Source organism: Magallana gigas, chromosome 7 (genome assembly GCF_963853765.1).
Source record: "Magallana gigas chromosome 7, xbMagGiga1.1, whole genome shotgun sequence".
Lineage (NCBI taxonomy): Eukaryota > Metazoa > Mollusca > Bivalvia > Ostreida > Ostreidae > Magallana > Magallana gigas.
Genome location: NC_088859.1, coordinates 38,458,325 through 38,528,853, shown reverse-complemented (window position 1 = coordinate 38,528,853; position 70,529 = coordinate 38,458,325). Strand labels below are relative to the sequence as shown.

The 70,529-nt window shown below is 34.4% G+C and overlaps 8 protein-coding genes across 12 annotated transcripts; 5 read left to right on the top strand and 3 right to left on the bottom strand.

The window, feature by feature from the left end:
- Window positions 1-2,645: 2,645 nt before the first annotated feature.
- Window positions 2,646-4,961, bottom strand: LOC105347477 (proton-coupled folate transporter-like). The gene has a single exon (XM_011456589.4). It carries the CDS (start codon window positions 4,453-4,455, stop codon window positions 2,932-2,934), a length of 1,524 nt encoding a protein of 507 aa, XP_011454891.3. The 5' UTR covers window positions 4,456-4,961; the 3' UTR covers window positions 2,646-2,931.
- A 6,801-nt stretch (window positions 4,962-11,762) lies between these two features.
- Window positions 11,763-24,816, bottom strand: LOC105347453 (uncharacterized). Of its 3 annotated transcripts, none has more exons than XR_010707993.1 (5): window positions 24,703-24,816; window positions 22,218-22,520; window positions 21,749-21,950; window positions 12,125-21,529; window positions 11,763-12,019 (listed from the first exon to the last, which is right to left on the bottom strand). XR_010707993.1 is itself a non-coding variant. In XM_011456558.4 (4 exons), the coding sequence occupies exons 1-4, from the start codon at window positions 24,764-24,766 to the stop codon at window positions 21,478-21,480; spliced, it is 621 nt and encodes a 206-aa protein (XP_011454860.3). In that variant the 5' UTR covers window positions 24,767-24,816; the 3' UTR covers window positions 17,664-21,477. The 3 variants fall into 3 exon arrangements, 1 of the variants encoding a protein (XP_011454860.3); XR_010707994.1 differs by having other exon boundaries at window positions 12,131-21,529; XM_011456558.4 differs by lacking the exon at window positions 11,763-12,019 and having other exon boundaries at window positions 17,664-21,529.
- On the top strand, window positions 24,790-29,236 carry LOC105347454 (plasminogen receptor (KT)). Of its 3 annotated transcripts, none has more exons than XM_011456559.4 (5): window positions 24,790-24,923; window positions 26,023-26,111; window positions 26,604-26,734; window positions 27,305-27,420; window positions 28,803-29,236. In XM_011456559.4, the coding sequence occupies exons 2-5, from the start codon at window positions 26,031-26,033 to the stop codon at window positions 28,943-28,945; spliced, it is 471 nt and encodes a 156-aa protein (XP_011454861.3). In that variant the 5' UTR covers window positions 24,790-24,923; window positions 26,023-26,030; the 3' UTR covers window positions 28,946-29,236. The 3 variants fall into 3 exon arrangements, with proteins under 3 accessions (XP_011454861.3, XP_065923363.1, XP_011454862.3); XM_066067291.1 differs by having other exon boundaries at window positions 26,023-26,115; window positions 26,608-26,734; XM_011456560.4 differs by having other exon boundaries at window positions 24,921-24,943.
- A 621-nt stretch (window positions 29,237-29,857) lies between these two features.
- Window positions 29,858-35,674, top strand: LOC105347455 (ribonuclease H1). The gene is made up of 7 exons (XM_011456562.4): window positions 29,858-30,211; window positions 32,095-32,405; window positions 32,662-32,779; window positions 34,363-34,417; window positions 34,581-34,665; window positions 34,760-34,884; window positions 35,272-35,674. The coding sequence occupies exons 1-7, from the start codon at window positions 30,102-30,104 to the stop codon at window positions 35,374-35,376; spliced, it is 909 nt and encodes a 302-aa protein (XP_011454864.3). The 5' UTR covers window positions 29,858-30,101; the 3' UTR covers window positions 35,377-35,674.
- A 5,191-nt stretch (window positions 35,675-40,865) lies between these two features.
- Window positions 40,866-46,319, bottom strand: LOC105347479 (uncharacterized). The gene is made up of 11 exons (XM_034455041.2): window positions 46,144-46,319; window positions 45,397-45,585; window positions 44,893-44,988; window positions 44,546-44,783; window positions 43,527-43,672; window positions 43,155-43,316; window positions 42,930-43,011; window positions 42,637-42,800; window positions 42,463-42,534; window positions 41,316-41,507; window positions 40,866-41,120 (listed from the first exon to the last, which is right to left on the bottom strand). The coding sequence occupies exons 1-11, from the start codon at window positions 46,285-46,287 to the stop codon at window positions 40,911-40,913; spliced, it is 1,695 nt and encodes a 564-aa protein (XP_034310932.2). The 5' UTR covers window positions 46,288-46,319; the 3' UTR covers window positions 40,866-40,910.
- Window positions 46,320-46,506: 187 nt separating this feature from the next.
- Window positions 46,507-49,736, top strand: LOC105347456 (methylthioribose-1-phosphate isomerase). The gene is made up of 5 exons (XM_011456563.4): window positions 46,507-46,683; window positions 47,289-47,524; window positions 47,769-47,938; window positions 48,857-49,258; window positions 49,392-49,736. Exons 1-5 carry the CDS (start codon window positions 46,552-46,554, stop codon window positions 49,562-49,564), a joined length of 1,113 nt encoding a protein of 370 aa, XP_011454865.3. The 5' UTR covers window positions 46,507-46,551; the 3' UTR covers window positions 49,565-49,736.
- Window positions 49,737-50,106: 370 nt separating this feature from the next.
- Window positions 50,107-52,453, top strand: LOC105347457 (C-type lectin 2). Its single transcript, XM_011456564.4, has 5 exons — window positions 50,107-50,367; window positions 50,851-51,038; window positions 51,267-51,378; window positions 51,776-51,880; window positions 52,071-52,453. The coding sequence occupies exons 1-5, from the start codon at window positions 50,313-50,315 to the stop codon at window positions 52,355-52,357; spliced, it is 747 nt and encodes a 248-aa protein (XP_011454866.3). The 5' UTR covers window positions 50,107-50,312; the 3' UTR covers window positions 52,358-52,453.
- Window positions 52,454-58,632: 6,179 nt separating this feature from the next.
- On the top strand, window positions 58,633-68,089 carry LOC105347458 (serine/threonine-protein kinase ICK). The gene is made up of 14 exons (XM_066065905.1): window positions 58,633-58,883; window positions 61,289-61,343; window positions 61,517-61,638; window positions 62,569-62,648; window positions 63,102-63,234; window positions 63,612-63,783; window positions 63,979-64,146; window positions 64,537-64,761; window positions 64,978-65,210; window positions 65,381-65,487; window positions 66,011-66,127; window positions 66,230-66,319; window positions 67,422-67,551; window positions 67,891-68,089. Exons 1-14 carry the CDS (start codon window positions 58,783-58,785, stop codon window positions 67,904-67,906), a joined length of 1,749 nt encoding a protein of 582 aa, XP_065921977.1. The 5' UTR covers window positions 58,633-58,782; the 3' UTR covers window positions 67,907-68,089.
- Window positions 68,090-70,529: the final 2,440 nt, after the last annotated feature.

Genomic DNA, 70,529 nt, shown 5'->3' with positions numbered 1-70,529 from the left:
TCTGAAATAAAAGGTCATCGCTATTAAAATACTGTGAATTAATTGCATATAGTATTTTTATATTTCAATTGGATTAGTTTTTTCTTGGACTATAATACTGGGTTAGATAAAATTAGATGAACATCAATACATGTGCCTCTATGTATAAACTACTTTCTGTTTGAGAGTCCTCCACCCACTTGGGAAAAGTTTTGCATACAAGCCCATTATTCTAAATTGCTTAAAGATATGGGTTTGATTCTCTAGCATGAGTTAGACTTGAAAATGACAGAAAAAAGTATTTGGGGGAAAAATATACTTTTCAAAGGACGGGCGTATAAGGTATTATACATCCCCCAATTGGAGCAATAAATAATAACTTGTTCGAATGTAAATAAAATATGTATATTTGGCTTGTACTTATACGTTGTTTATACTATAAAGGATCTATTGCGATTAATAATTCAATTGACCTACAGAGGAGGTGGATTTCCCAGAAAAAAAAATCACTTTTGAAAATCAAAGTTTTGTTTGCTATTTTCTACCGTAAATATTTCTAAATTTTTCGAATTTGCATTTTGAACCCATCATATAGCTCTTGCAATTTTATTATAATCTTCAAAGTTGGCTAAAACAGCATTCTCTCAGTAAAATGGTCCATTTCTGCATGATTTTTGGCCTAGATATCCTTCCGGACCGGCATGCCCCTAAAAAATCTTAGATATTTTGATGAGTTTTGTTCAAAGGAATAAATTAAGATATCATTTTTTAAGGGCACCCCGATTCTCGGGTTGATTTAGCAAAAAACCGACAAAAATTTCGGAGACCGATTTCTATCATAGTAATCTATATTTACATCGCTATTAGTAACTTCGGGATAGCTCAGTAGGTTAAACTGCTTGCTATGTAACAAGTGATGTTTTTTGTGCCCTGGTTCGATTCCATCTGTGGGCGTGCTTATTCTTTTTAAAAATTAAACATTTTTATTTTTTTTCATATACATGATTGTGCATTTTTTATTTTACTCCGATTTTCTGGTGTAACTTGGTGTGAATGTAAATAGATATTATAGAATTGATTTTTTTTTTTATGTCTGCTTGCCTTAATTTCTATTTCGTCTAATGAATACATGAGCATAACTCCTGAGACATCTTAAAGAATAAAACATTAATGAAATGAACAATAAATGACACTGAATAATAGACAAACATTAAATCATGAGCAAAGGTAATAAACTTATATTCATATGTACAGAGTTACATTACGATTCCTTCTACTTCTCACGAAAATCATAGCTCTATAAAAACAATCTACATGCCCTGATTATCGATTGGTCGAAACTCGAAACCAACCGTGACTGAAACTGACAGGACTGAAATCTACACGACCCTTAAATCGATTGGTCGAGATCTACAGCGACCCAAGAAAATCACGGTCTGCACGAAATGATCAAGATGATTGCAAACTCAATTTCTCATAGAGGACGATTTTGCTGTTTCTTTTAGCTAACGCACAAAGAAGGAAAAGAAATCAAAGTACTGAAGAACTGACGGGAGTTGATTTTCTCGATGTTTATTCATTTTAAAATCAATGATATGTTACTTTGCATGACAAGTACATGTAGTTTCTAATTTGAATTACGCACATTTTTATAATATGGATTTTTGGACTTTTTCGACAAGAATGTCGACAAACCCCCATATGAATCATGTTAAATAATATTTAAAGATAAAATTAATTCAATCAAACTATGTATCAGTGATAGAAATATTTCTCGAAAATTGTATGGATCCAAGCAATATTGAACTCTAGTCTCGTTTAACCAAACGCTCGGCTGACACCGGAAATCCCCGACAAGGATTTACGGAGACAGCCGAGCGTCGAGTTGAACGAGACTATATTGAACTCTGGCGTAGGAAAACATACGACTACAAAAAATATTTAAATTGTTCGTACCATTTAAAATCTGACTATTTTCAAGGTATTTATAAATAAGTTTCCTTAAAAAGCAATGCTTTAGCATACATTACATCGAATTTATCAATTATGTTCAAGAACTAAGTCATGTCAGCAGCAATGATTTGTGCTGAGGTCCAGACACTGTTTCACTTTCGGTTTGTCTGAGTAACTGCATAGGAGAGTTGATTAAAATCAACTCCCAAAAAGGATAACTTCTTGGCTGAGCTGTCTGTGATGCTGACATATTTCTGTAATCAGTCAAAATCTTGATAATCCTAATCCGTAAAAGTGAGGAAAGGGGGAGGGATAGCGAAGTGATCCTGTTACTTTTATTTCACTGTCAGTTTCCTTACTTTTCACCTCAATTTCTTGCGTGTGTGCTCCCCAAAAAAGGGGGGCAACTCCATCCTGATTAACTTTTTTATTAGTATTTAACAAAAATGTTTGCTGCGAGTTAAAGTGGGAGAAGGGGACGATTCCCCTTTCCCACTGCACCTCCCCCGCCCCCTGATGCTACGTGCTTGCAAAATACTATCCAAAATAAACAGACCATGCAGCTATAATATTTATATGAAATTCATGAAACTATTGCAGGGTTGTGCAATGTTCAGGCCTCTTGTTAAAAATTGATTATTTCATTGAAAATGAAAAGGTTCTTTTTAAAGTTGGAAATAAAATTTCAGTGTATGGTGACATGCTTTCTGGCAGTAAATAAAAAGAAAGGACTATACATGTATACATTTTGTAATAGATATAATAGATATGCAATTTTGAAGCCTCATTGAATACATAAATACTCAAGCATCAGTAGTGTAATAAAATGTCATCAGAATGAACCATTTGGTATAAGACCTGCATTGAAGTAAAACTCAAAAGTAGGATGATCAAATTGACTTTATGATCAACCAAAGACTTTCAAGGTTTTGAGACCAGTTCCATTTGTAAAAAAGAAAACAAACTATTGAACAATTTGTGTATGGATCACTAAAACCTTTATTTACACATTTTTGACAGTTCGGGAATGATGATGTACACAGAGTTATCTTGTGCGGAGAGTTGAGGTGAACTTGGGTATGTCTTTGACGGGACCTGTGCATGTATTTGATGGCCTTGATCTTCTGCCTTTATAGTGTCACTTCCGTTGACTGTTGCATGGTCTGTTGCCGACTGCTGTAGATTTTGACGTCGGTTAAACACGATCAACACAACAGCAACAAGAATAGGAAAAAATGAAAACGCTTCTATCAAAAAAGCCATTCCACGAAATATATGGGCAGTCTCGCTGTAGATATTTACAAATGCTATTGTACCCAAAAATTTGGCTATTGTTTCCCCACTTGACAAGATGGCAAACATCTTTCCGGCCTCGTCCTCGCTCACAGTCTTACTCAGCAAAGAACGCAGAGAAGCACCGATCATTCCGATAAAAGATCCGATTCCTACAGAGGCTAAAATCATCCATGATTTAGTGCTAAAGCTCAGGAAAATTAATTTACTCGCGTTGGAGAGAAGTCCTATTGTTAGGATGATTCTATCTGACAGCCCTAACTTATTGGTGAACAGTGGCATCAACAGGAGCAAACCTACTCCCATTAATGCATATTCTGACGACAAGAGATATCCAAACCATGACTCCGACCAGCTCAAGGGACTTCCAGTAACAAACATAATTTTGACGTCCGTCTCACCAACTTTACACATTTGATTCACAATGGACATGATTATCAGAGTGATTAAAACTGTTCTGTTGTTACCGGGACGTGGCTTTGATATAACCGCTATTGTTTCTTTTATGTGTTGAATCTGGAACAAACTGCATGACTTTTCATCCGCTTTATCTGTTTTCTTTTCGTTATCGTTTAAAAGAGTCAATGTAAGAGTAAGTGCAATGAGGTAGGATACCATAATCGAAGCAAAGACAGTATTTAAGTCAAATACGTCTTGGAATAATCCAGAAAATAACGCTCCAAGAGATCCTCCTAAAAAATTCATAGCCAATAGTAATCCAAAATGACGCGTGCGGTTTTTTTCGTCCGATAAATCGAACACGAGGCTGTTGATCGCCATGGTTATCATTGAGCTTTTTCCACATATTCCCTGCATCGCGGCCCCTCCTATGATCAGAGGAATTCTGTACGCCGACACCAAGTTACTTGTCCCATAAAGTATCACCGCTAACATGCTTCCAAAACATGGAAACAAAATAATGGGTTTCCTTCCATATTTATCACTGTAGGACCCACAAAACATTGATAATACAATGGCGGGAACATTTAAAAGAATCCTGTAGTACATCAAATAGTATCCGCTTTGTTTTTGTATATCATCTTCTAGTTCAGGGTATTCATCTATACTTGAGCAAATAGTTTCATTCTTATTATTGATGTCCTTGAGAAACTTGTGGCATACAGCGCGAATTAAATATGGACGTATTGTAGCGTCCATCATTGACTCTCCAGTTTTGTACAAGAATAGAACAGCATCTATGACGATAATACTGTTTTTTAAGGAGAACATGGTTGCAAGTTATTCTTTTTTCGCTCTGTAGCTACGGGATAAACAAAAAAATCGAACTTGGAATAAACAAAGAAATAAATCATTAGTAAAATTCAAAGATCGCCTGTACTTCTAAATCAATTTCATTTTTTCAAAGACCAATTATGAAATTAATACATAAATATTAATTGGTTGGATAAAACGTTAGTTTGCAAATATAAATATACACACAAGTGAACTCGAATAAAACAAATTATGAATTATGCCTCTTCATTACAAACTCAAACTAGTAACTAGGTACTAGTAGATTAAGGGGGGTGTGCGGTCATCTTGTACATTTGAGAATAAAACCTTATTTTGAGGCAAAGTTACTACATTAATGTGCAAGATTCAACCTTTTCCTCAACAAATGGTTGTAGAGATGACACCAATGAAACCCTCTCTTATTTTTTCAGATTTTTAAATCTTTAATATAAGTCTGCAGCTGCGCAGTTCTACAATTGTTTTAAGTGATTAAAAAGATAGTGTTCTGTTCTTGTATGCTTACTTTGCATTCAAAACAACATGTAGAGCCTCATATCTATTGTTTTATCATCTTTTGACAATAGTTTTGGACAAAAATTAGCCTGGGTTCAAGAAATGTTAACATTTTTATTCTCCAATGTAAACGATGGCCGGACCCCCCCCCCCCCCCCTTTAAAATATCTTTTGATCACCGAAAGACGACTTTTTACCTTACCTTTTGGAGTCTGTTTATATTCAATTAAAATTTTTAGAACTATTTGTACTGTGGACACCGTGACGTAAGTAGCAGGGATGGACATTTGCACTCATGGGTAGTTTTTTCCCAACCCCCATCCCCTTATAAAGAAACACAAAAGTTGTTTGCGGTATCTCAACACAGATTTTGCATAGTTAATTGTTATGCTACGATGATTCAGCTATCATTTTACTTTTTTATGTGATTGTACCTACAAGTCGTTGATATGAGAAACGTATAAAAACGAAATGACAAGGGTCGGTATCACATTTCACCTCAAAATTAGTTCAGGCAGGGGTGTCGTGCAGTTTATGTGTTGTGTAATTTATTTTGTGTTGTGTAATTTATTTTGTATCATTTTATCTAGTTGCATTGTCATTTTCTGTAGTCTTTGACGTAAAGTTAGAGACTGATTCTAGCTAGATTAGAACATTGCGTTTTAATGACGACCAGGGACATCTCGGGTTCATAATCTTGTTTATCCCTGCCAATAATACGATTTTTGTGTCCTACAAAAAAAAAATGCATATACAACAAATATTAAAGATCGTGAATGTTTACTTGTATTTTAAAGTTTTTATTTTATAAGGTCATACATAAAAAAAGGAAAACTGTATTTGGGACCATAAAACAATCTCAAAATTGCTAAATTATTCAAGGAAAACATTTCCAAATCATGGATTGAAGATTTAATTCATGCTTAAAATTTTCAAGATATAAAGCACATTCGTGAATTTCATTCATCTTTTCATAAAAACTTAGTTTGGTTTGTTTCAAATTTTTCATTTTTCTTAAAATAAGGAAGACCCTTTTAAGAAACATTGTTAAACTCCTAACATAAACAGATATTTGTTAAGGAGCTGTGGGACATCAAAATGTTATGCAATGAATGTTATTTATAGCACTTTTTATCTAAAAAATGTCTTAAATAAAATCTGAAACATTTTTTTTCCAGTTTTCTCTGAAAATAGAATTATTTGCAATATATGTCTTTCAATGATGGAATTCATATGATGGTCGTGATAAAATCAAATTTTAGTATCCAATACTTTTCTTTAAAAAATTAACACGACAATATTCTTTTTTTCAACATTATATGTTACAAGTAACTGCATTTATATACATTATTGTTTTGGAATAAAATACAACAGGGCTTTTGGACATCTCTGGTGATTTTTATTGTCTAAAAGCATCAGTTTTCGACAAAAGTAACTCGATCATCGGTTGAATTCATCCGAAAAGGCGAAAATAAATAGTAGAGAGTTGATTTTACCAAGCTGTGTGTTGTTGCTATGAAAAAATAATTTCTCAGATTTAGTCGTATTTACCAAAAGAATTGACCTATAGGGGAGATCAATCTCCCGGAAAAATCACTTTGAAAAATCAAAGTTCATTTGATATTTTCTGCTGTACTTATTTCTCAAATTTTCAAAGTTTCATTTAGAACCTAGCATATTGCGTTTGTAATTCTTAAATTAACCTTCCAAGTTGGCTAAAAACACCAAATTTTCAAAGTTTCGTTTAGAACCTAGCATATTGCGTTAGTAATTCTTAAATTAACCTTCCAAGTTGGCTCAAACATCATTTTTGCAGTAGAAACGGTCTATTTCTGCATGAATTTTTGGCCTACAAATCCATCAGGACAGACTTGCCCCCCCCCCCCCCCGGGAAAAAAAATAATAGAATATCTTAATAGATTTTGATCAAAGAAAAAATTAAGATAGGATTTTAGGGGCATCCCTGCCCTGAGGTCTAAATTTGAAAAAAAATAAACCTACAAAATTTTAAAACTTATTTGTATTACAGTGGTTTATATATACTTGTTGCGCCTCACAATTGCTCAGTTGCTTTCACTGCTGTCACTTACCGCATATCTTAATTTAAGGGCTTTTTTGTATCCTGATTCGATTCCACATGTTGGCACTTATATTAAAATCATCGGTATGTATAACTACCTTTTTATTTTTTAATACACGATTGTGCATTTCGTATTTCTTTTCGATTTTCTTCTTTTAATGCTCTTCAAATTGAAGAAATTTATGAACACGTATGTACTGAACTGAAGGCAATCAACTGAATTTATACCTTTTTGTAAGCACGCTTTGTTTAAATTCAAAAATCATTCACTCTGTGGTACTGGAGACAGGTGCCACGTAAAAAGAAATCATGCCGAGCAAAAACTGTTGCGTTTGCCTTTCCACAACAGCTAGAGATAATAGTACAATTGTGGCAGAAGTACAGCAAAGTAAAATGCGGTCGTTCTTTGCAAAGGAAGGTGCTTTTGTGACATTTTATGCCAAAAAATACAGGAGGAAGGTTTATTGATTAGAAAAAATGGCGATGGGTCAGTTAGAGTTTTCCGTCCCCTTGTCATCTCGGCATCAAGTACGTCCCCTTATACAAAGGATACAGCTGTTAATACGGAAAGGTACAGTGAATGATGATAGTGTTCGAACGCCTTGTAAAAATCATTCTGCATCTACAAACATCACTCTTCCTGTTATTTCTGTTGAAAAACTAAGGCGACGTACATTAGTTGTCCAAGAATCAAGGATTTGCAACCTTTGAAATCGCGTCACACGAGACTTTTGATAGTTGCTTATTGTCCCTTGTTGTAAATTAACGCATATAAAGTAAATGCATCGTACTATAGAATGTAAACTGAAAAACAAAATTTAAAGATATTAAAGTTTTAAAAAGTCCATAATTTGTTCTGCTTGGACAACGAGTCATTGTTTTCCAATCACTATACATTATGAGAACTAGAACCCAACAGTTTACTGTGTATGGCTCAAAATCAAAAAAAAGTGGAACTGAAATTGATATGCTTTTTGTAAAGACAGAAACCAATAACCATTACCGGCCCGGTAGGTCATTTCTTTTTAGCTCACCGAGACGAAGTCAAGGGGAGCTTATACTATACCCCCGGCGTCGGCGTCGGCGTCCGGACCTGGTTAAAGTTTTTGTTGCAGGTCCTGTATCTAAGCTATTACTTGTCCTATCTTCACCAAACTTGCATGGATGATGCATCTGGACCTACTTATTGACTTGAAAGACTTGGATGCTGAATCTGAGTCCTACATTTCAGATGCTGTAGGAGGTTAAAGTTGTTGGACCAGGTTAAAGTTTTTGTTGCTGGTGCCCTTTGATAGCAAAATCGAAGTTACTGCTGGTCCGTACTTCACCAAACTTGCATGGATGGTGTGTCTTATGATACTGATGCACCAGACAGGCTTGAGTGCTGAATCTGAGCTATAGGTTTCAGATGCTGGAGGAGGTTAAGGTTTTTAGAGCTGGTTAAAGTTTTTGTTGCAGGTGCCCTCTGATGATTATATCTTAGCTACTACTGGTCCTAACTTCACCAAACTTGTATGGATGGTTCGTCTTATGGTACTGATGCACCTGACAAGCTTGAATGCTGAATCTGAGCCATAGGTTTCAGATGCTGGAGGAGGTTAAGGTTTTTAGAGCTGGTTTAATTTTTTTGTTGCAGGTGCCCTATAATGATTATATCTAAGCTACTCCTGGTCCTAACTTCATCATACTTGCGTGGATGGTTCTTCTTATGGTACCGACGCACCTGACAGGCTTGAATGCTGAATCTGAGCCATAGGTTTCGGATGCTGGAGGAGGTTAAGGTTTTTAGAGCAGGTTAAAGTTTTTGAAATAGGTGCCCTCTGATGATTATATCTTAGTTTTTACTTGTCCTAACTTCACCAGGCTTCCATGGATGGTGCGTCTTATGATACTGATGCACCTGACAGGCTTGAATGCTGAGTCTGAGCCATAGGTTTTGAATGCTGGATAAGGTTAATTTTTTTGGAACAGGTCACATGTTTAATAGATAATAGTACTATTTCAAACTTGCATAGTTGATTAAACTGTAATATGAATGAATTGCAGAGGTAGCTTCAGATGCAGAGCTTGATCTCCATTATCAAGGATGCTAAAAATATATATCTAAGTTAATACAGGTCCTAACTTCACCAAACTTGAATGGATGGTGTGTCTTATGATACAGTTGCACCTGACAGGCATGGATGCTGAATCTGAGCCATAGGTTGCGGATGCTGGAGGAGGTGAAGGTTTTAATTGCTAGTGCCCTCTGATGATGATATCTTAGTTATTACTGGTCCGAACTTCACCAAACTTGCATGGATGGTGTGTCTTATGATACTGATGCACCAGACAGGCTTGAGTGCTGAATCTGAGCTATAGGTTTCAGATGCTGGAGGAGGTTAAGGTTTTTAGAACTGGTTAAAGTGTTTGTTTCAGGTGCCCTCTGATGATTATATCTTAGCTACTACTGGTCCTAACTTCACCAAACTTGTATGGATGGTGCGTCTTATGATACTGATGCACCTGACAAGCTTGAATGCTGAATCTGAGCCATAGGTTTCAGATGCTGGAGGAGGTTAAGGTTTTTAGAGCTGGTTTAATTTTTTTGTTGCAGGTGCCCTATAATGATTATATCTAAGCTACTCCTGGTCCTAACTTCATCATACTTGCGTGGATGGTTCTTCTTATGGTACCGACGCACCTGACAGGCTTGAATGCTGAATCTGAGCCATAGGTTTCGGATGCTGGAGGAGGTTAAGGTTTTTAGAGCAGGTTAAAGTTTTTGAAATAGGTGCCCTCTGATGATTATATCTTAGTTTTTACTTGTCCTAACTTCACCAGGCTTCCATGGATGGTGCGTCTTATGATACTGATGCACCTGACAGGCTTGAATGCTGAGTCTGAGCCATAGGTTTTGAATGCTGGATAAGGTTAATTTTTTTGGAACAGGTCACATGTTTAATAGATAATAGTACTATTTCAAACTTGCATAGTTGATTAAACTGTAATATGAATGAATTGCAGAGGTAGCTTCAGATGCAGAGCTTGATCTCCATTATCAAGGATGCTAAAAATATATATCTAAGTTAATACAGGTCCTAACTTCACCAAACTTGAATGGATGGTGTGTCTTATGATACAGTTGCACCTGACAGGCATGGATGCTGAATCTGAGCCATAGGTTGCGGATGCTGGAGGAGGTGAAGGTTTTAATTGCTAGTGCCCTCTGATGATGATATCTTAGTTATTACTGGTCCGAACTTCACCAAACTTGCATGGATGGTGTGTCTTATGATACTGATGCACCAGACAGGCTTGAGTGCTGAATCTGAGCTATAGGTTTCAGATGCTGGAGGAGGTTAAGGTTTTTAGAACTGGTTAAAGTGTTTGTTTCAGGTGCCCTCTGATGATTATATCTTAGCTACTACTGGTCCTAACTTCACCAAACTTGTATGGATGGTGCGTCTTATGATACTGATGCACCTGACAGGCTTGAATGCTGAATCTGAGCCATAGGTTGCGGATGCTGGATGAGGTTTAGTTTTTTTGAACAGGTCACACTTTTTATAGATGATAGCTTGCATAGTTGATTTAACTATATAATAAATGAAATGCAGAGTGTTTAGATGCAGAGGCTGATCTCAATTATTAAAGATGCTAAAGAAATCTCCTACCTCACTCAAACCTGCTCAATAGATAGATATGTTTGTTGATAAATGATATAACATGATTCCTATGATATAGTATTGTATGATATGAAACAATATTGTTTAATAATATGATACAATATGATATCGTATGTTATATTATAAAAAGTTATATGATACGATGTGATATTGTATCAATTTTTTTGATATTTTATTATATGATATTGTATAATATTATATTGGTTTCTGTAATATAGAATTATATCACATGAAATTGTATTGAATGATATTGTAATAATATATAATATCATACGATATTGTATAATATGATATCGGTTTATTTAGAGGATATATTATCATATCACATGAAATTGTATTATATGATATAGTAATATATATTATTGTATCATATGATACAACATGTATAATATAATATTGTATTATATAATATATATTATAAAATATTGTATCATTTGATATGATAGAATGTTGTATCAAATTATATTGTGTCATATGATACAATATCGTATTATATATCAAAAATGATACAGTATCATACAATATCATACTATATTATACAATATTATATCATATGTTTCAATGTTATAATGTATTATGTAATATGATATTGTAATGTAATACTATATTGTATTATATATTATGATATTGTATTATGTGATCAAATACAATAACGTATAACACAAAACAATGTCATATCATACGTTACAATATCATATCTCATCATTGTTTATTACGGTATTTTGTTGAATTATATGATATTTATTGTAAATATGATAGGATGCAATATTTATTTTTATATTATTGTATTGATTAACATATGAACATATGATTATCATACAATTTTTTAAAAGATGATATATAAATATGATATTGTGTCAAAACAGAATCCATGAATATCCAAGATCATAAAGGATGGTTTTCACATAATATGATAAAGGTGGTCTGATAAAGGTGATGTCTCATAATGGTGATGTCTCGTCTCGGTGAGCTTTGTAATCTGTGATTACCTATGTTTTTATATACAAGTGATCCTTTCTCAAGACGATATCCAAAGAAGGATGTTCTTTTAACATTAATTTTATTGAATCGACACTAATAACATTTTATACGGCCTTTGCATCAGAAAATAAAATGTTTTAAATGTATTTTCTATTCAAAGACCAGTTTAGATTTAATCAGCATTTCTAGTGATGTTAACATATTTTTTCGAGTCTCTCCATTTCTTTGTAGGCGACTTCTATCTGTTTCTGTACGCGGGCCTCCTCTCATCTCTTTTCCGCCATCATTTGTTTACTGAAGTGCGCCTTTCCTCGAGTCTCTGTTTAATTACAATGACGAATATTAAATCTGACAATTTATAACGAATATAAATGGATCTGGTGATCGTGATTCCTAGATTATCAGGTGGTTTCCTTTAAAATACCTCTACTTTTTTCTGATTCCTCTCTTTTGAGCTCCATCAGTTTGCGAGGCGGCATCTTTGGGGCTTCCTCCGACACAAAGGTCAGACCGAATGCTACCCCTCCTTTCTTTTCCGTCACCCCCTCTGTTACCATCGTACGACGTACCTTATCGTACACCTCTTTCTCCTCTTTCATGACACCGACTTTGTTATTACTAGCCAAACAACTCTGAAACAATCCCATTGCGACTTCGAAGACAAATTCATCGAACTGTTTCTATCAACTTTGACGATATCGATTATGATTACGTCACAAATAAGAGGTTATCGTGACGTAGAGCTTGTTATAACGCATGAATTAAGGTATTGTGACGTCACAATGTACTAACACACCCGCCATGAAGAATACTTGCCATGGGCTTGTTTGAATATCTGACCAGAAACAACAAAGTCGGTGTCATGATGGATGAGAAAGAAGCATACGATAAGGTACGTCGCACAACAGTATTAAAGAAGGTGGCGGAAAAGAAGGGTCCAACATCTACCTCAGAAGGTGTTCCAAAGATTCAGCCGCGCAGATTGTCTGATGAAAGTAAAGGCACAGAGAAACGGAAAAGTAAGCTTAAAAATGTTCTTTCCAAAAACCTTAATTGGATGGATACACCGTAGATTTGGAAATTTACCCAATGATATTGTTTTTACTATTTTCGCGATTTACGATTCTCTGCAAAGTGAAACACTGTAGAAATCCCTATGTCAGATTAGAGTACATTTTCCTACAGTCTATTTAGAGCAGATCAAGGTCTAATTTAAATTAGATCGATTTTCCTAACGCGTGAAATTTGAACTATCTTAAATGGTACTCTGTGACAAATTATGGAAGTTAATCAGGTAAAAAGACTTGCGGTATTCAACAGAATGAATATCATAACTTTTGTTTTGCACAGAGAATCAAGGAATGACAATGGCAAGAAAAAAGAAGCTGGCAAAACAAGGAAGAGAGGAGGGTCTTACATTCAGAAACAGACTAAAGAATTGCGATTATTAACGAGATAAAATATACGTTGTCGAAAATTGTAATCACGAGTGATCATAAACTTTAAAGTAACTTTTTAAACTTTCTCGATCCTGGATTTGGCTTATAATGGATCAAAATTAAATAAAAACATATCAGTCTTTCATTCTCTCTTTCTCTTCTATCACAAATCTCCCTCCTTTTCAACGCATATATTTATTAATATATACATGCACGCTAAAGTGGTTCGATAATAGCTCTACGTCACAATAAACATTTTACAATTTGGGTTTGATTTTACATTTGACAGAGCTTTGAGATGTTCGGTATTGATTTTGCTCATCGGGCCTCTTGTCATCAATGTTGAATTAGCAATTTAAAATTAGAATGGGAATGTATGTACAAAAAATACAAAATAATAAAAATGGTGATGTTGAGAAACTCGATGACGTAAATTATTAGAATGCGTTTTTATCATTTAATACTATTAAGCTTTTGGTGAATGAGTCCATCTATTTCCAAAATTAGGACTACCTAATTAAAATATATGTAAACCCATTAAATAAAGATAAAAAGAAGAGAATTTAATCAAATCACTACATACTACAACATCACGAAACTGGTTGGATTATATTTCTGCCCATCAGTTTGCTCTGTTCACAGAAATATTACACAAAACATAAATATCAAACCGTTTTAGATGTTACCAATTTTTCCTGAACACCTCAGGTAGTTCAGGCCCTTGAGACATTCACCTTACGTCCTTATTTTTAATGCCAGTGCTACATCTTATGGATACCCTTTGTTGTGATTTCAATTCTTCTTGTGTTAATTGGAGTATCATTCATCTTAGTTATTATTTTGTTCCCAAATACTGAGACAATTTTTGGAAAATTCATTTGGCACCAAAAAATTCCCGATCTAAGAGAATTATTGAAGGTTCGACTATGTCCTTTCTAAGGAAAGCAGTAGGATACCCCCACATTATAATTGTTTTCTATTGTGCGTTCTTCAATAAAAAGACTAACATTTTTATGTTGATCAAAATCATTTTATAAATCTATAATTATGAAATTCTTCGATAACTGATTTTCGCAGCATTAAGTTGATTAAAGTCCAACAGTAACTTTTGAAAATCCTCTGTGAATATTCAGTAAAATACAAATATTTTGACTGCATGTCTACCTTTCGTTAATGAGTTTGTTAAAAAATATTAAGCTTTTTTATTTTCAGCTTTTCCAAGTTTTTTTTTTATAATTGATCAAAAAAAGGCAATATACAATGATGCAATAAATGATGGCGGTTTAAAAACAAACGCCAATGCATGCCCGATTATATCCCAATTCATACAACAATAACGGCATGTTTAGCAATCGTTTTTGAGATTTTTCAAAACTTAACAAGAAGTTCTTTGGAATTATTTCAGTACATAACCATTGGCCGAATGCCAATATAGACTAAACTATCACAGACAGCATAATATCACAAATTATCACAGACAACACAATCAAATAAATAGATTATACAGTTGAATCCACAAATATCAAACGGATGGATACTGTGAACAAGTGTTGGCCCAAATCCGACACTTTCTGAACAAGTCCATTGGCCTTTTATTCAGCTCTGCCAAGGAATCACCGAGGGATGTTGTGTTTTTCTTTGCTTTAGAGTGAGACAGACTTTTGTGATACATGGGATACAGGGGTTTCTCGGACGATTCATTGCGAGGAAAAGACACTGTCTTTTGGGGCCCTCGGGCCTTTTTCGTTATTTGCTGGTAATCCGAAGGAATATCATCCGAAATTTCGGAAACACAAGGAGATTTCGATGATGGGAGATCTTCCTCGCTAGATCCCAAACCTGACGTTTCTTTCTTGTTCGGATTCAGGAAATGGTCCAGACGACGCATCAGAACAAACGTCCTCTCGTTGTTGACCTCTTTTGGCGGACAAACGGGATCTAAAGTATGTTTCCGGGCGGAATCAGGAAAAGTTTCCGGCGGATGGATAACGTTCACAAGGCCGTTCCTGGTTGATCGGAAGTTTGTGTTGTATCTCAGACACCGGTCCTTATCTTCGTTGTTCCCTATCCGACTCATGGGGACGTACTTTTTGGGTAAGGGTTTCACAACTCTTGGATTGGTTTCGCGAAATCGCACCGGTTCATATTTGGGTTCCATATCTTTTGGCTTTAATTCAGTTTTCTCATCCAGCGGACTATAACTGGATCCATATGTATTATACGGATCTTTCTGTATTGGATCTAAAAATCTTTTTCTCCCTCCCGGGGTAACCATATAATCGGGTGCGCTTAATTTGGATCTTGGGCTTGAGCGATAGAACTGACTGTCCTCAAAATTACTGTTCATAAAAGTACTATTCATAGAAACATTTTTCTTGAAATCTGACGGAGGTCGTTCTGATTGTGCGCGTGGCTTCGGCGTTGATGAATGAAATTCATCTTTGAGCTGTTCCTTCATCAACATTTCGTTCTGAGCCTTAGATTGGACGGTTTCTGTTACAGGCCTAATCGTCACATAGTTTGTCCGCCGAAACTGTCCGAGTTTGGGCGCGTTTGACTTCCATTGTGTTTCCGCTAATTTATCAATACGGCGCAAATACTGCTGCCCTCGGCGTATATCCGAAAGTCTCCTGTCGCGCACTTTCGAATCAAAATTAAATTTTTGTTCCGAAATTGGCATATGTTCCGATATCATTTTTGAACAGCAACAAAGTTCAATAAGACTTTTTCAAACAGGCGAAGAAGGAGTAATAAAATCAATCGGCGGTTCTTATGTATGACTTCCCGCTATCCCTTTCCTCCTTTTAAATATCAAAAATTCTCCATCAAATCCGAAAGGCTAATCCGTCAGTGTTAAAAATGTTAGCAACAGACAAATGTCGGTCATTCAAATCAATAAATAGCTTCACACATATATCGATATCCAATCTGAACTGACTCTTCTTATCAAGCTTTCGTTGTTTACATACTACCTTAGTAAGTTATTGTTTATTCCGCGCATTAAAGCCAGGGGCACTTGAATCCCAATCAGCACAACTTTGATCTCGTTTCATCGGTCGTTGCTATTCTCTGTTTAAATATTACTTAAAAACTGTGTCTATCAAGTCAATAACATTACCACGCTGATAGTCAATCAATCCCAAAATGAAAGTTAATAATTCATAGCGTTTGTGAAAACGTTGAAAGGATCCGGTATATCGCCGCCCGCTTTTATTCAAGATCTCGCGATCTTTTCAGTTTAAAAGTCATATTTGATTACCTAAAGAAATCCTATCTGAAAACAAGTTATTTAATAATGGTAAAGAAAGCAAAGAAAAGAACTTTATCTATGCTGTCGCGTTTGCTTGAGAAAATAAAGTTTTGCCACTTAAAGCAAACATTTAAAGATTATCCCTATTTAACCGTGAATGTGCACCTGGTTAAAACATCAACATCTGAAGAGGAATTTAAAACGTTCGAAGTATTTTTGGCGTTACAAACAATGGTACAATGAATTGATTACAGCAATAAGAAACAAGTGACTTTTTCTAAGACGCCTTTTTCTTCGGAATGTTTACCTCGTACACAATAACGTTATCGACATACGGACAATCTCTGCAGGGTCGTAAATCTCGGTACACACCCTCGGTACTATTTGACATGCAGAGTTTTTTAAGTTCTATAGGTGCCGTATAAATAAGGAGTGATTTGTGCGACTTTTATTTTATTTCAAATGCATTGTAAGCATTTTATACATTGTCGTATTTTCACCGCACTGCAGACGTTTGTTTGAAAGATCTTTTACCACTTTGAATTGAATCGCAAAGAAAGAACTTTTGAAAACGCACGCATTTTCATTGTACGTAACGAAATTGAAACGATTTTATTGAATTTCAATATAGCATATGGTGGTGAAATGATTCCGATAAAAATTACACATAGCTATCATCATGCGCGGATCTAGAATTTTTTTCCGGGGGGGGGGGGGTCCAAGGGATAATTGTGTCTTCCGAGGGGACGGAAGTGGGGTTGGGGGTCTGAGGCATATTTGCAATAATTAAACTATGTGAATTTAATATTTTTAATTTTTTAGGGGTTAGGACCCCTTAGCTCCTCTAGATCCGCGCACAGCTTCAATATCCGTAATTGGGACCAAAGTCTAGTGTTCTCCCTTAAGTTTTCTCTAAAGTCAGGACAGTGTCAACAAAGGTTTAAAAATTGACCACCAAATCAATATTGAAATATCGTATTACCCTGTGTGGCTCTCTTTATCTTGAAGTGGGTTTATGCTACCATATACAAATCATCTTGTCATGGTCGACATTACACAAACTCGCATGCTTTATCGACTTTCAGCAATTTTCAGATACTTTTTTTCAATTAAATCAATGTTCCCAAATACACTACAACAAATCTTGAGTCCTGTTTTAACTGTTTAGTTAAAGCAAACTCATTGATCTAGCTAAGTTAAATACAATTCTCTCTCTCTCTCTCTCTCTTAACTGGTATTATAAACTCAGTAGTACCATTTAAATGACTATAATATTATAATGAATCCAATATTTAATATACCATTGGCATATTAACAGTGTGAAATACAACTGTAAACTACACACTAAAATCATAAATCATAACTGTTGCAAAAATGTGAGGCAACAGGTGAAATAAATTAGATATACGGCACTATCATCAACATTTTTAGCATAATTTAATACATTTATTACCGGTATAATTATGTGTACCCAAAATGACAAATGCCAGTTAAAACAACCACCCATTGAATCACAGTTGTAATGCCAATCTCTTCATAAAAATGCAAGTACTTGTCTTGTCATTGTAAGGACTTTTGCTAACGGGGGAGAGGAGATTAATCAACAGGTGACTTTATAAATGTTGGGTACTTAAAATAAGGAAAGTGCCACTTGCAAACCATTGGAAGAACAAAAGAGGGTGTTCAATAATTGATTAGTGAAACGACCTGGAAAGAAAGACAGGTGAAAAGGGCTAGAACTAATACTAGTATTAGACTTGCAAAAACTGAGTGAGATGGTTGAGACTTTCAGTGAAAAGAATGCATCTATGAAGTTCAGTCACTAAATTTGTAATTTTCTATTCAACATTCTGTAAACCAAAATTGAAAAACTGTAATATAATCATATTATTTGAACAAAAATACAAGTAAATGACTTGGTTTATCTAATAAATGGAATGAAAAAATGTTTATTTTTTCATAATAATATGCTAACAATTGGTGATAAATACCGGTAGTTCTGCAGCCATTTGACATGAGTGAATACTTTGCGAGGGTAAATGTATGAGATATACAATTTTCAAGCCATACTAAGGAAAATATAAACTATTAATCTTGCACATAATTTATATATCTTAAATAATAAAAAAAAAATAGAATGGGAATGAAATAAAAAGCTTGCCTAATAATTTTATGACAAAAGCTGGAAGATACCAGTATACGTATATAATTATACCTATGAATTATTTTAATAAAATAAGACATGGGTCATACCAGCTGTAATAAGGCAAAAAAAATTAATTTCTTAGTTCTCAATCAAAGAAATGAAAAGAGAATAACTCGTTTAAAACATGTCAATAACATTTGACAATGCATGTACAGCAGCATTTACATAATGCAGCAATGCCCAAAGAAACTAAACATTTTAAAATCTTTTTTGCCTTAAGCTATATGTATGGAATGTATTTTTTCAAGTATAAAAACTATATTATGCAGTCATTCGTTGTAGTAAGAGGGTGGAAATAATTTCACACTGTCTCTGAAGACTTTGGACTTAAATGTCAATAAGGGAATAAATAGGTTATGGAATTATTATGCCTATGCTAAACAATACTTTATAGTGGTTTATACTGGGAGGTGTAAAATTTGGGGACTTTCAAAGATTTTAGCATGCAATTTGTTTAACAAGTTTAATGTTGGGGATTTCAAATTCTTCACTATAAATGTAAAAGTATAAATAAGCTCAATTTTGAAATCAGCAGCCAACTGAGCACCTCCCCTCCCAAATTAACCCACTATACAGTATCCAGAAGCATTTTCATTGCAACTATATGGACGGCTAAATCAACATTTCTATTGAATTAAAATTGTTCAGCTTCATATCAATACTTGAACACCTAATGCCCCTCCTACAGAGGAAATAAATTATAGTCATTCAATAAAGTAAAATCTAAGGTAAGGTTTTCTAACAAAATAGTAAAAACTAATAAGCTTAGTTTTAAACTTTCAAAAAATGAATTTTTTCAAAGGATTTCTTCACCTGGACCAATTGCTTTTGGGTACTGGACCACACCAATATAATTTCTTGTTCGTCAGACATCTAATGAAAGACAGTACCAGCAAACGAACGATAAATAATAGAATTTTTTTTTTGTAGACAAAATTTTTAGATGGTAAATGAATAAATATGAGCTGATTGTAATTTTTTTCTACTTGTTTCTGAATTATAGACTAAAATTATCTAAAATACGAAGAATAGAGCGGAAATAAAACAGAAAACAGCACAAATATCCTTGATGTGGGAAATAAGTAATAATATTATTTGTACAGATTTATTGAAATACGAGTGTTCGGGGCCCGACGAACAAGAAATTAAATTGGTGTGGCCTTGAGCATTTATTTAGAAAGAAAAGAGTGGGGGAACATGTCAAAATGATTTGAGTTTGTCTCCTATTTTTTTTTTTTTTTTATTAAAAACTACTCCATTAAATTCCCAATAATATTCAAAAGGAAATTCCCTTGCAACTTATTCTTCTAAGAAAGACACAGTATCTGTTGAACTTTGTCTTTTACACTGTAATCTTCGACATATAAGTCAAATAGTAAATAACCACATACATATGGAATACAAATTCAATAAATAATTAGGGCATCTGGTGGTCTAGTTAAAGATACTTGTAAAAATTCATTACATATACAACAATAAAATAAAATGGCAAAGTCCAGGCATGAGTTGAATCTAAAACAATACACGTTTAACTAAAACATTATATGAATATGTACATTCGACTAACTTTTGAAAATTGGATGTCAGACCTTTCTTGACCAACTGATAAAAAATTAACTGAATCTAAATCAGGCACCAGACATTCATAATTTTTTTCTAAAGCAGGCACCAGACATTCATAAAATTTTTCTCATGATAAAAACAAAATATTGAATTGCCAACCCCCCCCCCCCCCCTACATTATAATACACAAGTTACACATCACAATCCTCTTCGATTTTTTTCTGGCTGAATGATAACATCAGTCTGATTTTATGCCTAAAACACAGTAAATGACTTACCGTATTTTGCAACCCTTTCAGTTGGGGGTGGGGGTGGGGGGTATATTTTCATTATTGTTAGTAATTATATACCAGAAATGTCATGTGTCTGTGGATTCAATACTGGGGTATACTCTTTTTTTCAAATCCAGTTGTTTACAAAAAAAATTTCTCTCATTTTCTTCTTTAAGAAAATTTAAACAAAAATTTAATTTCCCTAGCGACTGACCTAAAGTTGTTTTAACACTGAAATAGGAGAACGGTACAAACATTTTTTTAAAAGGTAATCTAAGTATCAACTCATCAACAATGTCATATACAACGGGTAAAATCACATAATATCATTTAGCATGTACAAACAAAGACTGTAAATTCACTTTCTGGATTAGGAAAAAAATCTTCTAAAAGATGCTAGATACATACCATCATTATACATATTCAACTTCAAAACATAGATGTGTATGCTTGTTACAAATACAGAGACCATGTGATAAATATTTTGTCCTTGCAAATACATTATACATGCAAGTTAAGTCAAAGCTCATTGCTTGTATCTTGATTTAAAAACCATAACATTTTGAAAGATTTGTTATCAATTCAAATTCTACATGAAACAACATACATCTGTACCGCTACATGATGGAATCAAATACAAAATTATTATACAAGAACACATATATATCACACCTATTAATAACAGTGAAAGACTATATATACCATATGCTGTAAATAAGCATAAACACTCATTATGCTGGATCTCTTATGGAGGATTGAGAACCATTTTAACAAGACCTTGGACTTTCTGTAAGATGTAACTATCTTTCTGGCCTCAAAACAAGTGAAAAATGACGCTGGCCTCAAGTGAAATACATTAATGCACTGGTTGTGTATACATAACTCATTAGCACAACAAATCTTGTCAATTTCAAAGAGCAATGACCAAGTGGCCAACAATGGAATAGACAGGTCAACCTCACAATGCTGTTTGACACAACTACCCAAAGTCCAAGCTATTGTTAATGGTTCTAACTGGGACTCTCTCATTCTATAGTGTTGGGTGTTTCATTCCTCCATATGATCCTGTAGTCGCTCAAATGGATCTGTGTGGGGAGTACTGAAAACAATGGTTTATATTGGATTATGATGTATAAAACAGCAGATCACTGACTTACATTGGATATGGATTTTCATTTCTGTACAAATACTGCATTTTTCTCATTTTCAGGAGGGATAACTCTTATCAAATGAATCAATTTTATTTTTCAACACAAGCAAAGTTAAGTTTTCTTTTGAAGAGTACATACACAGACTTCGGAAAAAATTGAATACTGACCTGAGGTACTGCTGCATTCTCCGCCGTCGCCGGTACCTCCGGTACTGATAATACACAGTCACAAACACAATCGATAATGCAAAAACACTAAACACAATGCCCAAAACAATGTCCTGCACAGAGGAAGAGAAAATTGTGCGTGGTTTATAAATCACTTCTGACTCAGGTGTAGTGGCAACATTCTGATCCTTCAGGCATTCTCCTGGAATAAAAATAACATTTCATTTACAAATGCATATTGTGTGCTAGAAATAAGCCAAATTACCAATGTTTGAAAGCATATGTCTTTCCCTAAATTATTAATCAAAAATATCCGAATAAAAGAAATAATAAAGTTTAACACTTGTGTTCCTATGTTTAAAAATCTTAAAAGATAGTAGATAAACCAAGTCAGTGCACTAACGTATTATCTTAAAACATCATCTACTATATTTGAGTAGATGCTGAAGATACAATGGAATATACATACCTGTTAATTCAGTTGGGATGTAACGTATAGGTTTGTATAAAATACATGTCAAAACTACATTGTATAAAGTCTTTGTTGGAGGTGCAGTGTCTAAAGGAACTCTGAACACACTACTGTTTAGAAAAAATCTGTAAACCACAGGCAAAGGGTTTGACCTGTTTTGACTGAGATTAAAAGTTATAGTACATTTGTTGCCTATAAGGTTCTCGGAAACTCCAAAGAACGCTTCATCTTTGCATAAGCTGGTCAGGTTCAGAGTTGCTCGTTTATCACTATTTCCTTCTGTCATATTTATCAAAAAATCTGGAAAAAAATAACATGAATTATAAGGAAATAAGTTGACAAAAATTTTTTAATTAACAAAAGGCCTACAGGCCTTGACAGTCACCTGAGTATCATAGCCCTTAGACTGATCTGTCTAAGGGTCTGTCTATCTAGGATACTGAGTCTAAACCCTTTCACAATTTTGGAAGAGGGCTTCATGGACATTTTAATCATGTTATTAGTTTTTTGCCAACATTTGGGAGTAGAGAAGAGGGTATTGAAAATTTGGCCCTTTTTTTTGTGTTTATTTGGCCCCACCAATGAGACCCTTTGGGCGATACTGTCCTAAATTTCACAATTTATATTCCTCTTATCCTAGAGATGCTTTAAACCAAAAATGATTGGCCTTGTAGTTTTCAAGAAGAAGTTAAAAATATAAGTTGTTAACACACAATGTATAACGCACGACGACGGATGAAGACCAATTGCAATAGGTCACCTGAGTGACTCAGGTGTTCTAAAAATGGTATCAACTGGCCTTGTAGTTTTCAGGAAGAAGTTGAAAAATGTAAAATTGTTAGCACACTATAAACATCGATGGACAAATACCAATTGCAAATGGTCACCTGAGTGACTCAGGTGACTTTAAAGTAAAAAGAAACAAGAGGTGTCCCTAGTACTTCCCAATGGAGAAACGATGTCAACATTCCCCATCATAAATCTAAATCTCTGTAAGGAATTTTTCATTTATGTTCATTTCTGCAGGTGAAAAATGATAAAATATCAGTGAAGAAATCTTGGATTTTTTTCCTTGTATTAATTTGAATTGTACTTCTATGATGGTACTGTGGTAGAGTGTTATTTTTAATTTGTTTTTATTTAAATTTTTCCGTAATTAATAAAAGCATACAATACTTTTGGTTTTTATTTTACTTATTCATATAAGTCCCAAGGGTAGTTTATAGATCCGTGATTTTCATTGGTTGAGAGGGTTTCATGCGAAGTTCTTAGTGCTTATCAGTAATAGAGCAGTAGTTTTTCAGCCAGTTGAGATATTTTGACTACATGACTATTTGCATTAAATGATCACGAAAGACTTCAGGACATCGACTGGCTATCTGTCGTTCAGAGTATTCACCCATTAATCGGGTATTGTACCATTTGGAACCCTGATCCATAATCAGGGTTCATTATGAAATAATTATAATTAATATAAAGAACCTGAGACGTGGCATTTTCCTTGCTATCATACAAAGAAAATACTACTACAGAAATGGCGCCCACGTTGGGACCTGGGTATTCTCTGGCGGGTGAGAGAGATTGTCTCCAGAACTTTGCCCCACAGGCATTGGCACTCTGGAAGAGTTGAGGACGACTCTTTCCTATGAGGGGGACAATGTGGTAGAGTCAGGTATATGGCATTCCTACTAGCTCTGGCTAGTGGGTTAACCCTTTAGCTCGATCGGCAGAGTACTGGACTGGCGTGCCAGAGGACCCAGGTTCAAACCCCAGCAGAGGCAATAAGTGTCTCTGTTACAGTACTGGAATGTGTATTCTCATTAAACTTTGTCAAAAATGACGCAAGTCAAATATTCAAGTCTTATTATTACGTCATTTGTCATAAATAATTTTATGTGTTGATATGTGTTGGCCAATACTGTGTTAACTATGTATAACATTATTTTTACTCAAGTTGAAGTGATTTTGCAGAGAAAATAAATATATTCCAAAGTAATGTTTCGCCTTTTTGGTTTTGTCAATTTTTTCACCTCATATATTGTGATTTGTAGAATTTAATTCTTTATAAAACAGTTAACAATTAATTGACTTTATTAGATAATGTAGACAGCAATCTGAAAACCTTCAAAGATCTATTCATGATATATACTGGTAGAACCATTTTAACAAGAGCTTGGACTTTGGGTAGTTGTGTCAAACAGCAATGTGACGAAAGCCTGTCTATTTCACTGTTGGCAGCCATGGCTCTTTGAAATCAACAAGATTTGTCTAGCTTTTGAGCTAAGAATATGCAATCGGTGTATTTTTTCGCCTGAAACCAGCGTCATTTTTAACTTGTTTTGACGCAAGAAATAGACAGTTACGTTCTACTGAAAGTCCAAGGCCTGTTAAAATGGTTCTAAATGCTAAAGCAAATTGGAAAAGGCAAATCTCCAGACAAGAGATGAGATTATCTTTTTTAACTGTGATACGTTTCACTCACTTAATGCAAGAAAACAAAATCTAATCCACATAGATTTCATTTTCATTTTGAAGAATTTACGCATCAGACCATCGTCCACATCGTACCATCACTAACATCCGGTTTATAAAATTTAATTAAGTCTTTCTTATTAATTTCGAGTTGCAAAATAGAGGGGAACTAGCTTTCAGAGTTGAGAAAAGAGAACGTTTTATAGTGTTTAAGGATTAAAGGAGGTCAAGGTATCATTCTTGTCAATATTGTAATTATAACAGTGTTATCTGATTGTCAAACTATTTATTATAAAAGCATCATTGCATACATATGTAAACCAGTATGCAGTCTTTATTTTGATAACTTGCTTGAAGAATAACTAACGTTTCTATTAATACTCTGAACACTTTGTTACCGGTTATTTTCATTTTCCAATATTTTTGTACTGTAAACTGTACCCAAATTAAAGTTATAAAATAAGCTTTTTTTTATGTACGTAGCATATGAAACAACCATATACTAAAATGAATTGAATTAGGCTTAGCAATATACTCACTTAAAACAAACAGCATAACAATATCAATAAATTAAAAATTTATATTAATATTTTGATGCTTTGGTGAAAATGCGTTGTATTTATTAAATTTGTACCAGCATGTAAACTGGTTATATATGATAAACAAATTTGAGAGTTTTGAATTCCTGTGGGATGTTACATGTACTACCTACATCATGTAGGCTGCTCATCAAAACAAGCTTTTAAATATTGACCTCATTTCTTCTAATTTTCTGAGAGAAGCTCATTAATATTCATAGATTGTCAAATTAAAACCAAAAAGTTGTTTGCCAAGATCTGCTCTGCTGTGTGAAATTGAAACAAATGTTTTTAAGTGAAATATTAATATACTGTTTACAAGGAAATATTTGCCCCATCTTATTTTCGCCCCTTTCGCCCTCGTTGTCAGCGGGCGAATTTAAGACTTGGCAAATACCATTGTTCCAAGTTATCTCTTTAGTACACAATCTTGTCTTGGCGAATTTAAGATAGCTAGGGCTAAATCATTTGCAACACGGGGCGAAAATAACACGGGGCCAAAATAACCCTGTATACAGTACATTCCTGGATGAAGTCAAGTTTCATTATATGTTCAATGTATTCATGTCTATTATAGCTATCATGTCTATTATAGCCAATGACTGAACAGTTATATAGCCATGAGTAAACCCTGCATACATGTATATCAAATCAGAGTTTGTCATGTTCTTCTCAAAGTCCAAGCTCCTGTTTAAATGTTTCTTTCTTATCAGATTATTTTAAATCTGGCCAAAGTTTTTTTTTCCCATCAGATTTAACCATGGGGTCTATCATGGGAAAAGCTATGGATGAGAACTTGAAGAAAAATCAGGAATTTATGAAGCAAATGAACCAAATTGTCGTAAGTTGAGTTATATCAAGATGATTAATTCAGTAAGCTCTATTTACTGGTAAATCAGCTAGGCTGAGCCTAGATGTTTGCAATTAACTTTTATGCCAAAAAATGTCATAAGTGTATCTTGTATTTAAAGTCATCATTGAGTTAATTAAAGAATAATGTTTGCTTAATTCTTTTGAGTTTTATAAAGATGAAGTACTTTTATTCTAATGAGATGACAGTCTGAAAAAAGGGAAATATACATGAGCTAAACATTTTCAGTTTACATATGAATATTATTCTATTAATTTCTAGTAACCTAGTAATTGTTCAATAAGCATCCACAGAACAGAATTTTTGACATTTTTATGATTCACAGATACCAATTTTTCAATTAGTATCAGATCAAATTATGTTATAGGATGAGTTATCCAAATTTAAAAGTTACATACACAAGTACATACTACATGTTCCAGTACAAATTGTGCAATTAATTGTTTACTCTGTGTATGTCAGTTAGAAAGACAGATTCAGATGCAGAATCAGATGAGAGAAAAACAAATGGCCATGATGGTAGCTCGATCAAGGGACCTCTTCCAGTGGTTTGGTGCTTTTTATGCCACCTATGCATTTGCAGCAATTGCAGCGTAAGTTGCATTAATTCACATAAAGAAATAAAGATTATAATGCTTATATCAATAATATGATCAGCTTAAAAAAAAACCAATTTTTATCCTGTAACGTACACACTGTAATTTGCCTTTGCCATTATACAGTGTGACTTAAATCTGAATTATTTTGATACATAAATTCAAAATTTTCACAGTTCATAGTCGATATACGAGTTGCTATGGCAAGAGGAGGATCCTTATTTATTTTCAATGTCTTGTGCCTCATTATTTTCAAGGTCAAATATCAAAACCACTGCAAACAAATTAAAATCTCTTGTAATAAAATGTTACAGGTAAAAAGATATAGATTATACTGTTTGAGTTGTATGATTATTCAAGATTTAAAAATTGATGACAAGAGGAAAATACCTGTTTATTTTCAAGGTCAAGGTCACCATAGATTGGGTTGGTATATATAGTAATATAGGTGACTATGCTTGGGATTAATGTTGCTCTTTGGAAGAGGGAGTTCCCTCTATATTGGCATAAAATGTCCTGTTAACAGGAACCTGAATGTTTTTGTAAAATTTGAAATATTATTTCTAGGAATATGAAATCCAAAGGGAAGAACAAAGCTATGGTAGCTCCACTATTGCCTCTCACATTTATCCTAGGATATCAGTATGACCTTGCGTATGGAGAAAAAATGGAAAGGATGAGAAGTAAGTACAATCTTATTAAGTCTTATATTACTGTATATATATATATATTTATTAACATGTACTTTTTTTTCGCATGATGCAAATTTAGTTAAATTATATCATAGCAAAAAAATTCTTGATAAACAGCGTTTCCATAGAAACCTTAAGGTAGTCCTATACTCGGCACTAAATGGGCTCAATCATTAAAAGCTTAGCTTTAAATGATAAATATGCATTCTAGCAATACATATACAAAAGAAAATATGTATGTTTACATGCTAGTTTGTTTGTTATCACCTCGCAGACGGGTGTACCCCCTTGCGAAAATTATTGACAATTATGAATTTTGCCAGACGTCCGTTTTTCCTAAAAATAATTTCCAATTTTGGGAAAATTAGAACTGAACATACAAAATAGAGTATAAATATTTATTTATGCCATATCTCATCAATAATTTTGCGCAAATTTTTGTAAGTAAGTACGCTTTATGGACCTGATGTATCAAAATAGAATACAAAAAATGCAATGCTAGTACGCGTTTGGTAAGTTTTTACTATTTTATGGACTCAAACTTAAATTCATGGTGTTTATTCTAAAGATTGACATCTTAGAAAAAAGGTTTGGTAAAATAAATTATATGTTGACGGATTACTTTTCACGCTATAAGCTCTAAACAAAGTAGACCCTGACGAAAAAATCCGTAAAAATCACATTTTGCTACAGTTTTCTGCCTAAATTTGTCAACAATGTTAGATATCATTTAAACATTAATTAATTGAAGATTGATTAAATTCAAAATAGCTTCTGTCTCTAAATTTAAACCGTTTTTAGTAAAAGAAAAATTTCGGGGGGGGGGGGGGGGGGGGGGGGGGGGGAGGGGGGGATCAAAACAAAGAAGATATAAACATACCTGAGATCCTGGTTAATCAAAAACTTCGTTTTTCATTTTACTTTAACAGAATCGAGTTTCTCAACATTAATCATTTCTATCTCTCATAGAATACATATATTACCGTTCTAATTGCTTATTATTGCCATTGTTTACAACAGCGATGTAGAGCAAAATCAATACCGGGTATCAAAAAGGCTTTGTTAAAGTCGAACCAATATTGTAAAATCCGTATTATGACGTAGTGCGATACTCGGACTACTTTAAGCTGTTTAAGTTCGGTTTATTATTCCATATTACCCTTTCTATGTAAATAAGTAAAAACCCATACTTTGATGCTATGCCTGCTTTTTATACATGGTATCCTAAGCAGTGGAAGAATCTAGAGTTGATTGGAAGTTCTTATACCTTCAAACCATTGAATTCTGTCAACAGCATCTAGCTTTTTTATGAAATGGTTCATCTGAATGAAATGCTTCACTGATGTTTTGCCTCTAATTGATTACTTTTACAGAGGAAGCTGACCGGGTCCTTGACAACGAGTCCTACCTGCTGAACATGCCTCACGGTCTCCCATCATTTGAGACCATCGAGGCTGGAAGACAAAAGGCCAAGCAGGATAGCATAGTTAACAAGGGCCATGACATATTCCTGTGATCTTATTGACTTAGTTCCTAGTCAGTTCTGGAGTTTATTAGAAGATACAAATTTATGGATTCTATCATATTGAGGATTAGTGTGCTCTCATACTAAGGAATAATGTGCTCTCATTTTGGTTTTCTGTGTCATTTACACTTTGTATCTTCTGAACAATTTTTAATTGTTGTGGAGTGTATAATTGTTACATAGGGAAAACTAAATTGTTTTGTTTCTATCATACTGATATTTCATTCCATTCAATTCTATGAGAAATATCATGTTTTCAATGTAATAAAGTATAGATTGTTATTTATATTGTACTATTTTTTTTACATATAAAAGAATTATAAAGTAAGAGAAGTGCATGGTTATTTCTTGATTCAGAAAATAATGTTGGGGTGGGTGGGGGGGGGGAGGGGAGGGGTCTTGTATTGAAAATACTGAGTATCACACCAAATTGAACCCGTCAGTCAACTCATTTTTTTAAATAAATTGTTATATTGTATTTTTTTTCCTCTTCGCAAATTCCGATGGGGGGGGGGGGGGGGTGGTGTTCCAATCCTCCCACCTTTTCTAGATCCGCATATTAAGTGCATTTCCGCATGGAAGTAGTTTTACTTATTATTAAAGAAAATGAATTTTTAAATTATTATTAAAGTTGATATTTATGTCAAAATTATTCTTGAGGTTTTTTTTCTTGCTTCTAAAATACGTCCCTGAATTCATACATATGATACCGGCAAATATAACACCATATCAATTCAAAACTTTTTATCAATTATGTACACGTTTTATGTCTTCTTTTTACAAAATTCTTTTTTCTCTATACCTTCATGGATGAAAAAATTTAAGTCTTTTTTGCATCGGAGTAATGAAGCAGAAGCAAAAGAAACACGAAGTGTTTAAGTACGAACTACCTATGATATGAACTGGTTCTCGTCTCCTGATTGAAAAAGAAAGTAGAAATTGTTTTGGAACAAATATTGAAATACGTTTTAAACACTGTAAATATGTTATGGTGTCTGAAACACGTGCGTGTTCGGTAAAATAATAATTTGAGGGGTATAATTTGAATAACATAAAGTCAAAATATAGTTTGACAATATGCATGATATGTGTTCTTGAAGAGCTATCTGACATCGCCTGACCAGTGACCAATCGTTAGCGTCCGTTAATGTTTACTACTCACATCAGAACCTCGACACGCATTTGTACACATATAGGTGGTAAAATGCCATTCTATGCTGTAAGACGAGGACGAAATGTAGGGATATACAATGATTGGTAAGAAGTAATTGCCTGTTAATTTTTTAAGGGAATGATTTATTATAATTCAGATGGCTGAATTGCAAGGTTTGCATCATTTTCCTCCTGAATCATTCAGTGAATGTCGTGGATTTTTCGCGCCATAATACTCAGTAAGGAAAATAACCGATGATGGTTCATATATAACATGCCATGTCACAATGACAAGTGTGTGTGTTTCAGGCAATTGATTAAAACTATGGCTTACATTTATATTTTTCTAAATATGGCTCTTTCTACCTTTATCTTATTAACAATTCAATGATATATGAACAATTAAGTTTTTAGAATGAAGGAGGGGGGATTCAAGTTGAAGAAAAGGATATCAAGTAGGTCCAGTATAATTACTAGATTAAGCCATGTAGCTTGAACTGTCTACATAGCTTTAATTTAGCTACTCAATCATATTTTTTTCTAAATTGGGCATTCATATAAAAAAGTTGCATTTAGGTTCAGCAGTAATTCTTAACTCAATTTAAATTGATCTGAAAACAATTCATGAAAAGCATCACTCTTTCAGCGCAATTGCTGACAAAGTTCTAAAAGTTTTGAGGCCATATGCATGTTTATGTGTTAATTTTACCTAACAGCTACTTCTTAAATAAAATATTATATAAGAACAGTTCTGGTTAACTTGATAATTGATTGGTTATCAGTCACGACAATGTAAAGTAATCACTTTAAATATCCATGCCTCATTATATGAGAGGTTGCATACAATTAAACAATAGAAATGCATGTTTTGCTGAAAACTGTTCAAAAGCAGTGATGTGTCAGGGATAACTATTTTTGCTCTGGGTTTCTTTTTAAAACTACAAGTATACAGTACAAATACTGTAGAAGTTGACAGTTCCTTTGGACTTTTTGTCTGTTTTGCATAAAAAGCAAAATTTTATAATTGTAGCTAAATAAACATACTTCAGGTAGGTAAATAAGGCTATGTAGGCAAATCAAGCTACATACAGCACACCCCGGGTTTACTTTTGGGGTTTACTCTGGGTTTACTTTTTGAAAATTTGGGTCCACTTGGGGTTTACTTTGGGTTTACTTGTGAATCAAGGTCAACTGTATGGACTAAAGTGTGGAATAGACCCATATTTTACATGTATCTTACCATCCTACTGCCTGCAATTCCTGCCCCTTGTATATTCCGAATACACAGTTAGCGTCTGCTTTCAGTGGTACATATTTCTGACAGGGTTTACTCTCTGTGTCCACTCTGGGTTTAATTTGGGTTTACTCTGGGTCCACTCTAGTAAACCCAGACTAAAACCAGAAAGTTAACCCAGTGTTTAGGTGGGGTTTACTTTCTGTTAAGTTGGGTCTGATCGGTACTGTAGCTAGATCTAGTGATTTTACTAGACATGTTAACAGTAAAAAGATGAAAACATTTTCCATTATAAATCTCCATGAAAAATTTGTTCTCATTCATGTTAAAATATCTGCGCAAAAAAGAGATGAAGTGTCAATGAAGAAATCTTGGAGTTTTTCCCTTGTAATGGTTTAAAGTACTTTGTTGACAGATATGTGTATTTTTCCTGAAATTCTTCAAAAGTAATAGAAACGGTAGTTTTGGACACTCTATAGCCCATCGTTGGAACCAACGGGGTTTCTATTCGTTACACTGCTTTCAACTGTTGAAAGCAGTGTAACGGATAGAAAACCCGTGGGTTCCGACGATGTCTATAGCTGTGTTTTAGCTTGTGTGAATGTTGTGTATACCAGTAAAAAAATTATGATTGATTTTTAACATAAAACAAAATGTTATAGGGATTCTACTAAAGTATGCGCTATCTTTAAAATTACAGTATTTTTTCAACAGTTGAGTACATTATTACAATTTTAATTCATGAATGCTGTAGGGATTCTTGTAAAGCTCAAGTGCACGGATATGGTGGAGCACGTTACAAGAAGTTTAACTCACCAGAGGAGGCCCAAGCCTTTGTCAATGGACAAGACAGTGGGGGCTTCTCAAATTATACAAGTGGTGGCCAGTCAAGTTACAAGTATTCATGGGATTCAGCGCAGAGTTATAGCTCATGCTACAGTAATGAAACTCCTCAACATAGCAGTCACTACTCATACCAACATCAGAAGAAATACACTTCAGGGCACCGCAGTAGTCCTTATACCTGTAGCAGTCGGCAGTATTCAAGCTCTTCAACATCAAGTGGTTCGCTACTTTTAAATAGCAGTAATTCATATGTTGTATAAATACATATACATGTACTCTATAGCATTTAGTACATGTATATGTTGTTATTTATTCAAAAATTTGATACATGTGTACAAGAATATTTTTTTATTGTGAGAAAGATAATATATATCTGTTTATATTTCAATGAAAAATTTGATAAGTTTGCAGCTCTTTTATTTTACAAAGTACTGAAATTAGTACATGTAATATTAATTCAATAAATATAAATCAGGTTCCACTTACAAAGGCTCTGAGGAGGATCATGTTTACACAGATGGATGTTGTCGTAATAATGGACGAGATAATCCTGTGGCTGGTGTAGGAGTTTACTGGGGCCCTGATCACCCAAGGTCTGTCCTCCACTTCTCAGAATTTCTCTCTGTTACATATAAGGTTGACTGGTATTCAGCCAATTAGTTTTTAAAGTTTTGTTATCCTTGTAAAGGTGTTGTCATGTTTTATGATAATATGTTATAAAATTTAACAATTTTTAGCTCACCGAGACTAAGTCGGTGGAAGCTTATGCTATACCCCCGGCGTCAGCGTCCGGACCTCTTTAAAGTTTATGGAGCAGGCCCTGTATCTATGACTATATCTTACTTACTACTGGTTCTTACTTCATCATACTTGCATGGATGGTGTGTCTTATGATATTCATGCACTTGACAGCATGAATGCTGAATCTGAGCAATATATCTCGGATGCTGGATGAGGTTAGGTTTTTGGGGCTGCTTACAGTTTTTGGAGCAGGTGCCCTTTGATGACTCTATCTTACTTACTACTGGTCCTAACTTTACTAAACTTGCATGGATGGTACATCTTACAATACTTATGCACCTGACAGGCTTAGATGCTGAATCTCTGACAGAGTTTTCAAGATGCTAGGTGAGGTTAAGGTTTTAAGAGCTGGTCAGAGTTTTTGGAACAGGTGCCTATGATTAACAAATCTTAGATATTATTGAATCAAATTTAATCAAAGAACTAAATTTGGTATGGTCAAACATCTGCCCCTAATTTTAACCAGTTTTTAAGTAGCATCGTATCAAAATGAAATCTTCATAAAACATTTTAAAGAGGATGCCATATTATTCTTGACATTACTCATCATTGTCCGATAACGTTCATCTCCGACATCAATAAAATGGGCTAATTCCTGCTATTTTGCAAACAAATGAAAATTTCATCATTTTTCCTTCATATTTTGCTTTCGGAAGTATAGAGGGCAGGTTTGCTCAAGTACCATTTTAACACAAGATTTTGCTTATAGTTTATCTAATTATACACATCATAGTTAAAAATGGCACTTGATAAAGCATGGGCTTGATATTTTTAAGTTGCAAAACAAAACACCCTGAATATGCTCCAAAACATTAATTTATCAAAATTAAACCATCTTCATGACGTCATGTTTACATTTATGACATCACTGGGACGATAGCCTTTTACATACTTAATTTCAATATGATTTCAACTATCTTTAACCTTATTTTCAAAGCTCTCTTACTTTAATTTTGTTGGCGATAAATGCATAATACAGCATATAGTCATTTGAATAGATGATGCATCTTGTGACATTGATGCACTCCACTGGCTTGGATGCTGAATCTGAGTCGTAGGTTTCGGATGCTGGAGGAGGTTAAGTTTTCTGGAATAGGTCACATGTGTATATAAACAATATTACATTGTACAAATTTAAACTTAAATGACTGATTTAACTACATAAATGAATCACAGAGCTAGCTTCAGATACAGAGAGTGATCTTGATTATCTAGATCCTTAGACAGGTTTAAGATTTTGGAACAACTCAAACTGTGTTCGGCTCCTGGAGCTGGTTATAAAATGAAGTAAATTTTGCTCAAATAATAATATCCCACAGAAGTACAAATCCTTCTTGGGCAGCTGTAGTTGTTAATTGGTGATTTGTTTTTCCAGCAATGTAAGTGAGAGGTTACCTGGAAGAGCTACCAACAACAGAGCAGAAATACATGTAAACTTTTATAGATTTTTTTATGTTTGTAAAGAAAATGTAAAATGATTAATTCATCATTGAAATTATTTTTCCAACAATATTATGGTAAGTTTTGTTTATGATTTGTGAAAGACTCTAAATTAGGGAAGTATTCAAAATATTATATCTTAAATTTTTGCAGGCAGCAAGAATTGCTGTGAAACAAGCCAAAGAAAAGGGAATGGGAAGTGTTACAGTTGTGACAGATAGCCAATTTCTTATCAATGGTAAGTTGTCAATACCAACATTATTATCACGTGACAGCACAGTTTGATAGATACAGGACAGACAAAACAGTATACAATTTACTCATATTTTCAGGAATAACAAGTTGGATTCACAAATGGAAGAAAAATGGCTGGACATTATCGGACAACACGAAAGTCAAAAATGAGGAGGACTGGAAATCGTTAGATTCTGAGATGCAGGGCATCGACGTCAAATTTGTAAGGATATTAGTATCTACAGTCTCTTAAGTCAAGAGTGTAGAATACTTGATAAAAAATTCATGAAGTACAGATTTTGTACAAGTTGTTCATACTGTACATAATTATGAAATGCCTATTTATCATGCATAGATTTCTAAGAAAAAAGAATTAAAGCTTTAAAAAAACACTGTTGCCCTATTACAGTTATGTTGGTGTGCATATTTTTGATACAATAAAAAATCTTAGAAAATTTAAAGACTTGTTCATTCACCAGAGCATCATTTGCTTTGAATTATGCAATTTTTTCTGTCATTAAGCTTTATATAATTTTATATTTCTACTACAGAGTATTCATATTATGCTTGTCTATCAGTGTAAGGATTAACTATTTTCTTCATCTGACAGAAACATGTCCCTGGTCATAGAGGAGTGGATGGGAATGAGGCTGCAGACAGGCTGGCCAATGAAGGAGCCATGAAAATTATGCAAAAGAAGTCATGGTTCAACTGAACTGAACTTACCATTCTGTGTTCATGTACTTTGACTTTTGAATAAGCAGGTACCTGGTGCTTTCAGCAAGTTCACATATTATGCTCCATGAGTTCATGCATTGTGAGATTGAGCAGATTATGAACCTTCAATATGTGATCTTTGATAAAAAAAACTTGCATTGTGGGATTGAGCAGGTCATGAACCTTCAATATGTGATCTCTGGTCAGAAACATGTTATAAATGATTTGAGCGACTTGTAGAATATCTTAGTATTTGTTTGGAAAAAGTATTTTGAATAAATGCTTGGGAAACCACATACAGTGATTTCTCGGTTTTTAGCTCACCTGAGCTGAAAGCTCAAGTGAGCTATTCTGATCACATTTTGTCTGTCGTCCGTCTGTCCGTCCGTCTGTCCGTCTGTCCGTAAACTTTTCACATTTTCAACATCTTCTCAAGAACTACTTGGCCAATTTCAACCAAACTTGGCACAAATCATCCTTAGGCAAAGGGGATTCAAAGTTGTGAAAATTAAGGGTCATACCCGTTTTCAAGGGGAGATAATTAGAAATTAATGAAAAATTTCGAGAAATTTTCAAAAATCTTCTTCTCAAGAACCAGAAAGCCAGGAAAGCTGAAACTTGTGTGGAAGCATCCTCAGGTAGTGTAGATTCAAAGTTGTGAAATTCATGACCCCCGGGGGTAGGGTGGGGCCACAATGGGGGGTCGAAGTTTTACATAGGAATATATAGAGTAAATCTTTAAAAATCTTCTTCTCAGAAACTAAACAGCCAGGAAAGCTGAAACTTGTGTGGAAGCATCCTCAGGTAGTGTAGATTCAAAGTTGTAAAATTCATGACCCCCGGGGGTAGGGTGGGGCCACAATGGGGGGTCGAAGTTTTACATAGGAATATATAGAGTAAATCTTTAAAAATCTTCTTCTCAGAAACTAAACAGCCAGGAAAGCTGAAACTTGTGTGGAAGCATCCTCAGGTAGTGTAGATTCAAAGTTGTGAAATTCATGACCCCCGGGGGTAGGGTGGGGCCACAATGGGGGTTGAAGTTTTACATAGGAATATATAGAGTAAATCTTTAAAAATCTTCTTCTCAGAAACTAAACAACCAGGAAAGCTGAAACTTGTGTGGAAGCATCCTCAGGTAGTGTAGATTCAAAGTTGTGAAATTCATGACCCCTGGGTGTAGGGTGGGGCCACAATGGGGGGTCGGAGTTTTACATAGGTATATGAAGAGTAAATCTTTAAAAATCTTCTTCTCAGAAACTAAACAGCCAGGAAAGCTGAAACTTGTGTGGAAGCATCCTCAGGTAGTGTAGATTCAAAGTTGTGAAATTCATGACCCTCGGGGGTAGGGTGGGGCCACAATGGGGGTTGAAGTTTTACATAGGAATATATAGAGTAAATCTTTAAAAATCTTCTTCTCTGAAACCAAACAGCCAGGAAAGCTGAAACTTGTGTGGAAGCATCCTCAGGTAGTGTAGATTCAAAGTTGTAAAATTCATGACCCCCGGGGGTAGGGTGGGGCCACAATGGGGGGTCGAAGTTTTACATAGGAATATATAGAGTAAATCTTTAAAAATCTTCTTCTCAGAAACTAAACAGCCAGGAAAGCTGAAACTTGTGTGGAAGCATCCTCAGGTAGTGTAGATTCAAAGTTGTGAAATTCATGACCCCCGGGGGTAGGGTGGGGCCACAATGGGGGTCGAAGTTTTACATAGGAATATATAGAGTAAATCTTTAAAAATCTTCTTCTCAGAAACTAAACAGCCAGGAAAGCTGAAACTTGTGTGGAAGCATCCTCAGGTAGTGTAGATTCAAAGTTGTGAAATTCATGACCCCCGGGGGTAGGGTGGGGCCACAATGGGGGTTGAAGTTTTACATAGGAATATATAGAGTAAATCTTTAAAAATCTTCTTCTCTGAAACCAAACAGCCAGGAAAGCTGAAACTTGTGTGGAAGCATCCTCAGGTAGTGTAGATTCAAAGTTGTAAAATCCATGACCCCCGGGGGTAGGGTGGGGCCACAATGGGGGGTCGAAGTTTTACATAGGAATATATAGAGTAAATCTTTAAAAATCTTCTTCTCAGAAACTAAACAGCCAGGAAAGCTGAAACTTGTGTGGAAGCATCCTCAGGTAGTGTAGATTCAAAGTTGTGAAATTCATGACCCCCGGGGGTAGGGTGGGGCCACAATGGGGGTTGAAGTTTTACATAGGAATATATAGAGTAAATCTTTAAAAATCTTCTTCTCAGAAACTAAACAACCAGGAAAGCTGAAACTTGTGTGGAAGCATCCTCAGGTAGTGTAGATTCAAAGTTGTGAAATTCATGACCCCTGGGTGTAGGGTGGGGCCACAATGGGGGGTCGGAGTTTTACATAGGTATATAAAGAGTAAATCTTTAAAAATCTTCTTCTCAGAAACTAAACAGCCAGGAAAGCTGAAACTTGTGTGGAAGCATCCTCAGGTAGTGTAGATTCAAAGTTGTGAAATTCATGACCCCCGGGGGTAGGGTGGGGCCACAATGGGGGTTGAAGTTTTACATAGGAATATATAGAGTAAATCTTTAAAAATCTTCTTCTCTGAAACCAAACAGCCAGGAAAGCTGAAACTTGTGTGGAAGCATCCTCAGGTAGTGTAGATTCAAAGTTGTGAATCATGATCCCTGGGGGTAGGGTGGGGCCACAATGGGGGGTCAAAGTTTTACATAGGAAAATATAGAGTAAATCTTTAAAAATCATCTTCTCAAAAACTAATAAGCCAGGAAAGCTGAAACTTGTGTGGAAGCATCCTCAGGTAGTGTAGATTCAAAGTTGTGAATCATGATCCCTGGGGGTTGGGTGAGGCCACATTGGGGGGGGGGGGGTGTTAAAATTTTACATAGAAATATATAGAGTAAATCTTTAAAAATCTTCTTCTCAGAAACTATTCAGCCAGGAAAGCTGAAACTTTTGTGGAAGCATCCTCAGGCAGTATAGATTCAAAGTTGTGAATCATGATCCCTGGGGGTAGGGTGGGGCCACAATGGGGGTTGAAGTTTTACATAGGAATATATAGAGTAAATATTTAAAAATCTTCTTCTCAGAAACTAATAAGCCAGGAAAGCTGAAACTTGTGTGGAATTATCCTCAGGTAGTGTAGATTCAAAGTTGTGAAAATCATGATCCCTGGGGGTAGGGTGAGGCCACATTGGGGGGGGGGGGGTGTGTTAAAGTTTTACATAGGAATATATAGAGCAAATCTTTAAAAATCTTCTTCTTAGAAACGGATCAGCAAGATGATTCTTTATAATTGTTAAGACTTTGGCTCCAGGACAATTCTTCGGCCTCACAAGAAGGTTCAGAGTTTGATGCAGCTAAATATCCCATATATAAACAATTGAAAAGGATCTTTTTGAAAGCTGCAATATTCAACATGTGATATGACTATAAAATTGAGGCAGGCAGCTATTTTTTCATTAAAATCTTTTTGTATTACTGTATTTAGTTATTGCCCTTGATTTATTGATTCTTGATTATTTTAATTAATGCATCCACTGTTAACCAATTATTGTGATGATTATTTTTATACAATAATAAATATTCAATGTATATAAGTTGTTCTGCATAAGTAGTTTGGGGTTAGGCCGGATTATTTAGTTTATTTTTGATTTCCAATTTTTAGATACTGTGAATTATTTTAGGCCGGCACATATATAGGGACAGTGTCTCTTACATTAGAATGCTCAACTGTTTGTGGTTAAACTTGAACAGTTACAGATAGATTGAGTGTGTGGATATCCCTGCTCTATCTAATCTTCGTGTTTTTTAACCTATGACACAGAGTGGGCGCTCTTTCTTGCCCTGTATCGCATTAATACAAGTGTGTGGTCATACTTGCTTGTGTTATGTAGAGCTGTTGGCGCAAGTGTGTGGTCATTCCTGCTTGAGTTAACGTTGGTACCTGTTGAGTTGCGTAGGTGTGCGGACATCCCTGCCTGCGTAACGTTGAGTCCCTATACATGTGCAGGAGCGGTAATTAAAGTCTGCTCTTGTAAATATTGGCAGCAATCGGGGCTATCCCAGTTCCAAGGGGGAAAAATGGATTTTATTTATACAGGATCTACATGTATTATTGTACATTGTCCAGATTGTTTTTATTATGACTCCATTAAGCTGACTTTATCATACCTATTGTTCCTCAGGTGAGCGATGTGGCCCATGGGCCTCTTGTTTTTTTATTTCATCGTTCCTTGCCATTAACCTTTAAAAAGCATTACTTACTGTACCATAAAACCCCAAAAGTTCAATAATTGGTACATAGAATTTCATTTTTTAAAATTTAATTTACAAGCAAGACTATTGTATTAATTATTACCATAACATATGTGTATGATATACTTAGTCCAATCCAGCAAACTTGGAATATTTTGGGCTTTTTGGCCTTCACAACAGTATATACATAAGCAGTAGATGGCTTTTTAGCTCGATGAGACGAAGTCAGGGGGGGGGCTAATGCTATACCCCCAGCGTCGGGACCTGGTTAAAGTTTTTGTTGCAGGTCCAGTATCTAAGTTATTACTTGTCCTATCTTCACCGAACTTGCATGGATGATGCATCTGGACCTACTTATGGACTTGAAAGACTTGGATGCTGAATCTGAATCCTGAATTTTAGATGCTAGGGGAGGTTAAGGTTTTTGAGCAGGTTGAAGCTCGGCAAGCTTTGTACCGTGTAATCTGTGATTACCTATGTATTTTTTTCTTTGATCATTTCATATGCTGCATTATTATTGAAACTACTAGTTTATGAAGACTGATACTTAATTATTGATCAAACACATAATATACATTACAGGCTGATTAGAGGTGTGTTATGTTTTTTTTTATATATATTTACATTCTACTGTGTTTTTCCATTAAATTCCGTGATGGTTAAATGCCTCTAAATGCAACACCTATTCACTGCGTATGAATTTACGAGTAATTTACATAAGTAGTTCTCAAACAGTGATTTCTATGTTATCGGTTAAAAAATGTATTTCATGAATGTTGTCAAAACACCGTGTTTTATAATTATTCGACAAAAAATTGACTTTATTGTAAAAAGCAACATTTCAAGAGTTATTTATCATGGATTATATTTTCATGCTCGTCGATCTCATCTCAACAGTCTATGTGAAAACCAGTTTAAACTGGTTTTACAAAACAGCTGTTCTTGCTGTTACTTATTCACTCCCTCCGTGATCTGCACTTAATATCGATTTATTTACGTAAACAATTGATTTCTTCAGTAAGAGAATGTAAATATAAGCATTAAATGATTCATTTTTGACGTCGTCGTGTCAATAACTGCCGTCAGGTGAACAGACAAATTATCATAACGCGCTAACGCGCGTTATTCAATTTGTCTGCTCACCTGACGGCAGTTATTGACACGACGACGTCAAAAATAAATCATTTAATGCTATAGTATACTGTTTGTGTTGCCTCTGTATTGTCAATTTTTTAAAAAGAGAAAATGCTCCACGTACAATCAGTTCCGGATTCTCTATAGACTTTATTATGACATCTTTTCAACAATGTAATTAACTGCAGCGCTCAGTTCATTGCTACGTAGTTCAGTTGTTTCATTGCCACGACTCAAACTGTTCAGTAGGATTCGGTATTGGTTTTGTTTGCTTGCAGACCATCTATCAATCTGTATGTTCAAACTGTCATGGACTGTTAACAATGCTTTCAACTGATGTTGAGCCAGGTTGCTTCCAACTGCCTACAACAATAAAAAAAAAAAATTTATTACAATCATAACCACAATTACAGTTTATGAAATATTGTATTCTTACAGGTTGTGTCGTTTGTTTGTAATGAGATTCAGTATAATAAGACATCACCGTTTTACCCAGAATTTTGCATTCAATTTGGAACTATACTAAATCAATATCCTTTCTAATAAAAAGCTTCCCACCATTTGTAATATGTCCAGTGCATGTCTCAATCCTTGTTCAGCCTTTAACATGAATATAATAAGAAGCTGTCCTAGCAAAGCCCCGTGGATCACATCTGATGCGTCCATCACAGCACATCTTATGTCCATGATCCCTAAAGATACTTTATGCAATAAACCACGCAGACATTCTATCACTTTTGGAAATGCTGTCTGAAAAATAAATTAATTTTTTAATCAAATGTCATATTTTCTCAAATCGGACGTATTTGAATATATATGTTGCAGTGGTGTCGGACAAATTGAAAGTGTGTGGAAAAAAGTCCGGGGGTGGGGGTTATGGTTATGCATAACTTTACCAAAGTAAAGTCGGGAGAGGGGGGGGGGGGGCTATAAGCCCCAGCCCTGGTTCCGACGCCTGTGTTTTTGAAGATGATGAATCCAATCTATGGTCTGTAAAATGGGCATGTACAGTATTAAATTACGATGGTCAGATTTCTGGATCTTCGAAATTCGCATCTCAAATACCGACAGCATCTAGAGGATTCAGACCACACACACACACACATATATATATATATATGTGTGTGTGTGTGTGTGATTCATACGGGATATGAAGGCAGCGACATTGCACAAAATAATTATCAGCCTGTGATGTAATTATTTTTGTTTAATTTTTTTCTGCTATGATCGGTACCTTCATAACCCGCATGAATCATCAAAGAAAACATTTTATTGTTTATATTTACATCTTCTCTTTAACAAATTAATAAAATTGTAAAAAGTAATTTAAATTAACTAAATTACTGTTGATGTACATTAGGTAAAAGAAACACCCAAATCGTCTTCTGTGAGACTGAGTCTGACATCATGATTATTTCGTGCATTGGTTTTGACCAATCGATAAATGGAGCGTGTAGATTTCAGTCCTGTCAATTTCCTATCAGTTTCAGTCGCTATAGATATCGACCAATCGATAAACGGGGCATGTCGATATCAGTCCTGTTAGTTTCTATAGAGTTATAAATTAACTAATGTTTCCGTAGGAAATAGAGGGAATCATACTCGGTAAATGTAAATATAGTACATGTATAATAAACTTGGTGCCATATATGAAATTCTTGACAGAATGCTTAAAGATGATACACAGAACGAAAGCGTCAAGTACCTTTACATGGTTTTGCTTTGCCTCTTCTAAGCTCGAGTACACTGATATTATTTCTATACAGTCAGTTATCAGCTGGAAGTGAGAATATAAGATGACCATTGAAGGACGAAAGTAAAAAGAACTTTATTAAAGTTTTATCAAAATCTTTCTCATGGAATGAGAATACACATATACCGCTTTATCACACGTCAGACAGAACTCGATGACTCTACTGCACACGTCCAGGTGGTGGACCAGCAATAGACACATTCTCTCTTTCTGAATGGCAGTTCCATTTTCCTCAAGTTTCTGAAGCTCGAGGGAAATTGCCTTGACGTGCACCGCTTTCATCGTCTCTTCTGTGTATGAAAAAATCGTAGATTATTATTTTGTGGTGCTTTTGAAGAAAATATTTCTAGCATTACAAGTACCGGTAGTACTTTTATTGTATATGACTAGTGTAAGTACACAGTTCCATGCAGACAAACCCCTTGCAATCAAGAATCCTTGCAGATGCTTCAACAGTGGGTGTACAGATTCACCATACAGGTTTGTGGGAATTGCCAAACCCTGAAATTTAAAACTGATCATAAATATTGATATGGGTAAAAAAAAAACAAATCCGTTATTGGATGAAATTCCTGGGTTTTGGTCTCAATGAAAAATTTCGTAAATCTCATTGGTGTATTTCTATAAATCATTAATGAAATTACCTGCTCCAATATACTAGTATTGTTTTCCTTTCTTTGTGTACATTTACAGAAAGAGTTGACGAAAAGTTTTAGAACTCCACTGCTCCATGCTCTCAACAGTAGACTGTTCAGCATTTCTGTACACACATGCAATAAGGTTGTGTTTCTACAGCAAACTCGTACCTGTTAATGAGAACTTGTTTGCAAATGTTCTTCTCCTCTCTTAATTGGAAGTTGGTGTACGTGTGTACATGAAATACAGGCCTATATTTGTGATAGTTTACCAAATTAACGATTTTCATGAAAACAGCGAATTGTTGTTGAACTGATCAAATACATTCTTCTCGGACAACTATCCGGCGATCGCTGTTTGTTAAAGAATAAATTTGATACCAAATTTGAGTTTTGTAATTTGTTCAGGAATGATGAGGGCAAAACAAGATGGCTACAGTCGCTGAGTAGCTGTAATAAATCTCTCTCCACGAGCGGTCTGCACACCAAGTACATCCATTCTGTGATAGTATAGGACAATTCTTCCTCTGGAATTAAAAAGATTGGGTGGGTGGGGCGTCAGACACCTTTAACAGAAGACAGATAATGAACGTTATCCAGATAATACGTTCATCTGTTATAATAAGTTAAACAGTCTCATTGTCAAAGTAGGCATAATTAAACAATAAAATGCTTTCTTTGGGGATTCATTCGGGATATGAAGGTAGCGACATTGCAGAAAAAATACATAACCCGCAACGCGGGTTATGTAATTTTTTTCTGCAATGATCGTTACCTTCATAACCCGCATGAATCATCAAAGAAAGCATTTTATTATTTATAATAACATCTTTCTTTTAACTAATTAATAAATTGATTATGAAAAGTTAGTAAATTTCACTAAATTACTGTTAATGTACATGAGTACGTTAGCTAAAAGAAATAGCCAAGTCATCTCCTGTGAGACTTTGAGTCTGATATTATCATGATTATTTTGTGCAGTCCGTGATTTTTCTTAGGTTGCTGGTGGCTTCGACCAATCGATAAACAGGGCGTGTCCATTTTATTCGTGTCAGTTTCTGCCGCTGTAGATTTCGACCAATCGATAAACGGGGCGTGTAGATTTCAGTCTGCCTGTTTCTATAGAGCTATGAATTAACTATGTTTCCGTAAGAAATAGAGGAAATAATACTTAATAGATGTAAATATATATTCATAAATTCTCTTCTTAAAAATCCTCAGAAAGATGTGCAATAGTTATAGTTTACACTGTCGTGTTGTAAACTTTGAATTTACCGGGTGTAATTACTAGACAACCTGCCGCCTCTAGTCAGAGAGCCTATCAGCCGTTCTATGAACAAATTGCATGTAGTCTAATGGACGAATACTTGTATTTGTGTTTTCTATATTAGAGGTCGTACCTGTCTCCTTGGAACACCTTGTCAATTTCTCGGAGATACGTGAACAGAGGCGTAACCGGAGTTCTGTCGGGAATTCCCCTATTGACTTTATCGTTGATTCCCATGCTCGTATTTCTGACAGATCACACAAATCTATCAAATTCTGTACAATATCTTCACACCGCTCCAGTTCACTCTCTCTTTCTGGGATGTTTCTTTCACTCAGCTCTTTGGTTTTTTGACAAACTATTCTTGATATCTTAGAAAATAAGTAAATAATTCATGTTTATTCAACATTTATGAAGCGATACAAGTATTACGTACACACATGAAGAACTAGTATATACTATAGGTGTGGGGAAAATAACCTGTTCCAAATGGATCCGCTCCACTGTTGTCCTATTGACTCCAATCTGACTAATAGTGTAAACGTTTAGAGGTAGCAGCAATTTCCTGATATCTTTCTATAAAATATAGAGCAGAAACAATTTAGCTATATAGGTATATTCCTACTTGACACTGTTGTGTCCTTGTACTATATAAGGAATAAGGAATCATTCTTTGAATATTATGAGGTGATAATTTTGGTCGGGGCGTGATCAAATCCAATAAAGCCCGAAGGGCTTTATGATAGATTTGATCACGCCCCGACCGAAATTATCACCTCATAATATTCAAAGAATGATTCCTTATTACTTATATTTATATAATTTTAGGCCATCGTACGATTAAATCTTTAAATATAAATAAGCAAACCCCGCCAGTGCCTCAATTTGGCGTCATTTGTATTATGGGTTATATAGTACAAAATCGATACGTAGTGTTATCACAAGCAAAGACATTGGATAATGTAAATATACTCAAATAGTTACCATGGCCCATTCGTGTTTTTCTTCGTGTTCCTTGTTGGTTTTATCAAAAGATTTCAAACATCGAAACAAAAACTTGGATAGAACAGACGACATTGACTCCCTGGATTGGTCACAACAACTGGGGTTCTCAACCAAAGCGTCACACAATGTAAACACATTGGGAATCTCCATAAGTAATTTATCGGGCTCCTAAAATGTTCTCAAGCAATTAAATAGTTATATAGTTAACACATACCGGTACTAGTAATCTTTTTTATAGACATGTAATGTTCATTAATCAGTGTTTTCTTAAATACCTTTAAATAATGCCAAACATAGATGTTTGGTAACTTTTAAGAATGGTACCGAGGAAGCACTGAGGAATTCAAATTTTTTAAATATTATTTTTATATTATAAAATACAGTAACATTGTTGTAAAACGGTAACTTTTTTAAAAGAATCATTGGTAGTGAGCACTGAGGAATACACATTTTTGAAAAATAGTAACAAGTATTATGGTGTTCCGCCTTCACAACTTCGCTCTAAAGGCGAAAGTACGAAGATAGAAGTGGCCTTATCGGAACACCGTATAAAACAGTTACCAAACAGAAATGTATAAATTTTAAGAATGATAGAGAGCAACGAGGAGCTCAAATTACTGTATGTTAAGGGGAAATAAAGAATCAACATGAATATTAATATATGAAGGACTACGATCGGATTGTAAACAGGTCAAATGTAGGCCTAAGTTATTTTTTTAACCTTACCTTCACTCTGGAAATTATTTCATTAATTTCCTTCATGACAAGCAGACTGTTTGTTGTAAAACACAACGGATTAAAATGTTTTAAACTCAAACATGAGTTGATTTTCTGTGCTAGTGAAATCAGATCGCAGTTTACCTCTGTCATATTGAAAATTTACGCGCCAAAATCTTCAATATATTAAGTTTAAACAAGTCGATGACAGAATTTCTTACTTTGAACAGAAGTTATACATTTATTTTCTCTTTTATCAATTCTATCAAATCTAACAATTCTGTGAATAATTTTTTCATTGTTTCCACGAACAGTCTTTTAAAGAAAAAAAAGTTTGATAAAAATGAAAGTAAACCATCGTACAACTTAATACACGTGGAGCAATATTTTGGTTTCGATTTACAGAACAACATCAACATGACTTTGGAAGCTATCAAGTATGAAAATGACACGCTGGAAATTTTAGACCAGCTCTTACTACCCGGTGAACACAAGTATATTCCCATATCCTCGGTGGAGGACGGATGGAAGGCGATAAAACTCATGCAAGTGCGTATTAAACAATGACATGCTTGTCAGATTGTATGTCACCGCGACACTGATAATGATGGTGACAGTATTATCGTAGAGTTTTCTCCCATATCATGAATAGTTATTGAGGGATTAATGCTGACATGGCTTTGTATTAATTTTTTTACACTCCATATATTATACTGTATCCAATTGGTTGCATTACACACAATTGTTAAAAAGAGAGACGCGTAACGTTAGCTGTAGCTATACGAGTTATTGAACTTGATTCAGGACGATACGATAAAGAAGTGACAAGGTGTAGAAAAACTGTCCGATACATGTCCGTTCCTAGCATCATGAGTTTGCTGTCAAAACTTTTCAAAATTTTATTTTGCACGTCGTTTTAAATTAACAGAAGACAAAAAACCGAATAAAATGAAAGTGTTTACTGTTATTTAATGTAAACATAAAGAAATGATGATCATGCATGAGCATCGGTACAAAGTCAAAGGCCTTTGAATTTCTATCATAAGCCCTTAAAATGTATGGAAAGAGAGAATGATATACCCTATATATTTTTAATTCACGCGAGTCCTGCGATCGGTACATGAATATGTAAAATAAAAGTAAATTTCTTGTAGGTGAGGGGAGCGCCCGCTATCGCCATTGTGGGTTGTCTGAGTTTAGCGGTAGAGCTGAAGAAAACATTGTTTTCCAGCAAAGAAGAATTGTCCAAATTTATTGAAGAGAAGCTGAACTATCTTGTCACTTCACGGCCAACTGCTGTCAATATGGGCAAGGCAGCTAAGAAATTCATACAGAAATCGGAATCATTAACAACTAATTCAAAATTCACGCTACAGGATATGCTGAAAAGGTAACAGATTCACCTCTCGATTAAATACAGAATGAAAGTATTTTCATTTATTTCTCCCCCCCCCCCCCCTCCCAACCCACCCCCCAACCCCACCCGCCCCACACACAAAAAATTATAAGGAGAGGGCTAGTGTAACATAAATACTAGAATATGCACAGGACAATAAAAAAATGAACGACATTTTTATAATATATCAAAAGAATAATTTTATGTTAACATACTTTTTTTCTAATTGTGTATAAAGAATAGTGACAGCGATCGAGGAAATGCTTCCCAATGACATCTCAGTGAACAAGACCCTGAGTAAGTATGGCGCCGATCACATCCTACAGCTGTTCAATGACGAGCCCGTGGACATCTTGACCCACTGTAACACTGGCTCACTGGCCACCGCGGGGTACGGCACGGCACTAGGTAAGTCCTCATATACACACTCCTGGCCCTGGGCCCATGAAACTAAGATAAGCTCTTGTATCCCCAGTCTCATATTTCATTTTATTTGCTTTTTGAAAAAGATCCAAAGTGAGCTCGTTAGTGTTACGGCCCCAGAGCAGTATCTTTGCGTCATGGTGCAAGAAAATAACGTGTAACAGCATGTATGATGTTCCTGTTGTGTTAGACAGTTTAAAAAACAATATTTATATGTACATGTATTTATATGTATTTAAAAGTTTGTATTATTTATGGGGGGTTTTTTATATTAAAGGGGCTTGGGCATGATTTTATTTTCTATTATTTATGTATAAAATGGTTTACTTTCTCATTTTGAATAATTGACCAAAATTTGATACAGTGATAATAATTCATTGTTATGTAAAAGAAAAACTCGAGTCTTATATTTGTTTACAAATAATGTAAAGTATGGAATTACCGTTTCTTTGACAAAATGACTCGCGGTAAACAATGTACACTTATTCAATGTATTCAAAAATAATAATTATATCTACAGAAGAAAGCAACATTTGATTGAAACTTGTACAGTATTAATAAAACGAATGTAAATAACAACAAGGCTCGAGCTTTGTTTACAAAACAAAGATTTTTAAACTCTTTATCTTACTAAATAATTGACCTCAACAATTTGACAAAGCGTACCCATATTAACCAAAATGGAAATATAAAATTTTGAGCTCAAATCGTGTCCAAGTCCCTTTAAAGTACATGTACATACCATTCATATCCTCTAAACACAATATTTGTACTCGTGTACATCATGTATGAAAAACGTGTAATGTTTGCACAAATTAGTTCTGTATTATTAAATGATTTTTAAGTTGTGTATTTTCTTGTTTTGTTTATATTTAAAACAATTAATGAATCTTATTTTCATAGGTGTCATTCGAACTTTACACGAAAGAAAGAAATTACTGCATGTGTACTGCACAGAAACTCGCCCCTACAACCAAGGCGCGCGCCTGACTGCTTATGAACATGTATACGAGAAGATGCCGGCCACTCTGATCTGTGACAGTATGGTGTCCACCCTGATGGACCGCCGGGGGGTGTCCGCCGTGATCGTGGGGGCAGACCGGGTGGTGGTCAATGGGGACACGGCCAACAAGATCGGGACCTACCAGCTGGCCATAGCGGCGAAGCACCACGACATCCCGTTCTATGTGGCTTGTCCAACCACCACATTTGACCCACATCTTGAGACGGGGAAAGACATCCACATCGAGGAAAGACCCCACGAAGAGATGACCCACTTCAATGGCGTCTCAGTTGCCGCACCAGGTACGGATGGCTTTTTCTTAACACTGGCGATATGATTGTGTATGCATGGACGCACGCACGCGCACGTACGCATAAGCATTTACAAATTCATACACAATTAATTTATGGGGGTTTTTTTGTTTGTTATTTTTAGGTATTAACTGTTGGAACCCGGCCTTTGACGTGACCCCAGCGTCACTGATTACTGGGGGGATCGTCACAGAGTTTGGGGTGTTCAAGCCGTCGGAACTGGCGGAGAAACTGGTGCCCATCGGTATGTCCCTGCACCTGGAGGACCCTGACCATGTTAACACGGGTCCATCGTGATTCATCACACAACTACCCACAGTCATCTAACTCACATAACAATCGTTCTTGTTCATGTCAAAATTGTGAAACTGTTTTATTTCTAGAATATTACTGGATCATTAAAGAGATACCGGTATTGTGTATGTTTACAAAATGACTGTTATCATATCGAAATAAATTCATAATGTTTTCTTTGTTTTTATATTATAATATCTCCCAAGACTCCAATACTACACGTACATCTACATATATTGTATGGATTTATTGGATTGAAGTTATCCATTTATGTTTTGTCAAAGATAGTCACGGTTCATTCTATTGATTTGAAAAATACACACTTTTATGAGCATCAATATCGTACCGGTATGCACGCCAATTGTTTCGAGGAAGAACTATCAAAGTGATAAATAGGATATAAAGTATTTTATTGTATGTACCATCAAAACAACAACCTCCATTTAATGGTTCCAAAAGGAATAGAGGAGTAATTTTACAAAGACTCTCGATGAATCAACGCCGCATTGACAGCCCTGTTTCACCGTTAAAATATTCGTAGAATATAGTTGTGTCCAGATTTACGATCAAAAAATCCAATTGTTGGACGTCTATATGTGAGGAAATCAGCGGCACAAAATGATGAAGGCTATCGATCGTCGAGGAGCTCCCACTAACAAGGCACCAGCACCGCGCACCGACTCCCAAATATGGATCTGTATCCAAAGATCCCAAAATAGATAGGTGTAAATCAGGACTGGATCTGAAGACAATGTGGGTCGAGATCGGCTTGATTCTGGTGGAGATCTTAACTGCATGTGTAGATGGTAAGTTCGTTCTGTTATGTAATTGAATTTTATACCTGATATCCTTCTTTCTCTAAAAATACCATTTTTTTCTTGGTAAAGTAATGTGAAAAAAAAATAGCAAATCCTAAAAAAAATTATTTTGTTTGCCAACCCTGAGCGCTATTAAGATGCTAGTGTTTGTTTAACTTGGAATTTGATTTTTAAAAAAAAACTAATTTAACTCAAAAAACTGTCTCCTACGATAATCATAAATCGTGAAAGAAAGTGGGGATATTTTCATCACTTGTAACAATGTGCCTCACTGATTCAGTTCAAAGCACTGTGTCGGTAGGTTACAATGTATATCGTCTACACAAGTGTTTTGCAAACATAGGAATGCTCTTTAGCTCATTGGTATTTTTAGAATAATCTTCGTTTTTTAAGATTTTTTACTGAAGCAATAACGTCAGGAACCGTTGTCTTTCTGATTTTGTTCAGCATTTGTCACTATTTTGTTTTTAGGACTAACCATGGAGGGGTGTGAAAATGGGTGGACGTTTCACAAACACCTCTGCTATCAGTTGAACTCTGACCCCTACGGCACCCTGACCCACGGGGAGGCGATCGCAGTGTGCATGGCCAAGGGTGCGGATCTGACAAGTGTCTGGGGCAAAAAGGAGAGAGACTTCATTGCGCAGGAACTTCTCAGCGTAAGCCAGTGCTTACTGCATGACATAGATATACCCGTCTAAATCGTGTAGTTTATAATATAAAAAATTGCATCCCTTTTATTATATTTTTTATAGAATATGAGTGTAGATTTTTTGCAACACTGATTTACACGGGGAGCGCTTATGTTTGATAGTGTAACTTTCGTAACAATAGTTGATTTTGTATAATAAACGACGCAAAATACATGTATATTTTTTGGCACACAGACAAGCAAAGAGGAGAGTGCGTGGATAGGACTGAGACAGGATTACCGTGGCAACAAGTACGTGTGGACGTGGTCGGACGGGTCACCGGCGGACGAAGCCAGCTGGAAATATGGTCTGTCATATAGAATGAGTTTACAAAATACCTGATTTTACCTGAATTTATCTTGAAGATGGTTTATGTATAGAGAAATTGATGGAAACCCCTTCCCGATATCACGGTTTTGACTTAATCAGTATGTTTTGCTAACGTTGTATAGTACTTTGAGATGATATGTGTATGGGGAGGGGTATTGCCTCCTGTTGTCGATAAGATCTGTGAAAAAACCCTTGGCTCAATCAATGACTACCGATACATGAATATAAAACAATTTAAAAACGTGTTAGCTGTTTATAATAGTTTGAATAAAAAGGTTTTTTAACTCAATTTTAGGTGGGGTTTTCTATATTCGAGATACGATATTGAAGGTGAAGTTTAAGAGTAACTTGTTGGTTTTTTTTCTATAAATCAGGAAACACTGACGACTTCACCGGACTGTGCGGGATCCTCCGGACGGACGGGACAGAGGATCTCCGGAACTGCACGGACCCGCTCCGGACTTTTATCTGCAAGAAGAGTTCAGTATTTTTAAAAAGACCCAAACTTGATTTATTGCTCGAAGTTAATAATTGCAATAAAAAAATTCGGTAGGAGAGGGGGGGGGGGCTAGTAAGTAAAAGAAGAGTGGATTTGATGATGCGTTATTGCGATATTGTATGAAATAATGTTTAAAAGACAATTACAATTTTTATTAACTTATGTTACAGACCTAAAAATGTGGTACGTGGTTAGTGATGTTTTTGAGAACGCCTACCGTGACGAAGATTTTAGCGTGGAGCCACAGAAGCTTCTATTTGAGAGGGTGTGGCCTCCAAAAGTGGAGTTCATTAATGACTATCTGAAACACCTCGCCAAGACGACTGTCTCCAAGGAAACGGATTGTGCGTACAAGTGTTTCCGGGCAAATGCGTGCAGGGCTTTCTCTGTACAGTGTATAGTAAACTGGAACTGTGAAAAGTACGACTGTGAGGTTTACCGTCCAAACGCGTTTTGATTCATTGCCATATATAATAAACATATGACTTATTATATTTTTATTGGTCCAATTTTGTAGCACTGTAATATTAAAATGTTTATAACGCACATTGGTTATCATGGGTAATGTGTTGTTTATCTAAAAGAGGGAGAACATTACCATTGCGAAAAGAAATAATATATTTTGAAATTATATTGAAAATAAGGTATTTACCAGAAAGAATTCAAAACTCAAAATTTACAACATGACACTACTTTGAAGTCATACAGAAAGTAACAACCAGAATTACATGTTATGAAATAAAATATGCATATTTGTTATTAGTTTTAATTTTGTCTAAAGTAATAGACATGCCTGGTCTTCAATATCAAATAATTTTAAAGTATATATAATTGAGATTCTTTTGAAAAGGTACCCAACTAAGCGTAAAAATGCTTAAGTAAGATACTGCGGAAGTAAAATATCAACAAAATCTGATATTTTTTTAAAACGATTTAAAACAGTGTATATTTAACATGACATCAATTGTAACCCTTGAATATGTTCAATAATTGGAATATGCTGATTTAAACAGGCATAGATGTATATTAAAACATCATAATAGTGTCATTTCTGAAAAAACTTCAGTGCCCTTTCTTGTATAGCTTGGGCTTTGTTCTATATTTTTGTCATGGTCTAAATAAGGTCTAATGGAAAACCAACCGATTTCAATTAACAAAAACGTGGAGTACATTAAAAATATCATTTTATGTATCATTGCACATTTTAGAAAAATGATACAAGTGCGTAAATTCGTGGCAAAATTCGCATATCATTGAAACAATGCACTTTTTGTGACTGAGATGGCTTAGTGGTTAGAGCTCCAGACATGCATTAGGTAACCTTATAGAACTTAGTCTGGTTCTCGACCCGGGGACCCCAAACGCAGTCGTGGAGTTTGATATTACAAAACCTTATAGAAATATGTTTTTCTTATCATTGATTGAAATATTTAAAACTGAATGTAGTGAGAAGCCGTACCTTTATTAACCTGTATTATAACACTATCAATTAGATTTAGTTGGAAAAGTTTAGATTTGAAATTGTTTTTTACGACGAAACCAAATGGGCATTTCCACTATCTTATACACGCATTTTCTTTGTCTTATAGATAGCTACAATTCTTGCAAATATTTAGAATATGTCCTCAATGTGTTTGAAATTGTCATTCTACCACCTTAATTATCCTTTATCATTGTGCAATGAAATCACTTAGCAACAATTGAAGAGTGTCTCATCAAAGTGTATCTATATTTATGAGTATTAGGTGTGAAAAAAATCTGTATAAAATTGCGTGCATGGCGTCTGAAATTCTGTTTTTACTTAGACCATCTTTAGTCTGCCTAGAATATGGTGATCCAAGCTATAGAGTTGTGATTTAAAAATCCGTGCGCGAAATACAAAATACACGTGTTACCAAAGGGGAAACCGATTTGATTCAAAGACATGAGGGTAACGAAACATATCAATCATGCAACGAATCACAAAGCTTAATACTTATCGATAAAACCTTTGCAAGAAACTTACAATATTAAGTTTCCATTCATAAATGTGCTTATCAACATTTATAAAATTTAATATGAACAAGATTTTGTGAGAAACGGACAAACAGGGGTAACTACATGTATATTTACATTCTACTGTGTTTTTCCATTAAATTCCGTGATGTTTAAATGCCTCTAAATGCAACAAGTAGTCAAAGGTCAAATTGACGAGTTTTATTATGACGTCACAAACGTTGAACGCTGTAAACTGCAACGTCACAAGCGAAAATCAAAGTTCACGCTTGTGGCTGTTACTGTGGCTCTTCCATTAATATTAACTTACCCTTAGGATAAGATAGGAATTTTAAGGTATGAATCACATTTGCAGACAAGGCAAGAAGTTAAAAAAAAATGTAAATATAAGCATTAAATCATGATTTTTTTAAGTATACATTCTCATAACTGCAGCGGTGTGTGCATACAAATTTTCATAACGCGCTAACGCGCGTTACTCAATTTGTATGCACACACCGCTGCAGTTATGAGAATGTATACTTCAAAAAATCATGATTCAATGCTATAGTATTGTTTTAAAATATGTTTTGTTTTGTTTTTAAATCAATCAGCAACGGCAAGCATTGTGAAACTAGCTAAAAAGACTTATACGGTGACTGACACATCGTCTTTAACCACGGTCCGACCGGAGTCCGCTTATATATAGCTCTCTCCGTCATATTAGCCGTGGTTTACGACGATGTGACTCCCAGTGTTGTGGACGCAAATATTGTCATGGAAAATATGGTTTATTTACATCAAAATTAACCTGAATATACTTAATATGTTTTTCTTGTGTCCGTTAAGAATTGATCATTCCTCTTAACTTGAATATACTTAATATATTTTTTCTTGTGCATGTTCGTTAAGAATTTGTGGGGTTACATTGTATATTGGTCATTCCTCTTATAAAGTGAAATCATACTTAAAAATAAAAGCTGAATAAGCAGATACCGGATTTTTTTTCTATATTAAAGTAAATTAATTAATAAATCATCAAATTTGTTCACTTGAACTTTCAAAAATTATGTCATGAATAGAAAAATATATAAATATGATAAATTACAGAACATTAGAAAAATTTGGATAAACATAATATTCTCCTCATAAATATTTTTTTCGAGTCGAAGATAATATGTTAAATTCTAACAGGTTTAACAGAAGCTAGTCCCAGCCTGGTATTATTGCCTGACGTCATTTGCCTGACGTCATGACGTCAGGCATATCTAAGGTTTAAAAGTTGCAATCTCCGAAACAGTGCAGACAATGGGACAAGCAATATCATGATATTTCACAAAAAAGATTTACCGATGCATGTTTAAGATGTCAGCATTTACATTCACAATTGATGAAAATGTTATATGGCATGTTATAACAACAGCGAGCAAGAGTTTTCAAGTGAAAGGGACGTTCACCATGCAGTGCACGTGTGTAATCCTGATTTAAAAATAGATCAGGCATTCCACCATATTTGAACGGTGAAAAAGGGGGAGGGGGTCATCGCAATAAGTTGTAACATATTGTCTATTACGGTACAATGTAAGTAATAATTGGCGTTGGATTATCATTATTGCATGAGAGTCATCAGTTTGGGTTAAAACAAATATATATTTATACAGCTGGAATGTTTACTGGAGGAACTAAATCGCCAAAGCGGGGTGTGACCCGATTTTCGTTCAGTTGGGCGATTTCATTTAATCTTGAAAAGGGGTCATAACTCGCGTGTCTTACTAAATGTACATTACTACATTTAACAATTACTAATCAAGCTAGTGTGTTTTTTAATTCGATAGAATTCTTCCAAAACATCCGATCCAAAGTATAATATACATATATGTAGCTGTTACAAAACAAATGTCAAAAAATTCATGTGACCCCTCTGCCAATGGATGAGTTCATTCCTTGCGTGAACGGTAATAGCAGGATTTCGCGCCATAATATCTCATTCATAATTTTTGCGCGCTCAATAGTTGACGAGTCCGTTGGGATCATGCGAATACCCCAGAACAGACCATGGCACGCAGCATCGGGGGTTGGGGTGAGGGAGGCTGCTTCCCCCTCCCCACTGTTTTGGCAGCTGGCACTATAGGATAAATGGAAATATCATGGAACCCCCCCCCCCCCTCCACTTTTGTAGTAGCATGCAATAAACGAAACTGCAAATAAGGAATTCTAATTGAATTGAAGTTATAGTTAGGGTTTTTTTATGAATTTGAGAATTCAACCTTTTTTAATTGCTTGTCAAGATGATTTTGATGAAGCTGCCCACACACATTCAAAAACAATACGTGTTTGTATACCCTTTCATATTTCATATGGTAGGAAATTTTTAAAAATGCCTTTCATTTGATTTTGCATCTTACTATAATAAATACAATTTAAAAAAAACGACTATTTACTCTCCAGCTTTCAAGCTTACATGCACTTATATGATATGTGTACATTCCTAAAAAACTGAATTGATAAAATAAATGAATTTCAAGTGATATATTATAATATATATATATGTACATGTTCTAGATCGAAGAAAAGACTGACATTTCGTCTTAAATTTGCACGTTCCGTTTATAAATTTATGATCAGCAACGAAAATTAAAATTCCTTTCTGATAAGATAGCCTAATTAATACATGCATGCTTCCATTGAATAAATTTGTTTAGTCAGGCAAGCTATTTGGAAAGCTATTACTTGTGGCAAGGGAAGTAACTCAAATTTCGTTGCTATAATTCGTCACGTGACAGCCATCGTCAAAATAGCAACAATAAACTGTCATGGCGGTGGTAAGTACTAAGTTCTTTCGGTTCATTTTCAAAATTTATTTATTTGATACTTTTTGACTGGTTTTATGATTAAATTACTACAGACTAAGTTTTTACATCTTATTCTAAAATATCAGATGTAAAATTTATCATCAAAAGCTTCTAAATTTCAAGAAAATGCATGTCCAGAGGTCCGAACATGCATGAAACACGTTACATGCAATAAACTATCGTCCACTTTTCTTATATGAAGAAAGTTGTCTACGGACACTGCATTTACACTCTTGGCAGACAGTTATTTATTATGACAAAAATTGATAGGTATCCTTCTGATTGTTATCAACTTATCAGTGAGATTAACGTATATGTAAAGAATGTGGGTATGCTATAGGCCTACAGATTTATAGATGTACATTGATGTAGAGTTACTGGCCTGTTTAATATGTAAATGATACATGTGCATAATTTATGTATGTATCCACTGATTTAGATTTTGTATCAGGAAGTGTAAACATTGTATGTTAAACACATCAGTTGTATATATGTTTATGAATTTGGATGTTTTGAACATGTTGAAGAAATATCAAACCTTAATGATTAATTACTAATCATTCATTTTTTGGCTCAAGATATTAAATGTACGGAAAGTTTTAGAATGAAGGTAAAAAGGGCAAAAATATGTGTAGAAAATAATTGGAAAAACAACTCATTAATTGATATTTAGTTTAAGAAATATTTTATTAGAAAATATACATATACGGTAAGTATATAAATGAATTTGGATTGAACAGCAGGCAAAAATAGCCTATATTAGTTCTCTCCATCTGAGATCAAGGTACATTGTATAAATATTTATAATACTAATAGTATATACTTTCCAAAGATTTACATGTACATTTACTAACTTATAAAAAATATAGTAATAAAGGATTTAGATAAATAACAAGATAATGATAGAAAAAAAAAAACAAAAGAGAAAATAGAGATAAATATACACATTTAATAGGCTCAGTAATTAGTATATGTAAAGTACATTTAGCACAGTGTTACTATTAATTGATATTTAAGCCATCGTACATTTATTGTGCTCACTGCTCAATCATCTTGTAAAAAAAAAACTTTGCTAGAAATGACAATCTACATTTTCCATGAGAAGTGATTTTCAAACTGACACTCATATTTAAACACCATATTTTATATGTTTACCTTAAATCATTTAAACCATGTGTATGGTGACAGAAAATACCCAATGCATGAATATAATAGGGTTTTAAAAGATATATTGATTATAAAGATCATTGCATATTAAAGCCCCAAAAAATAAGTTTTGAATTTAAAGTGTTATGGTTTAGATGTATAAAGTTAACCAGTTGTTTTCTACTAAGAATATATGTGTCTTAAAAGCTGCTGTTTTTGGTTTCTGTTAAAGTTAATGAAGAAATATGTAATCAAATAAAAAAGCAATGGCATTCATATTAAAATGAAGTATTTACCGTATCTATTTTGAGCCCTTTCATATAGCCAGGATGAATTTGTTTAAATGCCGTCTGTGTACACCCACCCATAAATTATTACCACCAGAGACGCAATGTTATTCCTACAATCAATAGTTCATTGACAGGCATGTTGCTCATTAAAAATTGTTTAGTTGTCTATTTAAAGATTATATTGACTTTAATCTGATAGTAGTAAACCATTATAAAACTTATTACTTTGAAGAGAGAGAGAGAGAGAGAGAGAGAGAGAGAGAGAGAGAGAGAGTAATGCACTCAACAAAGAGAGAGTAAGAGTTTGTTTTAATTGTCAAACTTTACCCAGAACTAAAACATGCAGTATAATTACCAACTTAAAACTTAGATATTACATGATGTCAGGAGGAATATTAATTCAAAATAGAATACTCAGAGATTTTCTTTAATCTGTCTTTTCCAGGAGAGAAACTGCTGATTCTGAATATGATCTGACAGAGAAATTGACACCGCGGACAGAACATGACATTTTCTGTCCTCTGCTAGATACTCATGGATTACAGTAAAAGTCCCAGGATTTTATCACATTGTACGGAGAATTTATAGTCTAGTGAAGTATATGATATAAAACAGGAACAATGAATCGTTACCAGATAGTGAAACAATTAGGAGATGGAACATATGGGAGCGTGCTGCTGGCAAACAGTGCTGAGACAGGCGAGAAGGTGGCCATCAAAAAGTGAGTGTGTCGGGAAGTCCATCTTGTTGATTAAGACGTTATTGATCTGCAAAATTCATTGATCATTACTTATTATACCCATTATACATGGTTAGGTTTAATTAAGGAAGTGCTTCTGAAAAATTGTAGTCCATACAAAGCAGTTGTTCATTATATGTAAATGACTGGATACAAGTTAGGGTACATTATCTGTAATATGAAGATTAAACAATCAGGCTTTAACAAAGTAAGACTTGTATCAGGTTCAGTATAACATCACATGTATTTTATTGTTCTATGAATTAGGCTTATCTTTCCTAAGCCCTGCCTTACAGGTTCAATAAGGTTTATAACATGATTGCACTAATTTGAGGACAGAGAAAGTCTCAATGAATCTAGGGACACTTGAAATGGAAAACATTTTTCCTTGGCTAAACAATTTAAAAATTATTGTATTTCCTCGTATATTGTTAAGTTGTATATTAGTTATGAGGTGTTTTCATGACCCCAAGAATCTCTTCCCTTCTTTTGATATAACTGTCTGTCCCAGTTTAGTGTTCTGGACTGTTCCATCAAATATTTATGACAACTTTCATTGTTGAATATGAGTGTAGGTAACTTTGGAATATGATCAATACATGTACAATAAAATTCCGTTGCAGAGAAAATTAATGACATATTTGAACAGTAGAAAAATTATTTGAATTTTCACCAAAACTTTTCAATCCAGTTGCCAATTTTTTACCAAAATATCCCATGATAGAAGAAATTTCAGAACATGAGAAATCAATACATGTATTGAACATGGGTATCACAGAATTTTAAAAAATTGTTGTATAAATCTAAAAATGTAGCAAGATAGCGAAAAATTATGCCAATAAATCATGTGAGGATGCGCTTTAAAGATTTAGTTTATTATTTTTTTTTAACAAGTTGAGATAATGAGACAATGTTTTCTTTAATAAAGTAAACAAACAAAAACGATGATAACACATACATGTAGACATTCTAAAATATAAAAAAAGAAAGAGTCATGCAGATCAGTGTAGCATCAGAGCTACCTAGAATCTCATTCATTTAATGAATTTGTTCATGTATTATGAAGTAAAATATGCAGTAAATGTTTCAAATCTTTCCTCTGACAAAAAGTTTAAACTTAACTGTTTGTTGACCAGATTATTTTTTTCTTTGTTTTGAATGAAATTTGATGTTTACACTGGCGTTCTAATGAATGCAAACCAGAAAAATACTTTCATGGGAATCGTCCATGTTTTATCCTGTAAGAATAAGCTAATGATTCATCAAAACACTTAGCATGAGGGCAATAATGCAGACATGCAAGATATTTTGATTTAGGTTTATCTTCAAAGTAGGCCATAACTTTCGGTCCTCAGATTATACCTTAATACCTTCTGTCGCAAAAGTTTCCTACGAGGGCTTTTTGCCAGAACAAGTCAGTTAACACGAAATCAAGGTCGGGGATAGATAAAATTTAAACTAACACTTACAAGTGTGGATTCAATTTTTTTCCTCCTTGAAAAAATTTGACAGAGGTGTATTGAAATTCTTTTCACTGACAATATAAACTTAAATAAATATTTGTTTTGTTGAAGGGAGTTATAAATTACTTGAAACAGACAGGAATGATAATTCTCCCCTTGACAATGTAAATGCGCCTTGCTGTACTTTTGTTTGAATAGATGGAATAATTCTTCTTTACCTCTTTGTTGTTTAGTTTCAAGAATGGCAAGGTGTTAATCTTTTTGTAGTTAGTTGAACAGAGTCTCAGTTTATAACTTTACAGTAAGCAAGCTTAATTAAATGGAAATTAGGTCATAGACTCTTGGCAAGCAACATACAGGTGCAATGTGTATTCAGAGGGAAGAATTACAAATATACAGAAAACAACATTATTTATTTTAGGTGACTGGTACATTTACCAGGTACATTTATGTGTGCAACACTTATATAGTATATTAAAGATTAACAAGACTCCTTCAGTATATAAATTTATTTGAAGTCAGATTAATTTTGTTCATAGTTGACATATTGTATTCTTTAATGAATTATTATCTTTTTCCCTTTATTTTGAAGATGACTGTCTTTGTTGTAGAATTTAATATATCCCACTTTATTGGAAAATTTCAGCATACTGCAAAAATTGATTATTTTGATTGATAGAGATAATATGCCTTAAATTTTAAGAGAGCAAAATAGTTTTATTTGAAATCTGAATATCTTCTTGCTATATTTAAACAGTTAAATGTATTTCAAAACTCCTGATTGAAATATTAAAATTTGTCAACTTTTCTTGACACCAGAATTAGTCCAGAGTTACTCAATATATATGTACATTGTACTACAATTTATTCAGGAGCCAATCTTTGTATTGTTCTCAACTGTGATTGTTCTTTCCTTTATTTTAGAATGAAGAAAAAATACTACTCGTGGGACGAGTGTCTTAACTTACGAGAAGTAAAGGTAAGGTAACTTAAAGCCTTTCCTAATTAAACTTATGCTGCATTTCACTTTGCCTCGGTGATGCATGCCACCCTTCGAAATACTGATGATTTTTATAACATTATAGTTTTTTTTCAAGGTAATGTTCAGATTGACACTGTATACCAGTATATAATTTGTCTTCATTTTTTCAGTCTTTAAGGAAACTCAACCATGCCAACATTGTGAGGCTGAAGGAGGTTATTCGTGAAAATGACCAATTGTTTTTTGTGTTTGAGTTCATGAAAGAGAATTTGTACCAGATGATGAAAGACAGGTAAATAGTGCCAGTGTATCTCAAAATTGAGAGAAAGACCTTGTAGGAATAAAAATGGGTACTTGAGATGTTGAAAATAGATATTAATGTGTTTAATAAATGCCAGATTTAATGATTTTTTTTTTACATTTATGTTATAAGCTACTACATATTAGAAAAATAATACTTTATGGAACCTACAATTATCCATAAGCCAATCTAAAAGTTTACCAAGTAATTAAATTGTAGACAGTTTTTGATAGTTAGGGATCAAAATCCACATATTAAAGTCAACTTGGGATACTAGTAGTTCTATATACGCCAGTAATATAGAAATCTATAGAATAGATTCCACACCTGTACTCATGGTAGGAATCGCCCAGAATATGATCGCAGGGAATAAATCAATACATTATATAAAGCAGGGTGAAATAACACTGTGTGGTAAAGAAACATCAATATTAAATGATCAGAACAGACAGCTGAGGGTTGCATTAACTGGGATAATATTTACACAGCCCCGGGCAACTAATCAAAGCACTCAAACACATCTATCAATGGGATTCAGGGATAACTGGCGTAACAATAGTATGTCGTACATAACACATCAAATGTTTACTCCGATTAATTAAATGGAGTGTTTTATAATCTGTTTAATTATTAAACAAAAAGACACACTGTAAAAACACTTTTGTAAGCTTTTATTTAATGATGAGCATGTCATTATCTGATTGGCATTTAAGAGATAAATACCGAGGTAGTAATTTTTTTTATTGCTGTATGTAAAGCCCCTCTGAATAGTAAATTTACTTTAAGCCATGTCAATAGACTTCATGATGGCATATTTTACATTGCCATCAAAACATTAGGGCTTATCTTATAATTAATTTTACTATATATCCTTGTCAAATTTGTTCATTACTTATTTAACTTTATTCATTTGTATTTTAGGGACAAGTTATTTCCAGAGTCTGTCATCAGAAATGTCATATACCAAGTCTTTCAAGGGTTGGCATTCATGCACAAGCATGGTAAGATGATTTGAATAATGGACTATCATTGATATATAATGTGTATTTGGAATTGAATGCATGTAGATTGCACTTTATTATAACCCAATTCTGGAAGTAACATTTGTACTGGGCCTCTTTTAAAGATTTGTTTTTGGCCCTCTCTTAAAGTAACTCTTTATTTAAACTTTTGGTCTGAATATAGGAAATTTATTTTTTTTTATCTACTTGAAACTCACTTAAATTATATTTAGAAACCTATTTTTTTTAAATTGAAAAAAAATATAAAAACAACTGTATGTTAAAAAAATAAGTTGCTCATAAAATCAATATACAAGTCAGGTATTTTTTCATCAGTCGGTTGGGAGAGAGCCAACAACTTTTTAATGATCGATGGTCTTAACCGTAATTTAGGATGAATAATAATGTAGCAAAGTTAGTTACTCTAAGAATTTTTTATGCTTTTGATTGCAGGATTTTTTCATAGAGATTTGAAACCAGAAAATCTGCTGTGTACAGGATCAGACTGTGTGAAAATTGCTGACTTTGGGTTAGCTCGTGAAATTAGGTCAAGGCCACCGTACACAGACTATGTCTCAACACGATGGTCAGTATACCTACCATAGTTTAGACAGTGTTTGTGTGATTAATAAACTTTACAATTAATAATAATGCATATATAATGCATAATAAATAACAGTTTCTAGAGATTCTTCTGACATTGGCATTGGTATTCCATACATTGGTACAAAGGTCGATCAACACCATGGCAACAAAAAATTCCTTATTTGCTAACCTACATGTACATAATTCATATAAAGATATTGAACTGCAAAATGTTTGAACTTTTGTGTTATTTTTTTGTTATACACAACACTCTTAAGAGAAATCCATATTTTTACTTGGACAGTTTTGAAGGTTTTATAAGCCTTTTACTTGATTTAACCCATATTAACTGACCATGATTTTGACTTTCATCTCCAGGTACCGAGCACCTGAAGTGTTGTTACGGTCCACCAGCTACAGTTCCCCCATCGATATCTGGGCGGTCGGCTGTATAATGGCAGAGTTGTACACCTTGAGACCTCTGTTTCCAGGGAGCTCAGAGATTGACCAGATCTTTAAGATATGTTCAGTTCTAGGCACACCCAAAAAGGTAACCAGCAGCAAGCAATCCTACAACTAAGTCCAGTTGGAAAGAAATATAAATTTTGAATTTAGTAAGAGGAGCAAATTATTTTTGAAAAATGGCTTTGTTATCATTCCTGATTTATAAATAGTTGCTTCTGATTTTGTTGAATTACATACAAAATTGTCCTCATTTTCTAAAAACAAAATTCTTTATCAACAGGAAGAATGGGATGAGGGCTATAAATTGGCAGCAGCAATGAACTTTCGGTGGCCCCAGTGTGTTGCTAACAATTTAAGAACTCTTATACCTAACGCCAGTCAGGAGGCTCTTCATCTAATGAAGGACATGATGCTGTGGAATCCACAAAAAAGACCCTCTGCTAGCCAGGTACATATACAGAAAAGTAGGATTCCTATTAATGTATGGGTTACAGCCACTGGTACTTAATGCCGAAAATTGCCAATTTTAACGATGGAGACAATTTTGGCATGCACTAAAAATGGACAAAAACTATTGTTATAATTATAATAATTTTATTTTTATAGTCTTATCTTTAGCTATATGATTGATTTAAATTGGTATTTCAGTTTACTGTAAAGTTTATTTGATTTACTTAATCTCCATTGATATTGATGATAGGTTGATACTTAACTTTGTCCCTTAAAAGTTGACATATGTAATATTATTTCCTATTCACCTCATCACTCAGAAAAAGTACATGTCATTGACAGTTTGGTCTATATATGTGTACATGTAACACCTTATTGTTTTCAACAGAGTTTAAGATACCAGTACTTCCAAGTAGGACAGAACCTAGGAACCACACAAGTCACAAACCGTCCCCAGATTACCAACAAAGTCCCCACCCCCGTCAACCCTGCCCCCACCCAGGCACCAGCAGAGGATAAGTACTCCTTCAGTCCCAGTAAACCAGCGGAGCCCAAACCCGTTCATCCACCCGCCCAGCCTTCTTATGGGATGTCCAAGCCTATTGAGAACAGTGTAAGTCTATACATAGCTTGGAGATTGCACAATATGTTCACCCATTCATGACTCTTTAAAATACATGTATGTATAAACTGATTTAAATGTAAACCTTCTATTAAGTAATATTACCATGTGGAAAATTAAAAATTATTAACTGCATATGTGTTTGTTAATTGATAATTAAAGATGATATAGTAATAATAGAAAGTTTTTTTTTACCCTTTTAACCAGGAACCCTTTGCAGTGTCGGTAAAGAAAAAGCAGCAGCCTAGTGGTCGTAAACGGTGGGGGGCTGGGCTGTCCGACACATGGGACGATTGGGATGAATTTGATTTCAACTCTTCTCCTAAGAAAAACACTTCCAAACATATCATTCCTCCTATTGGAAACAAATCAAAGTTTGAACCCAAGAAGCCCAGCATTATGAATAAAGAAAACGATGATGATGACGACGACTTCTTGTCGTAAGAATGTTTTTTGCATGTTTTTTTTTTTTTTTGAAAGAAACTACTGAACAACTAAAATAAAAGTTGTGCAATTAGTTATGTATTGCAGAAGGTGATTTGAATAAGTTTTCCTGGCATAGACTTCTTGTACAAATTTATGTAACATGCTTTGTTTGTTGTTTAATAAGGAGTATACTAAAGAAACCGAGTAAGCCTGCCAATAGAATTCCCTCGGGGCGCTCATCTGCCTCCTCAGCGAAACAGCATTACCTGGGAAAAGCTAGGTACTTGCCAGGTAAGAAACTGATCATATGTTGATGTTTTATAAGCAGAGATTAATAGAACCATTTTAACAAGAGCTTGGACTTTGTGTAGTTGTATCAAACAGCAATGTAATGTAGGCCTGTCTATTTCATGGCTGACCACTCATCCATGGCTCTTTGAAATCAGCAAGATTTGTCTGGGTTTTTTTTAGCCAAGACTACGCAATTGGTGCATATTTCACTTGAAACTGCATCATTTTTAACTTGTTTTGAAGCAAGAAATAGATAGCTTCGTCCAACCGAAAGTCCAAGGTCTTGTTAAAATGGTTCTAAATACTTAAGGAATGAAATATTTACCTATGCATATGTTTTTGTATTGACTGATATCCACAGGGATGAGTAGTAAAGTAATATAACCCATGGTAGATTATGGGTATATTGTCCTTTCTCCTTGTTTTGCCAAGCAATATAATGAATTGAATTCATCTAAAGGCATGAACAATGTGTGGTTATGCATGACATGGTAATTTCAGAGGTTTAAACATTTTTTTCCAGGTATAAACCCAAGGAGTAGTGCCAAGAAAGATAGTCCTAACAGTATGTGGAACTCACCATTAGGAAAACCCTCTGTTGGGGCATTGCCCAGTGTTGGAGCTAAAAACAGCCCTCTAGGTAAATTATGGCAATTCTGAAGCAGCATGCAGAAATATACTGCTGTATTAAAGATGAATTTTATTGCATATGAATAATATGAAATTCTTTGACCTTTGACAGGTGGAGGACCAAGCAGCTATGGGGCAAGGAACAATGCTGACAATGCTAGCTATGTTCCTTCCTTTCTGTCAAATACTAAAGGTGGCTCAAGTAAGTATTGTGGCTTTTTAAAGTGGCAGATGTACATGTAGTTCCTGTGGTCCTATTATTGATAGTGCATAGTCTAACAACTTATTTAATGGTTATAAAGCTGTTTAAGGGTTTGAATGCAACATATTTGTCCCAATTCATGGCAGTCCAATTCAACATTTGTCAGTCAGCCAGGAATGGTACCGGTATTTTCTTATTGTTGGATAAAACAATTGTTGTATTTATTTATATTGAATAAACAATCTAAACTATTTAAACAAGAAATATGCAGCGGCTATTAAATTACCATGCAAAATATTTTTTTGATGTAAATATTTTTTTCTAAATTGTAAATATCTGCATAAGAGTCTTCTAAATACAGTACAGTCATTGTATAGGTACTGCATTGATTGAATGCATGGATGCTGAACTTGTTAGCAAAGAGAATTGTGTTAACCACTGTGACCTAATGTGTCTATGTGATGAAGAGAGATAAACTATTCTCGCATTATCACCGGTGTGAGATTGGTTTGTCCAGTGTGAGACAGCAGTGTGAGATTTTTCTGTCTTACACTGTGTATTACTACGCCGCTTTAAAACGTTAACAAACGTCTGCTGTAGAAACATGCAAAATGATGGATTGAGATTATCCATTAAGTGACTGTTTTGCTTATTTAATAACAATTTATCATATTTTTATTGAAAAAAAACCCAGACGTATGCTCTAATTTTACTTGCACTATTTGAAGCATGCAAAGGGATAACAGAAAGTATTCTATTGAACGTCATTACAGAAAGTTGTCAAACATCATTTTCAATGTAAAATATCGCGACAAAAATAATCATTCATTATATACTAGAGTGGGATAGTGAAATTCCACCTTGGGGTCAAGATTCACAATCAAGGACTAGGCAAAGACAATATAAAAGATTCATATAATAGAATTATTATTACGAGTGTGGGGTACTGAAATTCCACTGAGGGGACAAGAATCACGGTCAAGGACCAGGCCAAGCCTTGTCTTAGACCATGAATTTCACTATCCCCTACTCGTAATAATGATTCTATTATATAAATTTGGAAAAGCAAGTATGGGTTCACTGTCACAATTTTTTTCTCCAGATTATCCCTCTGTTAATTGGAAGAGAGCTCAACCAGCACCGTTATCAATAAACAACAAAAATTCGGCAGGATATCGACAACCACTTGGTTCCAACACCCAGGCACATGGACGCACAGACTGGGCAGCTAAGTATGTTCACCACCCCATGTAATCCCACATTAAACAGCTCTATCTAAAATACTTTCATATAAGACTTTACCGTACATTATCCTGTTACTAAGTTTTACAAATGTATACATCCTTATTCTCCTTAAGTTACATGAACAGGAAGCATTGGCTAATAATTGAAGGATAAAGAAAAATGATTTGGTTTCATTTGACAAAGGAATTTCACTATACATTATGTATTATGTTTTACCTGTACCATTATATATAAAAAATATAATTTCCTTTCTTGATTTTGATGACAAAAATCTAATACATGCATGGTAAAATGAATTGTTTTGTATGTTGTTTTTTTTTTTTTAGGTATTTGAAGTCATGATTCCCTCTGACTGAGAATCAGAGGCAGACATTGGGCCCTGTCCCACCTACAGACACATGGACGATGTGTCCACTCCTCACCACTCATTCTGTGATACATTGTTATTTTGTTATGTAGATACAAACTTATTTTATTATTGTTCAATCATGACCAAGAAAGTGTGTAAATACATGTACAAGAAAATGACGTTTCTGAACATTTATATCAAGTGTATGAGTGTTGACTTTAGATACGCATTTAGTGATTTCTAATGAAAAAAAAATTATTCCTTGTATTGCTTGTATTAAGTTAATGTTATATGAGTGTTATTAGTTCAAAGTGCATATGAAGGTGCTGCATGCATTTCCCAAAGCGATGTCCCGTCCAGTTTTAATATTATACATGTACATGTATTGTCAAAAAAACTTTGTTGAAATTAAGGATTCTCAGTTTATTTATCATTTGTTCATTCACATACTGTGGGTTGTGAGTTAATGTTTTGCATGAATTGCAAAAAAGAGTCTTATGTATTTTGCATTGTCTTTTACAAATGTATAGTGTTATTTTCTTCAGTTAGATCATCTATTAAAGTTTTTAGCTTTTTGACTATAAAAGTGGAAAACTGCCAAGCTTTATATTTTTTGTATTAAAAAAAAGGGGGGGGGGGCACAAAACAATCCTTTTTCTGGGTACTCAATGTGTGTTAGTGTTTTGAATTTTGTTTTATCTCAGCCATATTATTCCTTGCCTAGTTCACTGTGCTGAGTGGATGGAGATGCTGCTCAATTACTCTTAGCAGATGACATACTTATACACTGTAATGCGCTCCTGTTGATGCTTGAGGATGACCTGTGAGATTCTTTTATTACCCGACTCAGTATATTTATACAAATACATCTATGTACAAGTATTTCTGTGTTGAAGACATGCCTTCTATTGTTGCTCATATCAAGTAGTGTTGAGCTTGTTCTAGAATTGTTATTAAAGCTTTTTGGTATGTACTTTGTTAAGCGGTTGACCACATCAGGTGACTTTACTATGGACTTTGATTTACAATTGGGGTTTACAAAAAAATTTATGTAAAACATTATTGTAAAATAAATCCAAAGCATTGCTTTGTTAAATTTTATGGATGAAGACCAAAATTTAGTGATTTGCATTTCTAATTTTCTCACAATATACAAATATTAAAAAATTTATGTTTTATTATGCTCATTAAGTTAACACTTAAGATGGCTGGGTAAAACAGCCGAATAAGATTTTATTGTTCACTGTCATTCTTTCATTCAAACTGACGCTGTGGGTAACTTTTTTTTCAAGACTTGAATTGAAATTATCACTTGATAAAAGAGGATTTATTTATAAGTGGGTGCTTGTAATATGTAGAAATATATACTGAGACTACATTTTAAGTGAATATTTTACTGTTAGATGCTGTATAGAAATATTTCTACAACCTCTGGGTTTTCTTTGGCCTAAACCAGCACACATAGTGGTCTAGTAACAATACAATACGATTAAGCTTGTAGTTATTGTCAGTCTATATTTTGGTCTTTTTTAATGACATTTGTTCATATGATACCAGACATAGTACTTGGAAAGTACTTGTACGTTTTAAACTTATCATGGTTGTAATAATCAACAGTTTTATAGAGAGAAAAATGAATTAAACTTGTTTAACTTCTGGGTGCGTTCTTCTCTTTTTTTATGACAAAGGAAAGCCATTTAGCAGTAATAGTACATGTAGTGCAAGCAGATTATCCACAGATATTGAAAAGTTGAAAACAATAGTAATGAATTTGAAAACAGCCCAATTTTTAACTGGTTTTACCAACGGAAAACTCCGGTTTTTGAAATGGTGAAAATGGCAGGTGGGCGGCTGCCAAAAGGATAACAGATAACTCCTCCGACAGTTTTCAAGATGGCAAGTTGTTCTTTTGTAGATAAATTGTACATATATCAGAGGTGTGCGTATTGCTAGGATTTTGATTTCTGATAATTTATGAAAAAATACCAGCTTTTAAACTTAGTCATTTTTGGCAAAATATTGCATATAGGGTACTCCATTTCACTGGATGCGTTAAGTAGTGTTTATCAATTCAGGGTTGACATGGATTATAGATACAGTTCACATAAAAGAAAACCCTGTTTGCTGTCACATTGACAGCTTTTTACTTGTTTAAAGTTTTTTGGAATGGTAATTACAGTTCTTCAACAGTAACGGGTCACTTTTCTAACAAAGATTAATGTACATAATTTACTATGAGCAGAGTCGCACTCGTGTATAGTTATTTGCACAAAAATATTTGTTTATTCTCAAAAATTTTTCACAAAATTTATATGCATAACTATGAAACGTTTTTTGGTATACACAGTTGTAAAACATAGATGAAAAAAGGGACGTATTGTATTGGTGCTAGCTGCTTGTTCGGAAGAAAAGTCGGGAAATAGTTATACAGAAGGTACATGTATATTTTTGAAATATTAACTTTCACCTACAAGTATTTAGATTTACGAATACTTGCTGCAAATAAATGTTGTGAGTTTAAAAAAACAATATGTGTACTGTTTATTTGAAACATTATATTGGAGTTTATTCTTCATTTGGGTTAGTTGAATTATTTTCACGCGTTTAAAATGAGGC

What these genes read in the sequence shown, in the direction of transcription:
- LOC105347477 (XM_011456589.4), bottom strand. Translation starts at nt 4,455, where the DNA reads ATGTTCTCCTTAAAAAACAGTATTATCGTCATAGATGCTGTTCTATTC.
- LOC105347453 (XM_011456558.4), bottom strand. Translation starts at nt 24,766, where the DNA reads ATGCGTAAATTCTTCAAAATGAAAATGAAATCTATGTGGATTAGATTT. An exon ending in ATTTTGTTTTCTTGCATTAA is followed by an intron (nt 22,521 to 24,702) that starts GTGAGTGAAACG and finishes ATTTTTTTCCAG; the next exon opens with ATTTTTTGATAAATATGACA. An exon ending in AGAATGCAGCAGTACCTCAG is followed by an intron (nt 21,530 to 21,748) that starts GTCAGTATTCAA and finishes CATTGTTTTCAG; the next exon opens with TACTCCCCACACAGATCCAT.
- LOC105347454 (XM_011456559.4), top strand. Translation starts at nt 26,031, where the DNA reads ATGGGGTCTATCATGGGAAAAGCTATGGATGAGAACTTGAAGAAAAAT. An exon ending in GCATTTGCAGCAATTGCAGC is followed by an intron (nt 26,735 to 27,304) that starts GTAAGTTGCATT and finishes TATTATTTCTAG; the next exon opens with GAATATGAAATCCAAAGGGA. An exon ending in AAAAATGGAAAGGATGAGAA is followed by an intron (nt 27,421 to 28,802) that starts GTAAGTACAATC and finishes TTACTTTTACAG; the next exon opens with AGGAAGCTGACCGGGTCCTT.
- LOC105347455 (XM_011456562.4), top strand. Translation starts at nt 30,102, where the DNA reads ATGTTTACTACTCACATCAGAACCTCGACACGCATTTGTACACATATA. An exon ending in GTAGGGATATACAATGATTG is followed by an intron (nt 30,212 to 32,094) that starts GTAAGAAGTAAT and finishes TGAATGCTGTAG; the next exon opens with GGATTCTTGTAAAGCTCAAG. An exon ending in AGGGCATCGACGTCAAATTT is followed by an intron (nt 34,885 to 35,271) that starts GTAAGGATATTA and finishes TTCATCTGACAG; the next exon opens with AAACATGTCCCTGGTCATAG.
- LOC105347479 (XM_034455041.2), bottom strand. Translation starts at nt 46,287, where the DNA reads ATGACAGAGGTAAACTGCGATCTGATTTCACTAGCACAGAAAATCAAC. An exon ending in AGGATTCTTGATTGCAAGGG is followed by an intron (nt 42,801 to 42,929) that starts GTTTGTCTGCAT and finishes TTTCATACACAG; the next exon opens with AAGAGACGATGAAAGCGGTG. An exon ending in GTCTGACGTGTGATAAAGCG is followed by an intron (nt 42,535 to 42,636) that starts GTATATGTGTAT and finishes TCTCACTTCCAG; the next exon opens with CTGATAACTGACTGTATAGA.
- LOC105347456 (XM_011456563.4), top strand. Translation starts at nt 46,552, where the DNA reads ATGACTTTGGAAGCTATCAAGTATGAAAATGACACGCTGGAAATTTTA. An exon ending in CTACAGGATATGCTGAAAAG is followed by an intron (nt 47,525 to 47,768) that starts GTAACAGATTCA and finishes TTGTGTATAAAG; the next exon opens with AATAGTGACAGCGATCGAGG. An exon ending in CGTCTCAGTTGCCGCACCAG is followed by an intron (nt 49,259 to 49,391) that starts GTACGGATGGCT and finishes TGTTATTTTTAG; the next exon opens with GTATTAACTGTTGGAACCCG.
- LOC105347457 (XM_011456564.4), top strand. Translation starts at nt 50,313, where the DNA reads ATGTGGGTCGAGATCGGCTTGATTCTGGTGGAGATCTTAACTGCATGT. An exon ending in TTGCGCAGGAACTTCTCAGC is followed by an intron (nt 51,039 to 51,266) that starts GTAAGCCAGTGC and finishes TTTGGCACACAG; the next exon opens with ACAAGCAAAGAGGAGAGTGC. An exon ending in CGAAGCCAGCTGGAAATATG is followed by an intron (nt 51,379 to 51,775) that starts GTCTGTCATATA and finishes TCTATAAATCAG; the next exon opens with GAAACACTGACGACTTCACC.
- LOC105347458 (XM_066065905.1), top strand. Translation starts at nt 58,783, where the DNA reads ATGAATCGTTACCAGATAGTGAAACAATTAGGAGATGGAACATATGGG. An exon ending in GATGACGACGACTTCTTGTC is followed by an intron (nt 65,211 to 65,380) that starts GTAAGAATGTTT and finishes TTGTTTAATAAG; the next exon opens with GAGTATACTAAAGAAACCGA. An exon ending in AAAAGCTAGGTACTTGCCAG is followed by an intron (nt 65,488 to 66,010) that starts GTAAGAAACTGA and finishes ATTTTTTTCCAG; the next exon opens with GTATAAACCCAAGGAGTAGT.